The 72,089-nt window shown below is 33.7% G+C and overlaps 4 protein-coding genes, 1 long non-coding RNA gene and 1 other non-coding gene across 11 annotated transcripts in view; 2 read left to right on the top strand and 4 right to left on the bottom strand.

Moving 5' to 3' along the window:
• The window catches only part of LOC120074721, a 12,027-nt gene extending 1,145 nt beyond the window's left edge, over window positions 1-10,882 (bottom strand). Inside the window, exon 1 of the long non-coding RNA XR_005481048.1 lies at window positions 10,872-10,882. This is a non-coding gene — a long non-coding RNA (uncharacterized LOC120074721). The remainder of the gene's footprint in view (window positions 1-10,871) is intronic.
• Window positions 10,883-34,066: 23,184 nt separating this feature from the next.
• LOC120073868 (KH domain-containing protein At2g38610) lies at window positions 34,067-40,159 on the top strand. Of its 2 annotated transcripts, none has more exons than XM_039026760.1 (7): window positions 34,067-34,392; window positions 34,548-34,636; window positions 36,787-36,935; window positions 38,258-38,374; window positions 38,493-38,609; window positions 38,788-38,931; window positions 39,490-40,159. In XM_039026760.1, exons 1-7 carry the CDS (start codon window positions 34,313-34,315, stop codon window positions 39,634-39,636), a joined length of 843 nt encoding a protein of 280 aa, XP_038882688.1. In that variant the 5' UTR covers window positions 34,067-34,312; the 3' UTR covers window positions 39,637-40,159. The 2 variants fall into 2 exon arrangements, with proteins under 2 accessions (XP_038882688.1, XP_038882687.1); XM_039026759.1 differs by having other exon boundaries at window positions 34,068-34,392; window positions 38,255-38,374.
• A 1,950-nt stretch (window positions 40,160-42,109) lies between these two features.
• Window positions 42,110-42,204, bottom strand: TRNAY-GUA. Its single transcript has 2 exons — window positions 42,168-42,204; window positions 42,110-42,145 (listed from the first exon to the last, which is right to left on the bottom strand). It is a non-coding gene; the product is annotated as a tRNA-Tyr (tRNA).
• Window positions 42,205-42,297: 93 nt separating this feature from the next.
• Window positions 42,298-44,087, top strand: LOC120074492 (protein RETICULATA-RELATED 3, chloroplastic). The gene is made up of 2 exons (XM_039027635.1): window positions 42,298-42,517; window positions 42,705-44,087. Exon 2 carries the CDS (start codon window positions 42,752-42,754, stop codon window positions 43,856-43,858), a length of 1,107 nt encoding a protein of 368 aa, XP_038883563.1. The 5' UTR covers window positions 42,298-42,517; window positions 42,705-42,751; the 3' UTR covers window positions 43,859-44,087.
• A 4,599-nt stretch (window positions 44,088-48,686) lies between these two features.
• On the bottom strand, window positions 48,687-53,996 carry LOC120073831 (putative zinc transporter At3g08650). Of its 3 annotated transcripts, none has more exons than XM_039026700.1 (6): window positions 53,844-53,996; window positions 52,211-52,962; window positions 51,689-51,973; window positions 50,994-51,122; window positions 50,163-50,260; window positions 48,687-49,919 (listed from the first exon to the last, which is right to left on the bottom strand). In XM_039026700.1, the coding sequence occupies exons 2-6, from the start codon at window positions 52,667-52,669 to the stop codon at window positions 49,106-49,108; spliced, it is 1,785 nt and encodes a 594-aa protein (XP_038882628.1). In that variant the 5' UTR covers window positions 52,670-52,962; window positions 53,844-53,996; the 3' UTR covers window positions 48,687-49,105. The 3 variants fall into 3 exon arrangements, with proteins under 3 accessions (XP_038882628.1, XP_038882630.1, XP_038882629.1); XM_039026702.1 differs by having other exon boundaries at window positions 52,211-52,890; window positions 53,844-53,993; XM_039026701.1 differs by having other exon boundaries at window positions 53,900-53,981.
• Window positions 53,997-59,829: 5,833 nt separating this feature from the next.
• Window positions 59,830-71,616, bottom strand: LOC120073192 (probable LRR receptor-like serine/threonine-protein kinase At1g06840). 3 transcript variants are annotated; one of them, XM_039025868.1, is made up of 21 exons: window positions 71,475-71,616; window positions 71,211-71,353; window positions 70,131-70,281; window positions 69,806-69,877; window positions 69,637-69,708; window positions 69,015-69,158; window positions 68,827-68,898; window positions 68,681-68,752; window positions 67,646-67,717; window positions 67,168-67,236; window positions 66,987-67,055; window positions 66,693-66,764; window positions 66,177-66,263; window positions 65,935-66,003; window positions 64,857-65,368; window positions 63,763-63,918; window positions 63,399-63,682; window positions 63,055-63,121; window positions 61,753-62,009; window positions 61,482-61,616; window positions 59,830-60,402 (listed from the first exon to the last, which is right to left on the bottom strand). In XM_039025868.1, the coding sequence occupies exons 2-21, from the start codon at window positions 71,305-71,307 to the stop codon at window positions 60,052-60,054; spliced, it is 2,880 nt and encodes a 959-aa protein (XP_038881796.1). In that variant the 5' UTR covers window positions 71,308-71,353; window positions 71,475-71,616; the 3' UTR covers window positions 59,830-60,051. The 3 variants fall into 3 exon arrangements, with proteins under 3 accessions (XP_038881796.1, XP_038881798.1, XP_038881797.1); XM_039025869.1 differs by having other exon boundaries at window positions 60,052-60,402; window positions 71,211-71,307; window positions 71,475-71,610; XM_039025870.1 differs by lacking the exons at window positions 70,131-70,281; window positions 71,211-71,353; window positions 71,475-71,616 and having other exon boundaries at window positions 69,015-69,120; window positions 69,806-69,847.
• Window positions 71,617-72,089: the final 473 nt, after the last annotated feature.

Here is a 72,089-nt window from a genome sequence, read left to right as displayed (position 1 = left end):
AATTCATATATTCAATATCAACTTTATTCATATTTTAGAATAAGTTTTATTGTTTACAAACCATGAGTTTTAAGACATAAAACCCAACAAACTCCTACTTGGACTAAAACTCCAGCGTTAACACATAATGTTGAGTTTTTGAGTTTTACAGAGAAATGTAATAAACTAGGGCATCACATACTCATGGGTTTTTTTCTCCCACTTGCCCTAGGTTATATACCTCATAGTCCTAGTCTTACTAGGAGATTCTCAAACACTTTAGCCGAGAGAATCGTTGTAAACATGTTAGTATACTATGGACTTCTTAGTAAACTATTTAGGGAATGTATCTTATTTTCACAACTCTTGTTTCTCAATAATGGCTAGGAAGTCATACATTCCTCCCATTGCATCGAGGTACTCTCAACTTTTGAGTAAGATGTATTTTACCTGTCCAAAACAACTTTTGTTTACAGTGTCTATTTTGATCAATAACTCTTTATTGATATATGCAAGCTTTTATGGAAACAAATAATACATGGTGATCTCATATATTTTTCCAAAAAATTTGAAACACTTAAGTGTCAATACAAACACTTAATTTTCATTTACATGGAAAAATTCTTCTTTTGGCTTGTTATAGATAGGCATGCCTTTCGAACAATATTCCAACACTTAAGGGTTCGATATTAACACTTATATCTATCTTTTCAGATTTCTGAACTATGTAAACAATTTTGACATATCATAAACAACTTTTATGAGTTCTCCGTTTCATATGGATTTTCAAAAATATCTTAAAATTGAAATGATGTTCATAAACAATTAAGGCAACTAGGAGTAGAATTTTTTTTTACTGGATTTCATATTCTATCAAATAGTCCTAGAAATCTCAAACTTTCTATAATTTGATCCAATCGAAGTATTTCGGTTTTCTTTACCTAACAAGTTTTGTACACTTTGAACTTTTCAAATGTTCTAAACTTATCACTTAGGTTCAATAACTGTGTCTTTATTGATTTCTATCCGTTTTAAATATCTAAATATTTGCAAATGGCTTTTAACTAAGTTGGTTCTAACATAAGTTGCTATAAAATAACTTTACAATAACAAAAACAAGATTATCTTTTCAACAACAACTAACCATCTCCCACAGTTTTTCCCCATTTTCTAAAAAAAACTAACTTATTCCTACACTGCATGATAGATGTCTATAGGGATTGTGAAACTGGGCAACTAAAGTACAACAAGCAATCTGCTCTTTTCTCTACAAGGCGTTGAGGGCAGTTTCTCTTCCAGTGCCCTTCTTCACTGCAGTGGAAACATTTTCCTTTATCTGCAACATTTGCCTTGCCTTTTCTGCTAGCAGGTTTCTTCTTCTCTCTCCTCTTGTACTTCTTGATTGGAATACTCTTACTCGGTGAAGAAGAAGCAATATCAGGCTTTTTAGAGAACGATTCTATTTTCTCTATAATGGTAACATTTACCTCTAATTCTAGACCTTTTGCTCTCATCATGGTCTGGTAAGCCTGTAGCTCATTGAGTAGAGTAGTCAAGTTATACTCTATTTTATTCATAAGTGCGTTTGTACATAATTGCAAACAAAAAAACTCTTCGGAAGAGATTCAAGAATAAAACCGACTCTTCTCATCAATGACAACACCGTTTACTTCTGCCACGTTGAAATGGACCATCATGTCCAGGACATGTTCTCTAATAGAGCCCTTTCTTTCATATGGCAGTTGTAAACATATTTGATAGCATCATGCCTCAGGGAAAAGGACAGATGTTTAGACATCCCACGCAGAGACTCCATGATCTGCCTAGTAGTACTTATGCTCTCATGTTTCTTCGTCAATACATTAGATATGCTGGCAAGAATATAGGTAAGGGCTTTGTCGTTAGTCCTGATCCATCTGTCGTATGCATCCCAAACATTTTGGTTTGCATTTGAGCTAGGAACGGGAGGACACTCCTCTGTTAAAACGAATCGTGGGTCATCTATCACCAGTGTAGTATTTAGGTTTGATTTCCATGTGGCAGAGTTATCCCCAGTAAGTTTATCAGATGGCAACAATTGTACTAAGAACTTGTCATTCTGAAAATATAAACAAATTTTATTAGTGAATTTCTTTTTAAACCCAATCATTTTTTAGCAAAGCAATAATGTATCCAAGATTATTTTTGCAACGATACTATAGCAAGACATTCTTGACTAAATAGTATCCCCATAATAAAGAAAGGGATAAACAATCAAGTTATGGTACGTAATGTCTTGCTTCCTCTGGCTCTAATGAAGACTGCTTCACTGTAAATACTGAACAAGGGAGCTCTTTTTCTTCAACAAGATACCTAAGCTCTCACTAGGGTGTTTTTATGGCTGAACGAGAAGGATTTCTGATAGAGTTTTCTTCTCAGAAATTAGGTGTCTCAGGTATATATTCTTTCATGGTGATTGCATGGGTATTTATAGGCGTTTGAGGATGACTTCTCTTCTCTCACTCATGATTGTGCTGATAAGGTGCATTAAATTCCATACCCTGATGCGTTGCCTGCAATGCATTAAAAGTTCATTGAACCTTCAACAAAGTTCTCTTGTCAGCCACCAACTCAATCTGTGATTTGACTTCCACTGCCCATGTCATATCATGCTTCATCGCCTAATGTTACCGACTTAACTAGTTATGTGATCATGTGTTGTCTCTAATATTTCTTATTTGACCGCATCAATGGGCGTTCTGCATTAAAACAATGACATTAGCTCAAAATTCAGATAGATTAGCGTTGAAGATGTATGATCGCATACTTTGATTACTTATATGAATGCTTTAACAAAAATGTCGTATTTTTAAAGCTTTTTCTTATTATTTTAAATGATATAGATAAAATAACTTATAGTTATCAATGTCCAACTTTGGCACCTGAGATTAGGACACATCAATCTCAATAGAATTGAGATGTTGATGGAGAATGGACTTCTAAGCGAGTTAGAAGAGAATTCTTTACCTGTGTATGAGTCATGCCTTGAAGGCAAAATGACTAAATAACCTTTTACTGGAAAAGGTCACAGGGCCAAAAAACCTTTAGAGCTAGTACATTTAGACCTCTGTATTCTGATGAACATAAAAGCAAGAGAAGGGTTTGAATATTTCATCACCTTTATTGATGATTATTCAAGATATGGGTATGTTTATTTAATGCAACATAAGTCTGAATCCTTTGAAAAGTTCAAAGAGTTTAAGGAAGAAGTTGAAAATGCATTAAATAAAACAATTAAGACATTTCGATTTGATTGAGGTGGAGAGTTTTTGGATCTAACATTCCAAAACTATTTGATAGAACATATAATTGTATCCCAACTTTTAGCACCCAATACACCTCAATAGAATGGTATATCAAAAAGGAGAAATCGAACCCTGTTGGACATGGTTCGGTCTATGATGAGTTATGCTTCCTTATCTGATTCATTTTGTGATTATGCAATACCTACTGCAATGTACATTTTAAACTATGTTCCATCTAAGAGTGTTACTAAAACACCTTTGGAATTATGGAATGGTCGTAAAGCTAGTTTATGTCATTTCAGAATCTAGGGCTCCCCAACACGTGCTTGAGGCAAATCCTAAAAAACTGGAACCTTATTCAAAATGGTGCCTATTTGTAAGGTACCTGAAAGGAACGAGAGGTGGTTACTTCTTCAAAAAATAAAGTATTTGTATCGACAAATGCTACTTTTCTGGAAAAAGACCACATAAGGTAGCACAAGCCCGACAATAAGGTTGTGTTGAATGAACTTTTCAAGGAATCTACTGAACCCTCAACAAGAGTTGTTAAAGAACCCAACACCTCAATAAGAGTTTTTGAAGTTGGATCATTTAGTATGTCAAATCCACCTCAAATGTTGAGGGAGCCTCGATGCAGTGGAAGGGTTATGAACCCACTTGTTTGTTACATGGGTTTGAGGATCCATTGTCTTATAAGAAGGTAATGAAAGATGTTGACAAAGATAAATGGATCAAAACTATGGATCTCGAAATGGAGTTGATGTACTTCAATTTGGTTTGGGATCTTGTAGATCTACCTGATGGGGTTAAACCTATAGGTTACAGATGGATCTACAAAAGAAAATGAGGTGTTGATGGGAAGGTGCAAACCTTTATGGCTAAATTAGTGGGAAAGGGTTATACCCAAGTTGAGGGAGTCGACTATGAGGAGACTTTCTCACCAGCTTCCATGCTGAAGTCTATTAGAATCCTCCCATCCATTCCCTCATATTATGACTATGAGATTTGGCAAATGGATGTCAAGATTGCCTTTCTGAATGGCAATCTTGAGGAGACCATTAATATAGATCAGCTTTAGGGATTCATAACCCAAGGTTAAGAGTGAAAGATTTTCAGGCTTAATCGGTCCATTTATGGATTGAAGCAAGCTTCTCGATCTTGGAACATAAGGTTTGATACTGCAACCAAATCTTATAGTTTTGATCAAAATGTTGATGAGCCTTGTGTATATAAGAGCATTATCAATAGTTCATTGGCTTTCCTAGTGTTATATCTAAACGATATCTTACTCATTGGGAATGATGTAGGTCTATTGACTCAAGTTAAAAACTGGCTAGCGACCCAATTCTAAATGAAAGATTTGAAAGAGGCTCATTTTGTTCTAAGAACTCTAATCTTTAGAGATCGAAAGAACAAAAAAATGGCTCTGTCCCAAGCATCATACATTGACAAGATGCTTGTTAAGTATTCGATGCATAACTCCAAGAAAAGGTTTATTACCTTTTAGGCATGGAGTTATATTGTTTAGGGAATAGTGTCCTCAGACACTTCAAGAGTTTGAGGAAATAAGATGGATCCCCTATGCATCGGCTGTTGGTAGCCTAATGTATGTGATGTTATGTACTCGACCTGATATCTGATATGCGGTGGGGATAGTTAGTAGATATCAGTCTAATCCAGGATATGATCACTAGACCACCATTAAGAATATCGTCAAGTATCTAAGGAGAACGGGGACTACATGCTTGTGTATGGTTATAAGGATCTAATCCTTACAGGATATACGGACTCTGATTTTCATACTGATAAGGTTTCTAGGAAATCCACAACAAGATCAGTGCTCACTCTTAACGAAGGGGCAATAGTTTAGAGGAGAACCAAGAAAGGGTGCATTATTGACTCTAACATGGAGGCTGAGTATGTAGTGGCTTGTGAAGCTGCTAAGGAAGTTGGTTGGCTTGGGAAACTATTGACTGATTTGGAAGTCGTTAGACATGTCAAAGCCCATCACACTTTATCGTGATAATAGAGGTGATGTGGCTAATCCCCGAGAGCCTAGGAGTCACAAGTGCAAGAAATACATAAAACGGAAGTATCATCTCATTCGAGAGATTTTGCATCGAGGGAATATGATCATCACGCAGATAGTTTCGGAGCACAACATTGTTGATCTATTTACAAAGGCTCTCACGACTAAGGTGTTTGAGGGTCACCTGCAGAGTATGAGTCTACGTTTAGACTAGGGCAAGTGGGAGATTTGTATTAAGCGTGTTGTGTCCTAGTTTATTGATTAGTGTACTTTATATTTTAGTTTTACTTTTACATTGTACACTTCACTAGCTTTAGGTCAAGCGGAAGATTGTTGGGGTTGATGCCCTAAATCTTGTAAGGTTCTATAGTTTGTAATTGTATTGTACAAACAGTTTATTTATGTAATAAAATATGTGATGTTTTAGTTCAAAATTAGTTGCATTAACCACAAACCAATAAACTAACATTTAAGGTTATATTGTAGCTTAAACATGTATGTAGAGACATATGGGTGGATCATGTTTAAGTGATAACCTAAATTGCCTGTAGTATATGGATAAGGCTGAATACCTTATCCTGATGACACTATGAGTATGGTTTGCTTTGTAGATGTTATAGTTGTTGTAAAATGCTACAAATAATCTGATTATGATAATTCATGTGGAGACATGTGAGCGAGGATATTCTACACAAAGAAGTTTGTATAAGACCGGACCATGAAATGTTTAGTCAAAGAAGTTTGTATAAGATCGGACCATGAAATGTTTAGTCTTATTATATAATGTCGTTCATAATAGAGACTTACATTTCACCAAGATGACCATAGGTAATATGACCTGAATCCTGAGTAAGTTGTGAACTCCTGCCCATGAAGGCGACCCTTTGATTTGTATGGGTGAGAGTGGCCAGATCGCTGACTTAACAAGCCTACCATTTTGGGGATTCGTCTGATTGAGGAGCTGAGAACACAGCAACACAAAAAGGAATTCACTCCTTCGTCGTTTTCGGGGCAAGTAGAAAAATTGCTCCCTTATGGGCTAATTTCAGGGCTTGAACAATGTGGTACCACACCCTCTTCTGACCTGAGAGGGGTTTGGTCATAGTTGGACTATGATTTATTGTTCATTAGAGGTGGTACTTAAGGAGTTAGATGTATCTACAGGGGCAAAACAGTAATTTTGATCCAGTTATACTTACGAGCAATTTGTGAAGGGTCATTATACTGTTGATTGGTTATATCCACTGGACACAAAAATATACCTATTGTGCGAAATGGTGAATAATTTAATTAAAGAATTTAATTAATTACAGGTCCATAAGGTCCCCTCGATAGCTCAACTGGATTTAATGAGAATCAATTTTGGATTAATTTGAATTGTTCAAATTAGTTAATTATATGTGATATAATTAATTCTAATTATATATGATATAATTACTATAACGTATTTGATACATTATAATATAAATTATTTATGAGAGATTTGAATATGATTCCAATATTAATAATATGAATTGAATTCATACAGTTAAATTTAATATAAATGTGATTTGTATTAAAAGCCATTGGAGAGAGAAAGGAAACTGTAGGTTATGTTGTATATGATACAATATTAAAAATATAGGTTATATGTTATATTTGATATAACATATAGTTTAATATATATATATTATACGATAAGGTAGTTATTATATGAATATATATATAATTACTTATTAAATAAATAAATAAATTTATTTATTTATTTAATTTTGAAAATTATTTTTGGGAGGGAGTTGTAGCTCTCTCCCTACACTTTTCTCACCATCACGTTAGTGGCAGATAGGAAGTTGAGGGATTATTAGATTTATCTCTTCTTTTTCGTCATTGAGGGTTACAGAACTGTTCTGTAAGTTTAAGAAAACTTTTCCCCACTGCTCAATCATCTTCCTCTTTCAATTAAGGTTTTTCCCTCACCAAATAGCCAGAGCCCCACACACTCCTGGATTCTCATCTAGAGAATACCGAGGTCATCTTTGTGGTAGTGCCCTATCAAATTTCTTAGCTAGTATATCAAATATATTTGTCAAGATGTGGACTCAAGCTTTTTCGTTTGGCTTAATCCATTTGTCATATGCATTCAAAACCTTTTGATTTGCAGATGTGCTAGGAGATGGAGAAAATTCCTCTGTTAAAACAAACCTCAAATCATCAACTGCTAGTATTGCATTTATATTTGATTTCCATGTTGAAAAATTAAGACCGCTAAATTTATCGGAAGTGAGTAATTTATAAGAATTCGACATACTGAAAAATTTAAACAAATTCTAATTAAAAAAATGCTTTTAAATTCAATCAAATTTTAGCAAAAGTAATAATGTAACCAAATTTCATTATTTATTTGCAACGATACTTTAGTGAGTTAGAATAGATGCTATCGAGTGCCAGTCAGATACTCCTTCATTAAAGCAAGACATTATTGACTAAATACTATTTTCAGAACAACTTTTTATTCCTTTAGTCATTTAGTTACCATTTTCAGTCAATAACATACTAACATTTAGTAACTCTTGTAAGTGTAACCCTCCATTTTTAGATCTCAAAGGTCGGCCCCAACGATGGTTCTGAATTGGAGAGTCAAGGTTAGGAATGGATCTAAGAGATCCTATCCATTTCTAGAGTTTAAGTTGTTCTGAATCCCATGTTACAACCCTTCGAGGGGATAGCCGCTGTAAAGACGACTAGCTTATGTCACCTAAAAATGACAAGCAGGCGCAACATAGGAATCTCAAGGTCCAACTAATGGAAGAGACCGTTGGATACGTTGATACATATCCTTCACCCACTTACTATGAACTACTTCCCCTATTCACCTTGCTATTGACCCATGCAAACACTTTCCGAATTGAGGTCATTCCCAGAGTAACTCGAAGTCGAGCATGAATCTCAAGGTGTGAACTCTTAGGACATAAGAGCTAAGAATAATATATCGCATATATTATTAATCTCCCACTAAAGTTTTCTTATTTGTTTTGGGTAAATCTTTACTTAGCTATATTCGGCTAATAGACATCCTAAGTCTAGGTGATTATTCAAGTATAACATTTATATTTGGATTTAACCTACGATGTCTAAGTGATAAACCATTTTATTACCTCACACCGCTCACGCATGCTCATAAAATCGGGTTAACAACGCTCAAGAACTGACTAAAATCCCCAGGTAGTGTTCCATAAACTGTTAACTTAAGTACCTCCAGCCTTAAACAAGATTTTAGCCTGGGTGAGTTTCTAACCATAGTTTTATAAGATAACAACCTAGTTTACCTATTTAAAACAAGTTAATATTTGTTAACCCTAGGTGAGCATGCTTCTTATCTTTGTTATAGATTTTAAATGTCTAATTGATTTTATAACACTTTATAAAATATAGACATGCTTCAAATTCATAACATTTATTAGGCCATTCACAATTTAATATGATAATTTATATTAAAAATATGAAACCCTAACATATTGATTCTATATATTATAACCATTTATAACATACTTTCATGCATGCTACATGCTTCGTATGGTGGGATTTTAAATCTACATTGCATACTATATGCACATACAAGATTTATTTAATTATAACATACATTCAAAATGCATAAATAATTAAACACATACTAATATAGCAAGCAAACAACCTAAATTATTATAATAATAATCATAAAATGCCTTGAACCACCACTAGATTGCCCGAACCATCTCGAATCCGCTCCAAATCACTCGAACTGGACTCTAAGGTTTGAATTTAGGCTGAACCGGCCAAAACCCTATTGAACCGGACCCGAAGGAGTCAAACCGACCTAATCGAATTGCCTGGACCGCCAGTAGCACACATGTGCGATCTGGGTTGGCTAATGAACAACGTTGCAATGCTTTAAAAGTAGCGTTGAAACGCTGCGAGGCAGAAGCCACTCCTACTGTAACCATTTGTTGAGCTTGCTTCAAATCTTCTTCAATTACAACTTAATTGCAACTCTATTGGCTCTAATAAACTTACAAACACTTAATCACACATTAAGACCCATAAACAAAGAGCCAATTACAATAGTTACTACATAATTGAAGAGGAATCTAATGCAAAATCTGTGAAAATATCCATATTAGCACAATCTCATACAACTTATGAAAAACACTCACCAAACTAAAATTAACATAAATTGAGTGCTTAAATATGCTATAATACTAGTTGTTGGTGTTGACCATCAATGAGCGGAAGCAATTTGGATCTAAAGCACTCTAATTACATCAATTTTAGATCTAAAGCATGCAAGGATATTAAAGAATAATAGGGTTTCAAAACTTACATTTGAAGAACTTTTCAATTTCTTCAATTCCAGCTTGAATCTTCTCTCCAACACCTTGAAGACCACCATTTAATCTTCTCTACTATCCTCCAGAACCTTAGATTGGATGTGGATCCAAAATGAGCCTTAAGTTTAGGGATTTTTCTTTTTGAGAGAATCACAACCTTAGTGTCAAGAACTACAAAGAACTCTTTCTCTCTAAATTTTTTTCATCAAAATTTGTCTTCCTTCCGCTGAAGCAAAAGGATGTTGTTAAAAAATAGCATGCAATCTCATTGCATAAAGGCTTGACACCTTACCAACACAAACAAGTGGATTTTTATGTGTTTCATGTGGGAAAACCCCACTATGTGTTTTTCATTATTAATTTCGAATTGAATCTAATATTCAATTTTCATAATTTGAAATAAAAATCCAAAAATGAAAAACAATTAAAAAATATTAATTCAATAATTAATATTATATAATATCATTAAATTTTTATACAAAATTGATTCTAAATTAATAAAATTAATTCTTAATAATTAATTAAACAATTTAATTCGTTAATTAATTTAATATCAAATATCAAATTAATAAAACACATATTCCAAACATGAATCTCTATTCATGTAATTAATATTTAAATCATATTTAAATATTTTCCAACTCTCCAATTTTGTTTAATTCGATATTTAAACGTTTAACTATATCGTATATAATTAATAATTGCTTTAAATTGAATTTGAACATTTCAAATTTTCTCATCACGCTATTCTAAAGTTTAGTCTGTTTATGAGCTAGTAGGGGGGCCTAATGGACCTATAGATCATGAGCTTCAACGATTCGAGATTAATCGATTAAACTCTTTTAACATAATTAATCAATATTCGTTAATTACCGGGTCACTCCACTAAAGCCCAGTAGCTGCACTCTCATTTCTATAGATATATTTCTATCCACTTGATTTAACCATGATCAGTAAGTCAATCTTTCACAGATTGTTCATATTATCAGCTGGGTTAAAATTACCGTTTTACCCTTGTAAGACATCTTGCTCCTTAACTCTCCACTGATCCACTAAAACAATTGGATTATGATCCTACCAATAAACCGAGTCCCTCTCAGTCATAGAGAGGGTGGGGCCTCTTTGTTCAAGACTAAATGTTAGTATTTAAGGGAAGAACCTATCTCTAACTCTAAAACGGGTAGAAGTGAATTCCATCTTGTAGGAATATGTCCCCAACTATCTACTCGGTCTTACCCCTAAAATGGGAGGCTTATTGAGCGACGCTGTTGAGCTACTGTCACCCACGCGGATTAAAGGATAATCTCGAGTAAATAGGAGTTCATAGTTAGCTCAGGATTGAGCTCAAGTTACCTTAGGTCATTAGATTGAAATAGTCAGTTTTAACAGTAAACGGTCGTTATAAAGAAAAGTGACTATTTCGTGGTCCGGTCTTATGCAAACATCTTTTCCATAGGATGCCCCCACTCGCATGTTTCTACGTGAACGATTTCGTGATCACATCGTTTGTATCTATAGCCCCAGAATAAGGTACTCAACCCTATCCTTATACTCATAGACCGTTTTGGCTATATACTCAAACATGATCCTCTTTTATATCTCCACATAAGGTTAAAGTATTCATGCTATAGCCAATAGTTCATTAGTTTATTGGATTTATGCTTTACAAGTGCAATTTACTAGAAAAGGTTATAAAGTCAAAGAGTGCTTAGAGCTCATACATTCAGATCTTTTTGGTCCGATGAATGTAAAGGCTAGAGGAGGGAACAAATATTTCATCTCTTATATAGATGATTATTCGAGGTATGGTTACTTATACCTAATGGAACATAAGTCTGAAACGTTTAAAATGTTCAAAGAGTATAAGGCTGAAGGTGAAAACATATTAGGTAAAACAATTTAAACACTCCGATCTGATCAGGTTGAAGAGTACATAGATTTAGAATTTCAGGACTATTTGATAGAATGTGGAATTCAATCCCAACTCTTAGCACCTGATATACTTCAACAGAATGGTATATCAGAAAGGAGAAATAGAACCTTATTAGATTTGATTCATTCTATGATGAGCTATACTCAATTGCCTTACTCATTTTGCAGTGGAGACTGTAATTCACATTTTGAAAAATGTTCCCTCGAAGAGTGTTTCTAAAACACCTTTCGAGTTACCCTAAGGAAACGAGAGGTGGTCTGTTCTTTGATCCTCAAGAAAAATAAAGTGTCTATATCGACTAATGCTACGTTTTTTAGAAAGAGACCACATGAGAGATCATAAACCATGTAGCAAAGTATTATTAAATGAAACTACTGAAGAATCAATAAGGGTTGTTGATGAAGTTGGTCCTTCATCAAGAGTTAATGAAGAAGAAAACACTTCAGGTCAGTCTCGTTCTTCTCAATCACTGATAATGCCTCGACGCAGTGGGAGGATTCTGATACAACCTGACCGTTACTTGGGTTTACTGAAACTCAGGTTATCATACCAGATAATGGTATTGAGGATTGAATGTCCTATAAACAGGCAATGAATGATGTAGACAAAGACCAATGGGTCAAAGCCATGGACCTTGAAATGGAGTCCATGTACTCCAATTCAGTTTGAAGCTTATAGATTTACCTGAAGGGATCAAACCCATAGGATGTAAATGGATCTACAAAAGAAATAGAGATACCCAAAGGGAAGGGGTTGACTATGAGAAAATTTTTCTCCCCTGTTGCTATGCTTAAGTCTAAATGAATTCTCTTATCCATAGTGACATATTATGAATATGGGGTATGAAAAATGGATGTCAAGACTACTTTTCTGAATGACAATCTTGAGGAAAATGTCTTAGCCCGAGGGATTTGTAGCCTAAAGTCAGGAGCAAAAAATTTACAAGCTGAATCGATCCATTTATGGGTTGAAATAGGCATCCAGATTTTGGATCATTAGGTTTGATACAACGATCAAATCTTTTGATCAGAATGTTGATGAACCTTGTATCTACAAGAAAATCATCAAAGACAAAGTAACTTTTTTAATACTTTATATGGATGATATCCTACTCATTAGGGAATGATGTATGGTACCTTACTGACTCTAAGGAATAGTGTTCTTAGACACCTCAAGAAGTTGAGGATATATTCCTTATATGCTTTGCACCAGGCCAGATATTTGTTATGCAGTGGAAATTGTCAGTAGGTGTCAGCCCAATCCAAGGTGAGACCACCGAACAACGGTTAACAACATCCTCAAGTATGTTAGAAGAATGAGGGACTACAAACTAGTGTATGGAGCTAAGGATTTTATCTTTAGAGGATACACCAACTTTGATTTCCAAACTGACAAGGATTCTGGGAAATCCACGTAAGAATCAGTGTTTACCCTAAACAGGGAAGTTGTAGTGTGGTGTAGCACCAAGCAAGGATGCATTACAAATTCCATTATGGAATCTGAGTACATGGCTACTTGTGAAGCAGAAAAGAAAGAAGTTTGATTAAGAAAGTTCCTAAGTGATTCAGAATGGCTCCAAATATGGACTTGCCCAGCCCCTAATTTGTGACAAACGTGGGGCAGTAGCCACTGCTGGTTTATTTACGAAGGCTTTCTCGACTAAAGTGTATGAGGGTCATCTAGACGGTCTAGGTCTACGAGATATGTACATTGGATAATCTAGAGCAAGTGAGAGAAATATAATAGGTATATGGATGCCCTAGTTTATTGTATTTATTTATAATAATCCCTCCTTTGATTGTGTAACACCCACTAACTAGAGTTTTAATTCAAGTGAGATTTGTCGGGTTTTATGCCCTAAAACTCGTAGATAGTAAATGTTATTAATTGACCGTTAGCAATAAAGAGTTATAGATGTTCAATCAATAAATTTTATTGTTTGTATTATTGTCTAATTTGTATTAATAAACCTAAATCCAATAAACTAACATCCAAGGTTGTCTTATGAATCTTGAACTGTATATGAAGACATATGGGGATTAATGTTCAAGATTTAGCCTAAAGGGTCTAGTATAGGAATAAGGCTGAGTACTTTATCCTAGTAATACTATGGATACGACGTTTCTCTATTTATTTGAATTTTGACATAATTCTACTTTGTATTTCATACAAATGTAACGATCCAACACATTTGTGTGGTGACACGCGAGTCGAGGTATCCTATGTGAAGTGTTTGCATAAGACTGAACTGCGAAATAGTAACCACTAGATGTAACACCGTTGACTAGTTTGGTTCCTATTTCAATAGGATGACCTAAGTGACTTAGTCTTAATCTTTAGTATATTATGAACTTCTGTTCACGAGAGATTGTCCTTTGATTTGCATGGGTGAGGGTAGCCAGATCGCGACCCAATAAGCCTACCATTTTGAGGACGAGACCGAGTAGGGAGTTGGGAACTTAATTATATAGGATGAAATTCACTCTTTCCCTCCTTGAGGGTAAGTAGAGGAGTGTTCCCTTAAGTGGTGTCTCTGGGACTTGAACAAAGAGCTCTACCTTCAAGGAGGGAACATTCGTTAAAGATTAACCCAAGGGTAAAACGGTAATTTGACTAATACTTAAGAAGCCAGAGGTAACCCAAGGGTAAAACGGTAATTTGACCCAATTGGAGTTACGAACATTCGTTAAGGATTAACTTGTTGTTATTAGTCTATATCCGTGGAGACAGAAATATTTGTAGTGAGAATAGTGCACATGTGAAGCTTTAGTGGAGTGTACCCACAGTTAACGAATATTGATTAACTTGTTAAAGAGTTTGACCAATTAATCTCATATCGTTGGAGCTTCTAATCTGTAGGTCCACGAGATCTCCTCGTTAGCTCATTAGAGGATACTTAAAAGGGATTATTTGAATTGTTATAATTAATTTAAGCAAACCATATATTAATGTAATTAATATATAATTAATTATGGATATGATATATAATTAAATTGGAAAGTAATATTTGAATAAGATTCAAATTAATTGATTCAAGTGAATTAGATTCATAAATAATTAATTAATAGAGAGGTATTGCACATATACATGTGATATATATGATAATTAAATATATACATTAAATTGGGATTACTGTATAAATAGTTATTTAATTATTGTATAAATTAAAATTAAATAAGTGTTATTTAATTGTGCAAATTAAATAAGTGTTATTTAATTAAATAGACTAATTAATTAAATAAGAGTTATTTAATTAATCAAAGAAAAGGAAAATATATATTAGGAAAGAAAAATATATTGGGAAAGATCCTAGACACTTCCTTATATAAAGACCTTCCCATGGTCATTTGTAAATATACATTCCTACACAACTTTGGTTATAGAGAAACTCTGACAATAAACAATCTCTAGTGTTATTGTGCAGAATTTCTCTAAGTTATAAATTCTCTCAATTCTCCAAAAACACCATTTTCCTCTCCCTCTCCTAATAGTTGGATACCATTTATCCGTTTATTAGAATCCTAGAGAATAACGAGGTTTCTCTCGTGGTAATGTTCGAGATCGCTCAAGGAGGTGTTCGTGATCAAAACCGTTTGGAGATTCGTTCGTTGGAACCTTGGAGAGGCTTGTTCATGGCACTAGGGAATCTACAAAGGCAAAAACCGTTCAAACACTTTTCCCTAGAAGCATACTAACTTACGGGTTTATTTATTCTATTTAGTATAACGATTTTGTTTAATGTAAGATCGAATCGTTGGATGCAAGGTGTGATAACACAACACATTTCCGCTGCGGGATTCGACCCCTTTAGGAAATAACAGTAGCTAGGTCATCATATCTAGTTGAAGGTGGCGGACGCCTTGATCCTACACCCTGCCAAAGAGAAAAACTTTAGGCCAGCAATTTCTGGAGTATCTACATGGAAAGTGGAATAGCAGGTTTTCTGAGCAAGAACCGTCTAGAAGAGGGGGAGTTTCACTTCGAAATCGAAGGGATTGATGACTCATCGGAGGAATAAGGTGAGGGGGAAGATGAGTAGAATGGTGCTTGGAAGGTTTATCATCAATAAGGTTAGTTATGTCACCCTATGGCCCCTTAAATATTCAAATAAAAAAAGAAAAAGAAAAAAAGAAAGTCAAGGTCAAGGCTAAGAAGAAGACTTAAAAGAAAAAGATGACAAAATCGTAATGGGAAGCGAGCCTAAGAGAGACTAGTATGCATTGCTAAACCAGAGTAGGATCGAAGCGATGAGATTCGTCAAGACGACAAGCGGAGTCCAAGAAAGAAGCTACGCTGGGAGATCCTCTGTAAGTACTGTTAGGGTTGATGTCTTAAATCTCGTGGGTTCTATAGTTTGTAATTGTAATGTACAAATAATTTATTTGTCTAATAAAATCTGAGGCATTTTATTTGACATTTAGTAGCATTAATCCATAAAACCAATAAACTAAGATCTAAGATTGTATTTGTTGGGGTTGATGCCCTAAATCTCGTAGGGTCCTGTAGTTTGTAAACATATGTATTAACAACATTTTTGTGATGTAATTGTTGGGATTGGTAACCTAATTCTCCCGAAGTCTCGTTGCTTGTAATTATACACATTGTTTTATGAATAAAATAATTGTTATTTCATTCTGGCATTTACTCATATCCAATAAACAAAGTACCATGGTTATTTATGTAAACTTAAGCATGTATATGTGATATACAAGTGGATCATGCCTTAAGTGATAACCTAAATAGGTTTGTAGTATAAGGATTAAGGTGAGATAACTGATCCTAGTGACACTACGGATACGATCCACTTTGTAGAGGTTTGCAAGTGTTGTAAACTACTACATATGGTAGATTTTGACCATTCATATAGAGACATGCAAGCGGGGGTGTCCTGTACAATGAGTTTGTATAAGATCGGACCACGAGATGACTAGACTCTATATATAACACCGTTGATACTGGAGACTTACATCTCACCTAAATAACCATAGGTGACACGACCTCAATCCTGAGTGTTTTGGGAACTCCTGCCTTTGAGGGCGGTCCTTTGATTAGTATGGGTGAAAATGGCCAGATTGCCAACTTAACATGCCTACCTTTTTAGGGACTTGTCTGATTTGGGAGTTGGGAACTCAATTACACAAGATGGAATTCACTCCTTTCTCGAAGCAGGGGTAAGTAGATAGATTGCTCCCTTAAAGGCCGATTCCGGGGCTTGAACATTGTAGCCACAACTTCTCTTTGGAAGAGAGGACTCAGTCATAGTAAGACTACGACTTATGTTCATTAGAGGATTCAGTGGTACTTAAGGAGTTAGATGTAACTACAGGGGCATAACGGTTATTGGCCGAGTTGCACTTGAGTGATCTATGAAGGGTTGTCGCACTGTTGATTGGTTAAGATGGACACATAATATATTTGTGGTAAGGAGAGTTCAGCTATCAGTCTTTAGTGGAGTGCCTGGCAGTTAACGGATGGTGGATCTCGTGACTAAAGAGTTTAGTCAGTTATTCACGTACGGTTGGAGCTTCGAGATATAGGTTCATAAGGTCCCTTTGGTAGCTCACTAGATTCAAGCTAAGGATCAATTCTTGGTGTTGATTTGAAATGTTCAAATTGACAAGAGATAATTCAATTATATGTGATATGATCGGTATGGTATATGGATACATCAAGTAGAGGATTAATGTAAATGAGATTTACATTAAGTACCATGGAATAGAAAAAGAGCTATAGTTTATATGTTTCATGAGATAAAATATTAAAACTATAGGTTATAAATATATTATAGTAAGTTAGTTATTATGTAATCTCCCACTTGTCCTAATGCCTCGGGAGATTAATGTACAATACAATATAAAAACATGTATAATATACAATAAACTAGGGCATACCTCAGTATCAGTAATAATATGAGATATTTTATTCACTACAGTCTATGAAATATGAGATATTTAAGTTACATTAACCACAAACTAAGATCCCTGATTTTCATTGGTTGTAACTTATACATGTATGCGAAGACATATAAGTGGAACGTGCTTTAAGTGATAACCTAAATGGTTTGTAGTATATGGATAAAGAGGGAAACCTTATCCTGGGGACGCTACGAGTGTGACCCACTTTGTAGATGTTACAAGTGTTGTAAAATGCTACAAATGGTCTGATCCTGACCATTCATATATTCGACATGCGAGTGGGATGCTCTATACAAAGGAGTTTGTATAAGACCAGATCACGAAATGTTTATTCTCGTTATATAATGCCACTCATGATAGAGACTTTCATTTCACTAGGATGACCATAGGTAATGTGACCTTAATCTTGAGTGAGTTGTGAACTCTTGCCTATGAGGGCGGTTCTTTGATTTGCATGGGTGTGAATGGCCAGATCGTCGACTCAAACCTACCACTTTAGGGATTCGTCTAATTGGGGAGTTGGGAACTCAACTACACAAGACGGAATTCACTCCTTCCCTGAAGCAGGGGTAAGTAGATAAATTGCTCCCTTAAGGGTTGATTCCGGGGCTTGAACAATGTGGCGCCACACCTTCTCTTGGCCCCAGAAGGGTTTACTTATAGTAAGGCTATTATGTATTGTTCATTAAAGGAATCAGTGGTACTTAAGGAGTTAGATGTAATTATAGGGGCAAAACAATAAATTGGCTCAGTTGTACTTACGAGCGATTTGTGAAGGGTCATCGTACTGTTGATTAGTTATATCCAATAGACACAGAAATTTATCTGTAGTGCAAAAAGTGCAGCTATCGGTCTTTAGTGGAGTGTCTGGTAGTTAACGGATGGTAGATATCGTGATTAAAGAGTTTAGTCAGTTATTCACGTACCGTTGGAGCTTCAAGCTATAGGTCCATAAGGTCCCCGTGGTAGCTCAATGGATTCATGTTGAGAATCAGTTTTTGGGTTAATTTAAAGTGTTCAAATTAACAAGAGAAAATTTGATTATATATGATATAATTAAATTGATTCAATTATATGTGATATAATTGATTTGATGCATTAGATACATTATTAGGAGGAATTAATATAAATATGATTTATATTAAATGCCATAGAGGAGAAAAACAATTATGGTTTATATATTTTATAAGATGTGATATTAAAAGTATAGGTTACAAATATAATATTTATTTATAATTAAATCAATTATGATTTGGTTTTTTCTCCTAATAACCAACTTCGTGGGAAATTGTAATCAATTATGGTAACTGATGGATAAAATGAAAATCGTTTTCATTTTTTCATAAACGAACTCACATTAAACAAAAAGCTACGATAGCCTTGAGAGAGTAAATGATCGTGTATAGAGTTTTTCTATACGATAGCTCCTCAATACTAAACGATCGAGTACCCAAGTCTACACGATAGACTCTTGTCTTCTCCCACTTACTCAATCGTCTACATGATCATTCAATTCCTCCTTCCCTCTACCAAATCCATACATAGCTCACAACTCCTAGATTCTCACACCGAGAATATCAAGGTAGCCTCGTGTGCTTGTTGCTCGAGGGTCGAGGGTCGAGTGTTACTTGACTGCGTTTAAGGATTCTATAGTCCATGTTGTTCACTGGTTTACGTTCATGTTGTTCGATGTTAGACTGAGGTTGATCGAGGGATATGAGAAGAAAAGTTCTTCAAGGGTATGTTCACTCAATCTCTTTTATTTTCTTATTGAAGCATGCTGTAATTTAAAGTTTATGCATAACTATTGTTGTTTGATTGTAAATGTGTGAGTTCTTTCACAATGTGATTTGGAACAATCTGCTTCTGCTCATTGATTCTCTTATATAAGAGTTCCTTCAGTCTTCTATAACTTGAACATGTATGTGGAGACATACAGGTGGATCATGTTCAAGCGATAACCTAAATAATCTGTAGTAGATGGATAAGGCTGGGTACCTTATCCTTGTGACACTACAAATACGACCCGCTTTTTAGATGTTACAATTATTGTAAAGTGCTACAATTGATTTGATCATGATCATACATGTGGAGAAATGTGATCATGAGTGTTATATACAAAGAGTTGTAATAAGATCGGACCACGAGATGACTAGTCTTACTATATAACACCATTGATAGAATAGACTTACATTTCATCATGATGGCCATAGGTGACTTAACCTGAATCCTAAATGAGTTATGAACTCCTGCTTATGAAGGCAATTGCTTGATTTGCATGGGTGAGAGTGACCAATGTCACTGACTCAATATGCTTACCATTTTGGGGATTCGTCTAATTGAGGAGCTGAGAACGCAACTACACAAGAAGGAATTCACTCATTCTCTATAGTTAGAGGAAGTAGAGAAATTGCTCCCTTAGGGGCCGACTCCAGGGCTTGAACAAGGTGACGCCACAACCTCTCCTGGCCTGAGAGGGGTTTGGTCATAGTTTGGATTATGACTTATTGTTCATTAGAGGAATCAGTGGTACTTAAGGAGTTAGATGTAACTAAATGGGCAAAACAGTCATTTTTGCCCAACTATACTTACGAGCAATTTGTGAAGGGTCAATGCGTCGTAGATTGGTTATATCCAATGGACACAGAAATATATCTATAGTACAAAGAGTACAGCTGTTAGTCTCTGGACTGATCGACAGTTAATGGAAATTGGGTAAGTTAATTAAAGATTTTAATTAATTATCCAAGTACCATTAAAGCTTCAATCTATAGGTCCACAAGGTCTCCTCGGTACCTTAATTAGGATTATTGAGAATTGAATTAATTTTGGATTAATTTGAATTGTTCAAATTAATTGAGGGAATTAATTATATATGATATAATTAATATAATGTATTTGATACATTATAATATAAAGTTTATTTTGAGATGAATAAATATTTGAATATGATTCAAATATCAATTATATGAATTTGATTTATATAAAAACTATAGGTTAAATTTAATATGAATTTGATTTATATTAAATACTATAGGTTTAATGAGAGAATTACAAACTATAGGTTATATCATATTTGATATAATATAAACTACATGTTATATGTCATGTTAGATATAACATATAGTATGATATATGTATTATATAATAAGGTGGTTACTATATAATTATATATTATCAAATTAAAATTGGTTTTAATTTAATTTCATTTAAATTTTGAATTTAATTGAGGGGGGGAGTTGCATAACTCCCTCATCTTAATTCTCTCATAGATATACGTGGGAGTGGGTGGTTTAACGAAGTAGGTCGTTTTCTTCCTTTTGATTCACAGACGCTTGTATGCTCAATCTCGGGTCTCCGAAGCATTCTCTAAAAGAAAACTTTTCTCTCTCAAAATTAAAAAGCCTCTTCTCCCAAAATTATCACAAAGCCCACAACTCCTGTGGATTCTCATCTCAAAAGAGAATACCAAGGTTTCAATTGTGGTGGTGTTCGAGGTTGGATTGGATTGCTGTTTTGACGAGTTTGTGATCCTAGGAGAGTCTAAAGAGTTCGTTGGAAGAGGAATTGCGTGAAGAAATTTGTTGTGTCTTCAAGGGTATAGTTTCTTTTCCTAAACCCTGATTCCTCTTTTCTTGAGTTAAAGCATATTGTAATTATTAATGTATAATGGTTTCCGTTCTCTGTAAATTTATCTTTCTGTGAAAAATGATTTTGGGACACGATTTTGCTTTCGCTGTGATTTTCACATACCTTCAAGTACGAGGTACTGCACATAAAAACAGTAAGGTTAGAGAAATGAGGAATCAAGCAATGTGGCTCCAACAAGGGAAAGGGGAATGATAGCAACTTACTGTATTCCCTAAACTCTGTTGAAACTGTATAACGGGAATCAAAGCCAAGAGAAAACCAGTTCCCACTGACCCAAAACTAGTTGTTTTTCTAATTCTTTACAGAAGAAGAACCGTCTACACAACTCCCTCTTTGGATCTCAAATAGTAAAAAGACTCGCCAAACCTCAGGTTGCGACTTAAATTATTAAAAGACATAAAAGTTGTTGTCGATAAAGGGAAATAATTGCATGCTAAACCCAAAGAACATAACAACCCAATAAGTGATCTATCTATTAGGAACTATTTGAATGGGGGCTAGTTGAAACAATGCTAAAAAACTTTGAAGAAAAAGACATAGTGGGAGACAAACACCAAAAGAAAACTTAGTTAAGTAAAAAGAAACTTTACCATGAGGTAGATTGGCTATGCACCCATCAGGGTTAGGAACTCTCATATGAATATCTTCTGGAATATAGTAACCGTATATTAAGTTATCCAAATAAGATTCAGTGACAAGGGATGGCAAGCTCAAAGGACGAACCTCCCTCCCTTACCCCCCCTCCCCCTTTCCAATTTCAAATCTCTCAGCAAAGGAGGTGGCATCATGATAAGAAAAGTCCAACTGATCTCCATTAGAGTAATCAACAAAATCATCAAAGGTACTCAAACTTTAGTCTTCATCACTAGCTATGTAAAGGAAATTTCAGCTAACAAGATACAAAAAAGGAAGAAGGTGCAAAGAAAAGAAGACCAACCTCAATGAAGTTAGATCCGAGAGGAACGAAGGAGTAAAGTATGTGTCAATTAGGGCTTGGGTTGGTAATAAAGAGAATGGGAGAAGAGAAGGATCGAAGATTCTCCATAAAACCTAGGAAGATAAACTCCCAAAATGATGTGATACAACAAGATGACACAACATTTCAAGAAAGGGAATTAAAGATTGTTTTTGCTAAAAAACAAAAGAGAATGCAAAAGTTGATGAGTGTCCCTTGAACATTGTAAAAGATAAAGCAATAGATAAAGAAGGGATAGTTCAAATCTAAAGATACAAGTTTTAAGACAACTGAATCAGGTTAGCCTCAGTTCATAGTCGATCGAAAAAAGGATGACACATAGCACGAGATGAAAGCAACACGAGTTATTAATGACAAGATAGCTATAGCCGGAAGGGTTAGGTAACGAGAAAGATCGGTATAGAGAAGCTACAATGAAAAGGAGAAATGACCACAACTCTGTCCTGGGGATGGAGAATTAGGCCATGAAGCTGGTTAAGTCCTAATAAAGTTAGACATATAGTATTCCTGGTCAGCTCATGACCCAAGGAACACCCAGGGTACAAAAAGCAAAAATTTGTGAGGAACCTATCCTTGAGGTGGGCCGACACAAGCACATAACTTCGTCATGAGATAGAGAAGTGTGTTAGAAAATTAGTTGGACCTCAAAAGGGTTTGGCTCGATAGGTCTAACAGCTCCTAGCAAGTATGAATTAAGGATTGTGACGAGGTGGCATGGAAATCAAAGGGGGAGAATATACTCCCAAGATAGGTTCTTAGGATTAAAACCTGAGACAAAATAGCTAAAAGAACCACAAACCCTAACTTAGAAGTGGAAGCTAATGTTACAGGCTAAGAAGCACAAACACGGATATGGATACTGAAGGAACTCTTATTCAAGAGTACCCACGAGGAGAAGCAGATCTTTCCAATTCATTGTGACAGAATTACCGCATATACATTCAAAACATACTAATATGCATTCATAATGCTAAAGAGATCAAGAGATCATACCAGATGAAGATTTCTTCTTCACAGTGAGTCTAAAACCCAATCGTCTACCTTGAACAATCACCACTCAGACAAAAGGAAACGGAAAAGACACCACCACTCAAAGCCCTCAATATTCTTGGAGTGAGAATCCAAAGTGTGGGCTTTGTTTGGATTTGGTAGAGGGAAGAAGGAAGAGAGACCGTACACAACGATCAAATAAGTGGGAGATAAGGTCGTCTATCGCATAGACAAGATGCTTGATCATTTAGGTGAAGTATACGATCGTGTAGGAAAAAGTAAACAATAGTCTAAACGATCATGTAGAAAAGGTTAAACGATCGTCTAAACGATCATGTAGGAAAGGGGTGAGCGATCGTCCAAATGATCGCATAGAAAAAACTAAACAATCGTCTATACGATCGTTTAGTAAATATCGGGTATTAAACAATTGCTTAAGAAAAAGTAAACGATCGTTTAGTTAATAACGCACAATGTTGTAATCGGTAAGTGATCGCTTAGCAATATCATATATGTAAGCGATTGTGCAGTCACCATCGTATAGGCACTGATTTTCTAAACGATGACACTATCTTTAACACAATACCTACGCCTATGATCCTGCACACCGTCAGCTATTTATAATGCACTCATCTGTTATTTAGAACAGAAGAGACGCCATCCCATTTCCTTTATAACCGTTCAATGAATGTGATCTTATCATATTCATAACATATAAATTAATATCATATATTAATTATAATATTTTCCTCTACTAGATATAAATCATATTTATATCCAATTGTCTCCAAATTAATGTATCTCATACATAAAATTAATTAGATCATATTTAATTAACTCGTTCAATTATATCATATATAATCGAACTCCTTCTTGTCAATTTGAACATTTCAAACTGACCCAAAAACTGATTCTCAACTGGTATCCAAGCTACCAAGGGGACCTTATAGACCTATGGCTCGAAGCTCCAACGGTACGTGAATAGCTGACTAAACTCTTTAGTCACGATATCCACCATCTGTTAACTGTCAGACATTCCACTAAAGACTGACAGTTGAACTCTTCTTACTATAGATATATTTCTATATCTATTGGATATAACCAATCATCAGTACGATGACTCTTCACAGATGTTCTAATTATAGAAGGCCAATTTACCGTTTTACTCATGTAATTACATCTTCCTCCTTAAATATCACTGATCCCTCTAATGAACAATACAACATAGTCCTACTATGTGTGAACACCTCTTGGGCCATGAGAAGGTGCATGACGCCACATCGTTCAAGCCCCAGGATTAGCCCTTAAGAGAGCAATCTATCTACTTACCCCTACTTTGGGGAAGGAGTGAACTTCATCTTGTGAAGCTGAGATCCCAGCTCCCAAATAAGATGAATCCCCAAAATGGTAGGTTTGATTCGGCGTTCTAGCCACTCGCACCCATGCAATCAAAAGACCGCTCTCAATGGCAGGAGTTCCCAACTCACTCAGGATAGGGTCATGTTACCTATGGTCATCCTAGTGAAGTGAAGTCTCAGTCATGAACGGTGTTATATGACAAGACATTAACACTTCAAGGTCAAGTCTTACACAAACTTTTTGTATAGGACGTCCCCGCTTGCATGTCCACTACACGAATGATCAGGATCAAACCATTTGTGACAAATCACAACATTTGTAACAATTCTACAAAGCAGGTCGCGCCCGTAGTGTTACCAGGATAAGGTTTCCTTCCTATATCCATATACTACAGATTATTTTTGTTGTCACTTAAGACATGATCCACTTGTATGTCACTACATACATGCTTAAGTTACATAAAGACAACCAGGGATATTAGGTTTATTGGTTTGTGGTAAAATAAAAGACATCTAAATGTGCAAAGTCAAGTAGTGAAGTAAATATCATTTATATTATACATCACAAGTATTCGTACAAAGTTGTTTACAAACTACAAGACACGAGACTTTAGAACACAAACCCCAACAGATACAGGATACAAATACGATATGATATAGTGATACGGCAATTTCTAAAAAAATAAAATACGGATACGTTGAAGATATGTATATGATAATGCCCAATTAATTGTTATAATACTTATTTTAAGTTAGATGAAAGTCGATTTAAGAAAAGAGTGAAAACTTAAGGAAAAAATCCAGCAACGTTGAGTGGTGGTTGAACGACTAGAGCAGATGGTATGAAAGAAGTAAAAGATGAAGACTGAATAATGAAGTTGAGGATGAAGGGGTGTGTGAATCATGATTTAGATAATGAGAGAGAATAGAAGAATGAATATTTAATTATGTTTCGAGTTTTGTCTTTTATCTTTTCATGTTTTTATTCTTTATTATTTTTATCATTTTAATCTACTTTGTTTTGGATTGCTAGATTTAAATGGACTTATAAATAAAATGGATTGTGGGTTGGGTTTAAATTTGAAAAAAAAAAAAAAAGACTCGGTATATCCCCTTCACGTATCTGTAAGCAGATATGTATATCTGAAAATTAAAAAAAAAAATAGATACATCGAATCACGTATCAGACACGTATCTGGACGTATCCGTATCTGATACATATCTGATATCATTCTTTGCACAATTAGAAGTATTTGTGATTCCTAAGTTATGGGTGGATTCTAGAATCAAGGGAAAAAGCATCAATTAGGAAAGAAATTGTTAGGTTTTATGCCCTAAAACTCGTAGATAGTAAATGTTATCAATTGACCGTCATCGATAAAGAGTTATTGATGTTAATTCAATAAATGTTATTGATTGTGTTGTATTTTGTTTTGTCTTACTAACCATAAATCCAATAAACTAACATCCAAGGATGCCTTATGAGTCTTGAACTGTATGTAAAGATATACGGGGATCGATGTTCAAGAAATAACCTAAAGGGTCTATAGTATAGGGATAAGGTTGGGTACCTTATCTTGGTGACACAATGGATACTGCCCACTTTGTATTCGATACAAACGCAATGGTCTAATTTGTTCGTGTAGTTGACACACGAGTGGGGGTATCCTATGCAATGAGTTTGCATAAGACTGGACCGTGAAGTAGTAACCACTAGATGTAACACCATTAACTAGTTTGGTTCCTATTTTAATTGGATGACCTAGGCAACTTAGTCTTATTCTTGAGTGTATTATGAACTCTGTCCACGAGAGATTTTCCTTTGATTTGTATGGGTAAGAGTGGCCAGTTTGCCGACTCAATAACCTATCATTTTGGAGACAAGACCAAGTGAGGAGTTGAGAACATAATAATACTGTAGGAATGTATCAGCAACAGCGGAAGCACAAGGATCATCTAAGCATTCTAATTCACTAATTTTGGCAAAATATAAAGCATGTTCTTGTAGAAAACAAGTGAGTTTCAAGACATATCTCTTGTAGAACTTCTTCAAAGCTCCTTCTCTAGCTGCTATCTTCTCTGAATCTAATTACAGACCACCTCAAGATCTTTCCCACTATTCTCTTGGTACTCTAGATTGAGTTGTGGGACTCAAAACAAGCTTGAATCAATGGATGAAGAAGAAAAGCTCACAGCAGCAATCTTGATGAAGAACCTTTTGAGTCCCACGAATTTCACTCTAATCTCTTCATTATATTGCAGATCGACATGCAAAGAAGAGAGTTGCATGAGTTGCAACTCATGCTTGGAGAAGATAAGGCAAAGATGAAAGCTTTTGTGTGAGCAAGTTGAAAGATGGATAATGGAAAATCAACTTTTTCCATTTTGTGTTTTGTTTTCTAATTTTTCAATTTTATTATAAAATAAAAAATGATATTTCTAAAATCCATTTTGATTTAAAAATTGAAAAATGAAATTAATTTCATAAATTAATTTTTAAATAAAACTAATTAATTTAATATCAAATATTAAATTAATTTTTACACATATCCATCTTTCTATATTTAAATCATATTTAAATATATAAGTTCTCCTATTCCGTTTAATTCTCAAATTAAACACGTAATTATATCTTATATAATTTCCTTAATTCTAATTTGAACATTTCAAATTAACTTATCACGATATTCTAGAGCTAGTAAGGGGACCTCGTGGACCTACAGATCATGGGCTCCAACAATCCGAGATTAATTGGCTAAACTCATTAGACCAGATTAATCCTCATTCGTTAACTAATGGGTCACTTCACTAAAGCTCATAGTTGCACTCCCCTCACTGTAGATATATTATGTCCATGTGATTTAACCATAATCAGCAAGTCGACCCTTCACAAATTGTTCGTAATAACGATTGGGTCAAATATCTGTTTTACTCCCAAGATTACGTCTTATTCCTCAAGTTCTTACTGATCCTCTAATGAACAACTGGTTTGTGATCCAATCACTAAACCAAACTCTCTCAGCCCAGTGAGAAGGTGGGGCCCTTGTTCAAGACTTGGATTTAGCACTTGAGAGAACAACCTTTCTCCTATCCCTAAATAGGGTAGGCGTGAACTCCTTCTTGCACCTTATGTCCCCAGTTATCTATTCGGTCTTACCCCTGAAATGGGAATCTTATTGAGCCGGCGCTGTTAAGCTAACCCTCACCTATGCAAATCTAAGGGCAATCTCGAATAAATAGGAGTTCATAGTTAACTCGTGATTAAGATCGAGTTACCTAGGTCATCTAGGTGAAGTAGTCAATCTTATACAGTAAACATCGTTATAAAGTAAGAGTGACTTATTTCTTGGTCCAATCTTATGCAAACTCATTGCATAGGATGCCTCCACTCCTCATGTCATAACATTTACGAATTAGGATCACATCGTATGTAGCACTTTACAACTTTTTGTAACAACTACAGAGTAGGTTGCATCCAATGGTGTTACCAGAATAAGGTACCCAACCTTATTCATGTACCATAGATCATTTTGACTCTTTACTCGAACCTGATCCACTCTTATGTCTCCACATAAAGTTCAAGTACTCATACAATAATCATGAGTCTTAGTTTATTGGATTTAGACTTTCATACAATTCTTAAAGTCAATAATAAGTTTATTGATTATAGAAAATGTTTATCATATTACAAACTACGAGTTTTAGGACATAAAACCCAACAAATACAAGATGGAATTCACTCCTTCTCGACTTTAGGGTAAGTAGATGAGTATTCCCTTAAGTGGTGTCTTCAGGACTTGAACAAAGAGCCCTACCCTCTCATTGACCCAAGAGTGGTTTTCTGTTTATTAGTTGGATTATAAATAAATTGTTCACTAAAGGAGCACTGGTATTTAAGGATACAAAAGTAACCCAAGGATAAAATGGTAATTTTATCCTTTTGATGTGATAGACACTCGTGAAGAACTAACTTACTGTTATTGATCTATATCCATGGACATAGAAATATATCTACTGTGAGAATAGTGCAGTTGTGGGTCTTTAGTGGAGTGTACCTACAGTTAACTAATATTGATTTATTTGGTTAATGAGTTTAGCCAATTAATCTCATATCGTTGGCTCACTAAAGGATATTAAAGAGGAATGATTTGAATTGTTCAAATCAATTTGAGAAAATTGTGTATTAATATGGTGAATATTTAATTGATTATGGATATGATCTATAATTTAAATTAAGTTGGAGAGAAATATTTGGATGAGATCCAAATATTTAATTCAAGTGAATTAGATTCGTAAAGAATTAATGAATTAAATCAATAGAGAGGTGATGCACATAAACATACGATGTTTATTTATGTTAATTAAATACATACGTTAAATTGGATTTAATATATAGATGGTTATTTAATTAATGTGCTAATTAACTAAATAATGTTATTTAATTAACTGAGCATAAGGATAAATTGGGAAAGAACTTGGAGAAGGGTTAACCTTTCTCCATATAAATTATTCCTTATGGCCCTTTTAGGGCAACAATTCATCTGGTGAGATTTACCCTAGCCACCAAAATACAAATCCTCTCTTTACTCTCTAAGAGAAATCTCTCTACCTCTTCCTCTTCCAATTAGTTGGATACCACCTATCATTCTATTGAAATCCTTGAGAACAGCAAGGTTATTCTCGTAGTTATGTTCAAGTTCGATTTAGAAGAAGTTCGTACCAAGATCGAGAGGATTTTTTGTTGAGCTCAGGAATCTTCAAAGATAAGAATGGTTCTAATCTTAGTTTTCCTTCTCCAAAGCATGTTATTTCATATGTTATGTTCTAGAACACTGTTTTTGTTTATTCAGAATCAATTTTCAAGATGCAAGACATTCACACGCTTTTGTTCAGGATTCGATCCCTATAGAAATGAAGATTAAAGAAATGGGTTGGGAACCAAATGGGCATGGTTGGCCTCATCCAAGCCGACTAAAGCCAAGCCACTAGGATAAGCTCATTGGCCGAAAGCCCAAAAGGTCAGAACCACAAGGAAGAAGCCCATACCAACCCAAGAAGAATACCAAGCGGGTCAACCTCAGACTAGGCATGATCCATGCAAACTTGATCTGATGTAGAAACCTAAAAGAATAAAAAAAATGTGATTAGAAGATAGAAGAGAAAAAGAACAAGGATGAGAGCCTATAAATAGAGAAGAAGAGAGAGAAGCAAGATAACCTAATCAACTGACTGAAAAAGCTTAGACTGAGAACCTTCGAACTCTTTCTGACTTAACCAACGAAGAGTATGTGGCCTACACCACACCAATGTACAGTTTTCCATTCTTTCGCAGGCAAGCTCTCTTCTCCAAAAAATACAAATTTACCGTTGAAGCCTCTCTCAAGGTTAGCCTAATATTCTTAACCAAAATTTTGCATAAACACCATATGACATGAGTTTTTTATACCCTGTAAATGTGTAAAATGTTTGATTTTTTTTTTAAATGAAGTAATCTATTAGGGGTCGTTTGATTTAAGTTTTTATAAATGTTTGATAATAAATAATACCTGAAAATAACATGTATAAGAGTAACATTGCCGAAAATAGGAGATTTTGGTTGGGCAATGTGTATGAAAATGTTACAGGATTTAAAGGAAATAAATATGTTTATATTTATTTTATGAACTTCATCATAGTAACCTCATATAATTTTAATAGATTATTGTATAAAAAAAGTTAATTAATTAATAACAAAATAACCATTTGAATTGTGAGGTTGAAGAGAGCACGACAATAACATATAACTACAAGAACGATCACATATGAGTTGATTATTGGTCCAACATTTTGATCCCTCTTCACATGACTTCTCGAACCGACATTGTTTTGACATTACAAGTATAGGTTCTATCAACGACATATCATGTTTTCGAGGAGAGAAATATTTAAATTATATATATATTTAAATCATCTTGCTACATCATTTATCTATTCAATTTTATATTTCAATTTAATAGTATTATTAGTGGAGGAACCTTTTAAACCTATTCAAAATTCACGGGCTAAATTTGCTCATTTGAAACTTTATGGACTAAATGTACCTATTGCTGAAAGTTGAGGGAAAGTTGGACATTTGTCCAAGGGGTTTATATATAGATGCTTGTATGTGAATTTCCAAATTGTTTGTGGTGAAAGTAGAAACTTTCCCTACATATTTCGTTGTTGTTGCTGTCCATCCGAACGAGCAGGTTCAGGCAAAAAATGAACTAAATTTTTACTGCTACTTCTTTTATTTTTTTAATCGTTTTTATTAAGTTCATATCTATAATTTTTGGATTTGAATTAATTCTTAACAAAGTCGGTTTTTTTCATCTTCTTAAAATTTCAATTTTCTTCTTATTTTTCATGTACATAAGGGGTTTTTTTTATCCATATTTGATACCGATTCCCAACTTTCATCTTATTCTCTTTTTGTATAATATTATGAATAAATTTTTCTTTGATTCCATTTCTTTCTCCGACGAGTGCACGTTTGAAATTAAGTTTTTCTTTGATTCCATTTCTTTCTCTGACGAGTACACGTCTGAGATTGGAGGTTGTATAAACCTTATGAAGCAATCGACAATCGCGATTTAACATCGAGGTTACGCCGATTCTTGCTTTCAAGGCAATAGGTCTTCCATAGCACAACAACAATCTACATGTGAAATTACACAATTTAGTATTGATTTACCATATAAATCTTAAATTTATCTAACACCAGTTTATTTTATATAACAATTGAATTTTCTAAAAACATATATAATTACTTAAGACTTATTTTTAACGCTACAAAAATTTCAAGCATAACTATAATAATCAACACTACGCTAGCTAAAACAATATAAAAAATTCTATTATTAATTATGGATTAGAGGTTCGATTTGCTCGCCCCACATTATAATAAAGTATCTAAAGATAATAATTATTTAAAAAAATAATAATCAAGGCACAATTTTCCTCTCAATATTTTGGATAAGACAGGATAAAGGTGAGATATGTCTTCGAAGAACCAATTCTCTATTTGAATAATGGACATATAAATTCCTAAAGTTCATTATAAATACCATATAGGTTTAAATTACAACTTTAGTTTATGAATCTTTAAGTTTGTATCTATTCCGTTATAAATTTTCAAAAATATTTAACAAGTCTTCAAACTTTAAAATATATACTAACAAATTTTTAAGACTTTAATTTTATATCTAAGTTATCCATGACATTTGGTTTCTTTTTTAAATGAATTAATTTATTGGGGGTCATTTGGTTTGAAATTTTATAGATATTTGAGGATAAAGGATCCCTGAAAATAACATGTATGAGAATAAGATTGCTCCAAATAAGAGATTTTGATTGTGTAAATGTGCATGAAAATATTATTAGGATTTGAAGGGAATAAATTATGTTTGTATTTATTTTATGAACTTAATCATAGTTTAATAGGGAAATTCTTATAAAGAGAAAAATCCAAAAAATATTTACACTTTATAGCAAAAAGTTCTAAAAATACAAAGCATTTTTGGAACTTTTTGCTATAAAGTGTAAATATTTTTTATATTTAAAAAGGCCCTAATTATTAACAAGTTATTCATTTGAATTTATAATTAGTTATAAGTTCTATTAAAAAAATGAATGGTTATACTAAGTTAATTTAACTTATACTAAAATGATCTTTTTTAATTGAAACCAATATTAAAATTAATTGTTAAATCGAGTATAATTTAATTGACTTACGAGTATGTTAGTAACTACAAATGTTAGGTTTAAATTCTCATACCCTTAAATGTACTAAAAAATATTTAAATTAATTTACTAATATTTTAAAGGATAATTCTTATAATAGAAAATTTTCAAAAATATTTATACTTTATAGCAAAAAGGTTCCAAAAGTGTTGGAACTTTTTGCTATAAAGTGTAAATATTTTTAAATTATTTTTAATATTTAAAAAGACCCCTATTTTAAATAAATATTCCTAGTCACATTAATTTAATATATTTTTATCGATAAAAATAGATTAAATAAGTATTCAGTTATCTATTTATTACAATCAATTATTCAGTTTTAGTTAATTAGAGTTCAATAGCCAACATGAGCATAACTCAACTCATAGTGTTTATACTATCGATCTCGAGGTCAGAAGTTCAATTTCCTCATCCCACATTAATTACAATATCTTTGAAAAAAAATAGAGTTCAATATTATTGATTATAAATTTATTTGAATGAATAAATTTTAATTTAAAGAAATATATTTTAATATACAGATATATAAATATGATTGTAAGAAAAAGACAACAAGATATGATATGTTATTAAGAAAAACTAATAAGAAATATTAGGAAAACGTCTTAAAATTTTGGTAGGTTGATAATGAGTGATGTAATTAAAATAATTATAAAATTTCATTATTTTATTATAAAAATAAAAATAAAAGTAATCAATTATCATTATTCAAAAATGAATTTTTACTTAATTTAAGTAATTAAATACATTTAATATATTGTTGGTTAATTGTTTATTTTGTGTATATAAGCATTTGTATTCGTTTAATAAATTTGTATTTGTATAGGGGAGTTGAGTAAATATTTTAATAAATAATTATTGATTTATTAAAATAAACAATCGAATTAACTTTATTAAATTAATATCCATTAATTAATTAATTAATTAATTATATTCAATAACATTATATATAAAATGAAAAAAGGGCGAGCAAATAGAGAACACACAGGAGGGTATAGAAAATCTTGTCACCGAAAAAATATGATGTCTGAGAATAACTTATTCTATGCAAAAGGTTGAAAATTATATAACAAATATGAGTTTAGTTTGCGTGTGTTAATATCCATCTTGAAAGACCTTTATCTAAATGACCTTTAAACATAAATATGAATTTTATGTTTAATAGACTCAATCTATATGACACAAAATAGAAAAAATTTAGAGATCTATCAGATATTTTGTAAAGTTCAATGACTAAATAGACACAAATCTCGAAATTCAACGTGTAATTTAAGTAAATCAAATCTAGTAATACCGTAGTAACAACTCCTTTAATTTATTATTTGACACGTTATTAAATGATTTATTAATTTATTTCATGGGTCTCACATCATTCTTAAATGATATTATTGTGACAAACAATGAATGGAGGTAATATGAAATTCCATATTACTGTAGTACTAGAAATTTTTTCATAATTCAATCATGGACAATAATTGTTACATAGATCATTTATCACGTGATAAAATTTTATTGAATAACTCGATCAATTGCACAAAGATAGAAGTAACCAAGTGAATACCTATATATTTTCCTTCCATCATTATAAGTTATAACCACTCAACTTTTTTTTGCTTGATATTTGATCCATTTAATTTAACGTAATTTCATAAGTTTACTAAATTTGATTTTAATTTCCTTTATTTCTTTCTCTCTTTTATTTACTTTTCTTTTTTGGTTTGAGTACAACTAATTTCCTTTATTTCATTCACTTCTGTAGAACTTCACTGCATATATTTTAAAAAGAAAACCTAATTTTTAAAGCGGAAAAACCTAAATATTAAAAGAGCAATTTCCGAAAAATAAAAAGAAAAGAAATTAAAAGAAAAGAAAACGACGACCATTTACAATCATAGATTTTCCTCATTTCAGCTTCCACCCTTTTACTCCTTAGCTCCGCCTCCGCCTCCGCCTCCCTCGTCGGAGTTGTCCTTATCCTCCGTCTTCTCCGGCGACATCGTCGCCTTAATCTACCGAAACCCTAACTTCCACTTTCCAATCCCCCAATTCTCAGAACATCCATTTCTGCTCTCATAGTTCAATAGCTCACAGCCATGTCCGGTATGTACAGTACCAACTTCTCCCCTGCTAGAACTGCTTCTCCTCACATCAGAACTACTCCCGATGTCGACAGGTATCCCCTCTAATAACCCACTTCCCATAATTGAATTTCCCTTCTCTTGTTCTTCTGTTTAATTTAGGATTTTTTAGTTTACTTAGCTTGATAAGAGCTCTGATTAATCGTTGAATAATCAATCCCCCTTTGCTTCTTTGTTCTTTATTCTGTAGTCAGTACTTGTCGGAGCTACTAGCGGAACATCAGAAGTTCGGCCCCTTCATGCAAGTTCTTCCGATCTGCGGCCGACTTTTGAATCAAGGTATTGTTCTTATCTGAATTTACGGTGTTCTGGACATTGTTTCTGTGTTTAATTGTTGCGGTGATGTATATGTGTATGTTCAGATCGAGGAAGCTGATGGGGATTTTTCCCTTTTCCTCTTTAGTCTTAACAGCGATTGCGATTGCTCTTTTTTCCCTCGAGCTCTACTGTTGAATTGTGCATATGTTAGTCAAGGATAGGTTCTTTCACATTTTTTACTCGGGTTTTGTGGAGTGTTTTTTTTTTTTTTTGTGTGTGTTGGCAATTACTTCTTGTTTTTGCTCACTTCACTCTTTTCATTTCTTTGTTTTTTTCACTCTCCTTCGTTACTTAAAAAAAGTAGAAGTGGGTTGCTTTAACATCGGTTTGTAACCGTTTCGCTTTTTTGTTTTTGAAAATTGTGCTTGTTTTCTCAAAATTTCGTACTCATAATTTTGATATTTCCTATTAAACATTTGAATTCTTAGCCAATTTCTAAAAACTAAAACAAGTTTTTGAAAACTATTTTTTCAGTTTTTAAAATGTGGCTTTGATTTTGAAAACACTCCTAAATTTTAGACAATAAAATATATAAACCAATAGATGGTAGTGGTGTTTATAAGATTAATTTTCAAACATAAAAGATAAAAAACCAAATGGTTACCAAACAGGACATTTGTGTTTCTTATTCTATGTTAGTATATTATAAAAATTTACAAATTTCACTTGAAAATCATTGAAAAAGATATTATTGAATTTTGTAATGCGGTATTTCTTTAGTTTGAAATAAGTACGAAGAAGTTCTAGTTTTCTATTCTTCGTTGTTTACATTTTATGAATATTTCTAAAAAAATGCGAATTGAGAGTTTGAACACATCATTAAATGCACATCTTTTCAAAATAAGGTGCAAGCAATACAAATTAGTGAGTGAGGCCATTATCAATTGAGCCTGGTTAATGCTAGAGTGAGTGTGAAACTAGGCCTAAGTGTATCTTTGTTGGGAAATGTCAATTTAATCTTATTAACTTTCAAGTTTTTAAACTAGGCAGACATTAGCATATTGGTAACTTTTGTTTTGACTTGTGGTGTTCGTATTCTTGCCTTGCACTTCTAATTGATTTTATACTCAGGTGTTGGGAAAACATTAGCTACTTCTGTAGGGTGCTTAATTCTTCTATTATATGATCTCCCACATGTTTATACATATCCATTCTAGTAGAATTTGCTTCTTAAAATTTGGTTATTTTTTTGTACTAATTTCTTTTACAAAAACTCCACTGGTGTATCACCGTCATGAACCAATATACCATTGAAAGACAAAAAACCTTGTGGATACAGTAACCTTCAGAAAGCAATTTTCAAGCTTTTCGTGTTATTCTAATTGAAGCCTATATAAATTGAAGGTTAAGTCATTAAGTTAATTTGGAATGCTATTGACAGCCAATCAGTAGTCGAGGTTCAATTTCTTCTAAATTGGGTGATGCTGTTGCAATCTCATGTTGACAATCTGTTCTTTGTTGGTAACTCATAATACCTTAGTCTCTGACATGCGAAATGAAGGCTGGATGTTATTGTGGAAATCTTTTTCAAGTGAAGGTTGATCATTTAATTAAGATCACGAAGACATGTAGTAGTTTTAGAAATCAATGTACGAAAAAATGGTGCTTTTAGTCATTCTCCTATATGAGCTTCCTCAATTAGGATCTGTTCATGAGGTTGTTCCTCTGCATTTTTGAGTTCTAAGGTCATTAGTCTAGTGGTATTTGAACTTCAGGAGATCTCCTTGGAGTCTTTAGCATGTGATAGTCACGTAATGTTCCAAGGTTCAAGTTTCAACCTCCATTTAAATTGCCAAATAGGGTGTTGATGAACTTCATCCTGCTCTGAGTAGTACAGTCTTTTTTTGCCCTTACAAATTGATCTTGTTGTAGAGTTCAGTTTTATTTTTATTTTTTATTTATTTTTATTATTATTTATTTATTTTTAATTATATATATATATATATTATATATATATATATATTTATAAGTATTCTTCTCCGTACTTAATGGACAAATATATTTCTATATCTTCCTTTCTATATACATACATACATGTATATATATATATATACATATTACTGCTTTTCAATTCTGTCAGTAACTTCTCACTGCAAGCTCTTTAAATGCAGAAATATTGCGTGTTTCTGGAATGATGTCCAACCAGGGTTTCTGCGACCTTGATAGGCTTCGGCATAGAAGTCCTAGTCCAATGGCCTCTGCAAACCTTATGTCTAATGTTAGTACAGGTTTGAGTGGTTGGAATGGTCTTCCTCAGGAGGTAATTACTATTTTAGCATCAAAACTTCATTGGTAACTGGCTCGTGATACCTGTTGATCTCATCATTTTGAATCCAATTTTACTATGTTTTGATATATGATGACGTAATTATAACTTGATAGTTTAAAGGTGACATTGTAATGCTCCCTCTTTAGTAGGCTCGTAGCTCGAGGGATTGGGACTGCTATAGACGTTGCAGTGTGCCATTATTTATAGCTAATTTCAAAAGCTTGTTCGTCATTTAATTTTGTTTAATATAAATTTTGGAAATATAAGCAGTGAGAGTAGTGGATTTGATTTTTTTCTTTGACTCGGTATTTGTTTGGGAATGGAATACATCTCATGAATTTGCTAGTTTCTTCTCCACTTTGTGGATCATCTTATTTTTGTGTTTTTGTTAGTTCTCAATAAGGCAGTTTCATGTTCCTCAATATGATTGTAACAATATTATTTAATTTGCTTATTGAGATCCTATTTGCTCTCACAGATGCCTATATATTTAAGGTAAAGATGTGAAACTTGTGTGTGTGTATATATTGGATGAACTTGAGCTTTCATGGAGAGAAATGAAATAATCTACTAGGTTATACAAAAAAAACTGGCTCAACAAAAAATGGGGACACAGATAAACTACAAAAAGTGAAATTTGCCTATGTTAAGATCTTATTGTCTTGAGCAATTTACTAGCATGTAAACTTCCAATCTTGAAAATCTTACTCCAGTGACTTCCTTCGGAAATAGAAGAAGTGAGAGTATTGCTTTGACTTCTCCAAGTTTAGCCTTGTGATAATGATATTTTACTATTTTTCACTTTCTTTGTGTGAGTGGTCAAAAAATTCGCTGCGAGGACTGCCTTGCACTGGTTCCCCTTGTTGGTCCTCCACTTTAAAATTCAACTGAAAGCATCATCTATAAGACCAAGGAGCACTCTTTAGATGAAATGCAAAAAGACAATAAAATTTGTCAAGTATGCATCTGTAGAAGTATGTGTAACAAGTCTAGCTAAACCCGATGTTGCTTACATAAGTTGGCTTCTTGCTGCAACCTTATCCAAAGTTATTACAAGAACAACAATATATAGATTGCATTATGAAAATATTTTTTCTGGTTATGTTATCCATGTTCCTATTCCATCTTCATTTTGGATCCTCTTTAATCATTGCATACTGGTATCTTCTGTGCTTCCAGTTCCAGTCCTCTTATATTCATATAGAATTCTATCTATGTTAATTAGTCTTCTGGATGCCGGATGGTTATCCTTGATTCCTTGGTTTGTTTCAAAGTTGTATTGAGATGCTAGAACCTTTTGAAACATACAGCAGAGATTAAGTAGGGCCCCTGGAATGACAATGGACTGGCAAAGTGCACCTGCAAGTCCTAGTTCACTCACCGTAAAGAGGATTCTACGTTTGGAAATACCCGTGGATACTTACCCCAACGTGAGTTCTGTCAAAGTACACGTTTTTTTTATTTGCTGGTCGTACGTCATCTGGCCTGTCCGACCTCTACGTGCACAAACATATATTAATACTTGAAATTTCTGCTTTTTGTGGATAGTTCAATTTTGTAGGGCGGCTTTTGGGACCTCGTGGCAATTCCTTGAAACGGGTGGAAGTTACTACTGGTTGTCGTGTATATATTCGAGGGAAAGGGTCGATAAAGGATCCGGACAAGGTACTATAAGGATATTACTATTTTGGAATTGATGAATGACATTAACATTGATTCACATGGTTGATCTCTCAAGAGTCATGACGAATAAAGAGATATTTTGCTTCTCTCATTGTATTGTTATCATTCTTGGTTATAAATTGTATTGTTACTTAATTTGTTAAACTTTTATATTATCAAGGAAGAGAAATTACGTGGACGACCTGGCTATGAGCACTTGAACGAACCGCTGCACATCTTGATTGAGGCAGACTTACCAGCCAATATTGTTGATATAAGGCTCAGACAGGCACAGGAAATTATTGAAGAACTGCTCAAACCTGTGGTATGTTTTCAACCTTAGATACGCATTTGGAGTGCTTTTGGCTGGCCAAAATGGGATTTTCCATGCTCAAAAGAACTTCACTGTCAAAATCATCATATTGTGGAAGAGATCTATGAGTGTTTTCTTATAAAAAGCCAAAAGTTGTAAAGTGTTATTTACCAAAGTGATTGTTAGGCAGCACTTGAAATCTCAAGAGTGTAGAACAAATATCAAAGTTATTTGTCGTCACCGTGCTAAGTATTTTTGCTAAACAAACTTATTTTAAAAGTGCTCCCATTCGTGCCTTTTTAGTTATTTTACTCAAGCTTTATTCTATATATATTGGTAAAACATAGCGGTTTAAATGTAACTCATTTACTTGTTTACAAGACTAAGTTGCTTTCAACAACATTTCTTGATTCAATGGGTCAAGGTTTCATCTTTACTTTCCCTAGGTTGATCATCATTCTCTCATGAATTTCTTGCATTTCTCATCATTTGATGCAGTTGATTCAGATTTTTCCTTTTACTTTTCCCAGAACGCAGTGTGTACTAACAAACTTCTGATTCCATTTGCAGGATGAGAGTCATGATTACATTAAAAGGCAGCAGTTACGCGAACTTGCGATGCTAAATTCGAGTTTCAGAGAAGAAAGTCCAGGACCTGGTGGTAGCGTCTCTCCTTTCAACTCAAGCGGAATGAAACGTGCCAAAACAGGTCGTTAGCTCTCATATCATTCCATACCCTAAACAATTTCTACCCCAGTCCAGATTTCGGTCACTACTTATATACCATGAAATGAATCATGACCGACCGTGTGACATAGCTACGAGAAAGGGGAGGCTAACATCAGTTCCAGGCGAGCCTTCTACTGGCTTTTTTCTCTGTGTTCCCTTTAATATTCTTGACAGAAAGACTGGAAAAAGGTTAAAAAAAAGAAAAACAACAATGGGTGAAAAGGAAAAAAAAAAATTGTTAGTATTAGTAGGGGATGGATTTTCATGTTGAGTGTAGGTTTGAATAGGTCAGTTTTTCCAACAAAAGTTAATATATTCATTGGATTTATTCTTGTGTTAGTGACTGCTGAGGAGTGTGTAGTTTTACATTATTGATGCAAAAACATTAGGAAGTGATGATGTAATACTATTTAATATTTGTTAGGTGTTGTATGCAATGTCAATGTCAATTATATTTTTGGACTGATATATGAAAGAACAGTGCAAAAACTCATACAAAAGTGCTTGCTCAGTTTGTTTGTGTTTGCTTTCAAGTTTCAGAATATGATTCTCCTTTCTGTCTTTTTATTTTCTGAAAAAGTTGAAAACTTATGCCTTCACTATTATTCCAACATGTAGCATAGTTCCTTTTTTTTTTTTTTTCCATCTCCTCTTCCCTAGTTGGTCGGTTTGGATTAGTTTTTGGATGATGTTAAAGATTGAATGGACGTGTTGGTTCAAGAGAAGCGAATTATTGACTGAACAGATTAAGTTTTGACAGATGAACTTACGAAGGTAACATAAATCGGTATCGACCTACTTGCTTCTCCATCGATTTCTTTCGTTTTTTCTGTTAGTTACTGATTGGGGCAGTGTGCAGCTTTGAAAGTGAAAAGAAGGGTGATATCTTAATTTTATGATATTTACATTAATGACATTTGATTGCTTATTTTGTTATGGATTTTTCTATGATATAAAAAAATGTCAATTTGCTACTCATGTCGATATCAAATTTGTGGCAATGTAGAAATATCGATGAAAATATTGAGATTTCGATGGAAATTTAATATCACGTGGATGAAGGAGGGAGAAGGTGGAGAAGGTTGGGAGGTTGGAGAAAAGAATGAGAAAGAGGTGAGGAAAAAAGAATTAAAAGAATAAAGCAAATATATTCCTTTAGATAATAATATAGCACCACTATTCATTTTAACTAACTTAGAATTGAGAGAGACCAAAATATAACTAAAACCAACAATCTCCTAATTAAATGCTACCGAACTCAAATTTTATGGACGAGTAAAAACTATAATATTTTCTTAAATTTTTTAAAAGTTTAATGAAATAAACTCAACTTCTTGACAACAATACGAAGAAACAATGAACCAATTTTCTACTAACTAACATAACTTTTAAAAAAAATAATAATAAACAATAAACTTTATTCCAAATTATAATATGACCAAATATTCATACTAACACAAGCAACCTTTTCAAACTATTTTTTAAAGTAAAAATTTTGACTTTTACAGTGTTCCCTAAATATTAAATGGTTGGTTTTTAAATGGTCAAATAAATGGATAAGGTGTATTAAAAAACTAGAAAATGAATTGACAAGATAAAATACTAAATAATAGTTTTCACGTGGTATTTTCGATTATTTTATTATATTACGATATTTTATTTTTTAGAGAAAATTTATGGTATTTTAATTTATATTACATTTAAAAAAAAAATTGAGCATGTCGTAGATATTATGATCATCCATATTTATAATATAATAAATTACTTATAAAGTGATATGATTTTTCAAATAATACTATTTTTCATTCTGATATATATATTTTTTTTCATTTGCCAATTTTATGAATGTATTTATCGTCTTATTTTTTTTAATTTTTATTTAAAAATTTACAAAACTACTAAATTTACATTATTTATATTATTATTTATAGTTACAGGTAATATATCGAACAAGCTTAATTGAGGAGCCATTATACATTTTCTAAAGATATAAGAATAGTATTAACATACAAAAATGATTTATTTTTATTTGTATTAATTTAAACCCTAAACTTTTATAAGTATATCAATTTACACCATCTTTCAAATTTAATTGAAAAAACGTCATGTGAAACTTCTAAACGTTCATAAGCGATCCAATTTATGATTACATTTGAAAATCATCCGTGCATAAATTTTAACACATGTAAAATTCATTAAATGTCAGTTTTACAAAATAAACTATTAGATTTGATGTATAAACGATTCTCAAAGAAAATACCAAGTTGTGCCATTAATATACTTGTGATAGTTTAGACATTTAATTAATTGATATATAATTCTAAGTCCATTTTCTCAAATAAAACATAATAGAGCATAATAATGATATACTTACACAAATTCAGAATTTTAATTAATACAACACAAATTTTAAAGGTTTAAAGGTGAATTTTTTATTAAAATAAAAATAATTCTAAAGAAATCCGACCTGCCGGATTCGAACCAGCGACCTAAGGATGGCTTTGAGGTAATTTCACCCACTACAGTCCTCCGCTCTACCAACTGAGCTAAGGTCGGATTTGTTTGTTTAAATGAAACCAAAAACATTTCTACTTTAAATATTGTATCATTGGAACAACAAAACCTCGCTAGGGTTTACAGAGGAAGAAAGACAAATCGTGACAGGGATTCAACATCTAACGATTAAACAATCTTCTCTCTCTATATAAATATACATATATATACATGTGTATATATAGATTCCTGAATTCAACGGTGCCGTTTTGACCCATTTCAGCCACCTACGCCACCATTTCATTCCTCTCAATTTTCGGCTGCACCAATTCATCACCCTTCTGTAATTTGTTCCGTTTCATCTCGGTTTCTCAAGGTAATGTTAATTTCCCATTATTTGTTTTCATGTGTTTTATGTTGATCATGTGATCTCTGTTCTGGGTTCATTTTTTCCGCTTCAGATCTGGTGAATACTTGTGGAATTGGGTTTTGTTTCTTTTTCTTCATGGTGGGTTTATGATGTTTTCTTGAATTTTTGTTTGTTGTTTGTTTTTTCTTTTCAGATTTGAGGAATTGGGTAGGTTTTGTTTGAGGGATTTTTGTTTGAAATATGGCGGCTATGGCTCAGCTGCATTGTTCTGTTCGCCCTAGGCATCACTATAATGTTCCTAATAATCCTGCCTATAACAGCACACCGGCTTTCTCTTTTCTGTCTAATTCATCGGTTGTTGAATCGAGGAGTCGATCTCTCTCTTTTTTTAATGCGGATTTAACTAGGCCTAGTTTTCTAGCGAAATCTGAGCTTTCTCTGGCTGGAGGCGACGGTGGAAACGGCGTTGGCCACGGCGGAAGAGGTGGCGGAGGTGGGGGTGATGGTGGTTGGAGTGATGATCGAACTCATGGGGATGATAATGATTCATCGAGTTTTGGAGTGTTGGGATTGTTTCTTAAAGGATGGAGATCTAGAGTTGCTGCAGATCCACAGTTTCCTTTCAAGGTATTGATGGAAGAATTGGTTGGTGTGAGTTCTTGTGTTCTTGGAGATATGGCGTCCCGTCCCAACTTCGGCCTCAACGAGCTCGACTTCGTCTTCTCCACCCTCGTCGTCGGATCGATACTGAATTTCACTCTCATGTATCTGTTGGCTCCCACTGCAGCAGCCGGTGCAGCAGCCAAGCAGCTTCCTGCAATCTTTGCAAGTTGCCCCACAAGTCATATGTTTGAACCCGGTGCATTCACACTTTTAGATCGATTGGGTACTTTTGTTTACAAGGGTACCGTCTTTGCTGCAGTGGGACTAGCAGCCGGGCTTGTCGGGACTGCACTCTCGAATGGTTTGATCAAACTAAGGAAGAAGATGGATCCTGGATTCGAGACGCCGAACAAGGCGCCTCCTACATTGTTGAATGCCATGACTTGGGCCATTCACATGGGGGTTAGCAGTAACTTGAGATATCAAACTTTGAATGGGGTTGAATTTTTGTTGGCCAAGGGACTTCCTCCTTTGGCATTCAAGAGCTCTGTGGTGGTGTTGAGATGTTTGAACAACGTTCTCGGGGGCATGTCGTTTGTCGTCCTTGCACGGTTGACAGGTTCACAAAGTGTCGAGGGGCCGAAGCCGGCAGTAATGGAGTTGGATTCTGGTGATGAGAAAGAGAAGCTGTTGGAGGGAGATAAAGAAGAGGAGTTAAGGGGCAACCAGACAGCTTGCAAGTGAGAAACAATGGATCATTGAGATTAAGAGAATGGCTTTTATGCAAGAACTTGGGTGGTATCATTAAAGCTTTGTCTCCCTTGTTAATATATGCTCCAAGCTCTGACTAAGGATCATTTTACTTTGCTTGTAACAATAAGAAGCTCAAAGTGTTGCGAGGATTCTGAATTATTAGGTACTATTATGAGGTTTTACTAAGAGTTTTTATGGATGAATGAGCTGTTTTACTTTCTCTGGGCTATAGTATCTGTGGGTTGTGAAAGCTTACTCTAAATTTTTGTTTGGTTTAAATCATACTCTGGTCCCTGAATTTTTTTTAAAAAAATGTTTGTTTTGAACTTAAAAAAAATGTTTGTTTTAGTTCTTGAACTTCTAAAAAGTGTTTATTTTAGTCCCGACAGTTGAAATTTTATTAAAATTTAAACGGAAATGTGGGACCGCATATATTTTTTAGCTCTAGATGTGTTGAGTAAGATGAATATGAAGTAAAATATGCCAACTAGCAACGACCAAAATCTTGAACACTTCACTATTTTAATCAAGATTGAAACGGTAGATTTTATAGTGTAGTTAACTTATTTGATAGTTTATTTATCCAAAAATATAAACTATCAAACCATTTTATTAAGAAGTTGATAAAATTTTAATAACAGGGACCAAAGTAAATATAAGTTCAGGACTAAAACGAATATTTTTAAAAATTTAAGGATCAAAATAGAACCATATTTAAAGTTGAAGGACCAAAAATGATTTAAATCTTAAGAGGTTTTTTTTTTTTTTTTTCTTTTTTAGTGAAAAGAAACAAATTTTATAATGGGCATACCACTCAATAGAGTAGAGTTGAGCTCATCATAATAAATGGTATGAGTAGGACGGTGGATATATGAGTCATGTGAAAATGATTTTAAATGATGTTTCTAATTTTTATATTTATTTTATTTTAATTTCTAAATTTCATATAAGAATGTTTTGTGTGACGTCACGTGATCTTATGTTTGAAGAATGTTCAAATATCAACAATCTAAAATTTCTATACGATACCACTAGAAAAGAAGAACAAAAACAAAAATATTTTTCAAAAGAAAAAAACAAAAACAGAGGGAAAACAAAAACAAAAACAAAAACATTTTTCAAAAGAAAAAAACAAAAACCAGTATTGAAATTAGATGATCGAGCTTATTCAATGTACCAAACTTGTACAAATCAGGGTAGGTTGGTAGCACATGCCATTTATGAAAAACATGTGTGATGAAAAGAGACTTTCCAACCTTTTTCTTTTGTTCCCTAAAAAGTCAAATGTATTTCCCTAATTTTTTTATAAAAAAAATAAAATTCATAAAAAAAACCTCAATTAAGGGGGAAAAAGTCTCGTATTATCATAGTACCAACTCATTTTATTCATTATTTGACATGTCATTAAATGATTTATTGATTTATTGATTTATTTATTTCGTGGATCACACATCATTCTTAAAAATGACAAGTAGTGAATGGAGGTAGTATGAAAAATTAGGAAAATTATTGGTAAATAAATAAGCTTTCGCAATGGTGGGTCGCCGAAGAGAATAGAATGATCGGACCATGCTCTCACCCACCAGTCGAACATCCATGGGAAAGATGTTGTGTCAGGTGATTGGAATCCACTAATGTAAAGCGAGGAGTTGAGCATGAACTGGTGAACCAAAGTCACTTTCGAAACCATACTTCCTATAGCTAACACATGTCCAGCGGGAACATGCAACGCAACCGAATGTGAGCTCTATACTGAATCCCCCGCTGGCCATTGGGGATCGAGTGGTAAGACCATGATCTGTAGGGGAACACATATCATAAATTGGTAAGCAAGAATGGAAGGCTAACGAACCCCTAAAGAGGCTAAAGCACTAGCCAAAAGAAAAAAAAAAAAAGGAATTTCACTTAATGAATCACCTCCTTTCGTTTGTTTGCTTTGGTACATGTCCCGACTAACTATACCTAGTGTCTTACTCTCATGGAAAAAGGAAAAGGAAAACAGGTTCAGAGACACTCTCGCTAACGCTCTTCTTATGCGACAATCCACACTGGATCACCAATTACGATTCTACCAAAAAAATGAAATGAATGTAATCGGGCTTGATCCTTCTTTTTTGTCTTTTTTTTGGGTCTCGTGTTGAATGTGTTGAATACCTCGACTCACTTAGCAATCGAAATAAGAGGCAATCATAGGAAAGAAATCCCCCTGGATATTGATTCCAATCCATTAGTTCCAGCTCAAAGTTTGCCCTTAGTTGTCTCAAAGTTAGCTACTTAGCATGAGTAGGATCACAGGTCAAAGAGGCAGATCCAAAAGGAAGGATGTCTTTCTTCCTCGCAATCGAGTCGGTGTGGAAGGTACCGTAGTAAAATAAGAGATATCATAAAAAAAACCTCATTTTTAGGTTCTCTTTGTTGAGCCTCTTGGAGTGCTTGTACTAGCTGAAGCAGATTGGTCAACAAGAAATTTGGTAGCCTGAAAAACGGGAGTTAACAGTCGTCCCAACCCAAACATGACCCGAAAATCTTGTTTCTCTTTTGAATTATTATATATATTATGTGCTCCAGATACTATCCTAGACTGAATATCCAATGAAATAAAATTGTCTTGATCAAGATGAATGATTTCTTCTATGTCCTATCCATAGAATCAATTCTAATAAGGTACACACTCATATTTCGGAAATATATATATACATATATATATATATATATATAAGGTAATTTAGAAAAAAATGGAATTGTGATGTTGGAATCGTGGGTGGAGACGGGTAAGATTTTAGTAGGAAATTAATGCATCAATCTCAGTAGTCCTTCTATCGTTAAGGGTAAGGGGAAAACATGTAGAGGCTTGCCTAAATCTTATATTTCTTTAGAAAGAAGATCTTTTGTTTGTTTTATGGTAGCCTGCTATAGAATTTCATTAAATGTATCTATTTTGATTCTAATAGAATCAGACCCGATTAGATATTCAAAATCAGATAAGTAAATGGAGAATAGAAGAACCAAAGAAGTAGAAGCATTCGAAAACATCCTAACCACCTGGGCCACAGGTCGATCCATTGGCTCGAGGTATTTTCTCTACCCCTTCTTACCCTTAAAAAATAGGGGCATCTTGCGTCCTTGAATCAATAAACATCTTTCGGCTAACCTAGCCTCCTCTATCCTTCGAGACAAACAAGTGAGTGAATCCCATCCCCTATCAAGTGATTTCTTGAGTATCAAAAGATGATCGCCACGATCTCAGAACCATTGATTCTAGATTTAGTACTCATAGATAAGGAAGGAAACAAAATAATATCAATTTAACGACAATTTCGGTCTAATGGATGTCGCATATCCGCTGTCATTGTACTTGATTAGCGCACATCCGATGTCAAATTAGCAATCTATCGTACAGAAGGTCTTGGGGCTGTCTCTTATACACATCTAGATGTGTATAAGAGACAGATGTCACATATCCGCTGTCACTGTACTTGATTAGCGCACATCCGATGTCAAATTAGCAATCTATCGTACAGAAGGTCTTGGGGCTGTCTCTTATACACATCTAGATGTGTATAAGAGACAGGGTGTACAATGCGTCTAATCCTTTTGCTACCGTAAGGCGGAAAGAACATCTTAGAGCTCTATGCCAGCCAGATCAAAAGTGGAGAATTTCCATTCATTTGCGGTCTCGTTCGCTGATCTTCTTGGGGTTCTAAACATTAAAAAAAAAAAAAAATAGGTTTCATGTGTAGTAGAAATTTTCTCCAATTAAGGGGACAATAAAGAACAAAGGTCATCGTTAATTACATCCAAAACTCAATTAGGGAAACAAAAATCTCAACATCTCCCTACATCTTTCGAATTGGAAAAGATAAAATGACTAAAAGAACTCGAAAAATCAGTAGCAGAATAGGCTACATACTGAGCAACTTGATTTCAAACACGAGGGCGGAAAGAGAAAGAGACAATTCCCAAATGTATCATTTCCCAAAAGTTGATTGAATTGATTTAAATCCCAAAGAAAAACTTACATAAGATATCTATGTGGAACATTTATTTGTGAATTATGGCTATTTTCATTTAATTTCATATAAAATTAACTCAAAGTCACCTCAATAAGATTATTCTTCTCCCAGAATCATACCAAAGTACAAAGAAAACCTATCACATAATATTTTTAAAAAGAAAAAGTAGAAAAAAAATAGAACTTGAGGAGATAAAATTTAAATGAAAAGTTGCTACTATATATTTGATGAATGCATTTCTCTCTTAATTAATCTTTGCATTTTAAGAAATTGCACACGTGTGAAAATTGTTCACTACAGGTAATAAAGAGTCGAAATTGATTTAAGCATATAAATTGATTTGTTCAAAAGCAATTATGGAATAGAGGGTTAGGGGTATATTTGGGAGTGATTTTTTAAAAGTCAAAATCACTTTTATCTTCAAAAGTATCCCGAAACATGATTTTAATAATTTAAAATCAATTTTAATTGTATAAAATTGTATTTAAAAATATAAAATTAAACCCTAAACCAATTTTGAGTAAATAAAGATGTATTTTATGGTGATTTTGAATATGATAAAAGTAATTTTAACTATTTTCCAAATCACATGTAATTATATTTTCGACCTGTAATATCATTATTGATATCGAGCTATGACTAAATAAACTTTACAATATTACACTACAAAGTCCCACATGTTAACTTGCCAATTTAGTTTTGGAATATGAGATATGTTTTCTGATTTCAATGTGTGTTCTTTTTACACAAAATTAAAATGACAAAAATGTTTTACTTAACCAAAAAATATAATGGTAAAGCCAAGATTTATACCAAGCCCTGTATTTATCACAAGTCACATAAAACCATGTATAATAGTCACATAAAAAGTTAGCCATTTCTGTGTTAAGATCACAGTTTGTCTTCCATTTTAAAACTATCCTAATCCATCTCCCACTTTTTCTTTGAGAATAAAATACAATCAAAATTCCTAAGGTATCATATCATAAATCAGAACTCTATTGTATAGAACAAGAATTTAAACATACACCTCTAGAAAATTGGCTGTGCTCCTTCCCCTCCAACTTGCAAATTTCAGTAAAAAGCTCTGCCATCAGTTTTGCTTTAAAACTGACGTGTGTGCTTTTCATTCATATCTGCAACTCTCAAAATGTGTATCCCGTTGTGAGCAGCACGCTGCAACGACCTGTTGAATTAATTACAAAGATGAACATGCTCGCATTCATCATCTAACGGCCTCCGGTGCAGAATTGCAGTAAGGTGTGTGCAAGCAAACCAACTTGGTGCACATCAAACACAAAATAGCAAACCCCAAACCAATCACAAGTCCACTGCTACTTTTCTGTGTATCCAATCGCATTGCTCTCTTGATTATACTTCCGAAGCTCGGAAGTAGCCCGCCACAAGCCAGCACCATCACGTGATCTAAACCGCTGTAGTCGATACCTGCAAGTATGGCTCCAATGGCAGAGATTGGACCTACAAACCCAATGAGGGCTGCACTCATGAGAGATCCGTGCCAGCTATCAGTCGCCCCAAATATACAACTAGCTACTGCTGCGCCCCGAGGGAGGCCGTGTAGAGAAACAGGGAGAACTATGTGACGACCGAATCCATATGCTTTCGGTGCAGCAACTCCTAGTGCAAGTCCTTCGGCTAAAGCATGGAATGCAACTGCTCCACATGATAGGAAAGATTGAAGGGTGTGCACACTTACTGAAAAATTGGTAGAAGCGGGTAAATCATTCACTGAAGCTCTTTTCTGCCCAGCAAGCTTCAGAAGACTGGAATTTGAGAAGTGGATGAATGCTGCTCCTAAAATTAGGAGCGTTACGAGAGGGATGAAATCCATTTTTGAAGAAAATAGTAGCTGCAACGGTCGCCAGGCACCGAGAATGAAAGCAATCCCAGAAGCAGCACCCATGAGAAGGGCGTGCTGAAGATGAAAAGCATGAGCAAATGCAACTAGAACAAGGCCACCGAGTACTGGCCCAACTCCAAAAAGTAAGGAAACAAAGAAGCCAGAGACATCTTCTGAGCTGAAACACGAAAATATCGAATCAATCACTTGAACGAAACTTGCAATACCATTCCTAGTTAAAATATTCACGTTAGCTAAACTTATAATCAAATCATTTTCATCATGTACGCTAACTACATAATAAATAGCCATTTCCTGGAATGTAATCGATCTTTACTCACAAAGGTTAGGTGCTGAAGACAAAAAAGTAGGAGAAAAAAACATAAAGTTAAAATGCTTTAAAGAGAAGGATCAAACCCACTTGTATTCATGGCTGAAACTCTGGAACAATGTGCTTAGAGCTTCCATGAATGCAACAGAAAGTGTGGCTGCAGATGCAACTTGTGATGGCGAGGCTTCCTGTAACAATGAGGCAGAGAAAACCGAAATTACCATCCCAGCAGTTGAACAACTCTATAGCAATAAACCCACTTCACATCATTCCAGTTCCCCACAATTTTTTTAATCCAACACAAACTTCTTGAATAAATGAAATAAAAATTAAGACAGCAGAAATGGTATACAAACAGTAGATAATTTTCAAGACACAAATCGGTGCAATAGATCTCAACTTTTTTTTGGGATAGAAAAGAATAACAAACACCCTAGATAGTTAAACTTTTTTTTCCCGGGATAAGCAGGCATCGGGAGCCTCACTCACATGCATGTACGTTTGGCCAACTCTCTTTGATCTATGGTTAGGCATCACCCATTCCAAGTCCAGTTTTAGGAGACAACAAGAGTTTTGAGTAATTGGTTTTCAACTTGGGAGATTGAACTCAGGACCTTTTAGAGCCAGCATATCTCCAAAATTCCTAAGTTCTTACCACCCAGACACCCCTGGATAATTCTATTTAGAAGAAACTTTAAATGTAAATCATCTTTTAGGCATATTAGATAACACAATTCCATTTCAATACCCATTGACAATGAGAGAAGTAACTCATATACTTGATGAGTGTGAGGTACCTTGATTTTTCCAATGTGAGATTCTCAACAAGGTAAAGAATTCAGACCCTCTCAATTTTCTCAGTCTACGTTCTAGGTTGATAGGGGAAAAAAATGAAATTGAGGATCTTAAAGCTGAGACTACCTTAAATGCATCCGGGAGTACTTCTGCGACCACCATCCATATCATACATCCAGCAGCAAAGCCCGTACAGAAGGGAAGAAACTTGTTAAATGCATCAGCACATATGAACGAGGGAACGGCTACAATAGGCTGAGACATTTAAATTGCAACAGAGTTAAAAACTCAAATTACTGAATTTTTCATGAAACAAAGTAGCAACTCTATCACAGCATTAAGCAGTAACTCACAGTACAACAATAGATTTACTGGATCAAACTGCATAATTTATAAAAACTGTATATTTCTATCATATTTATTTGGATCTATTAAGGTGACACATAGATAACTGAGAATAATAGATTAAATATTATGAAAATAAATTTCACCATCCCACCCAGGCACATGAACCTTCATTATGAAGAATATTTAGAACTGTTCTGAAAAAGAATCAAACAACCGTGTTTAGTGATCAAATCTGGCCAAGATGTTCAGCATACCCAAAAGATCGCTCTAAAAAATTTTCACAAAGCTGACTCTAGCAACAGATAATGTTGGACTAATGGAAATATAGGGATTGTTTTGATTTTTGTGCTTTTGAATATACAAATTCTTGTCTACAAGGCATAACGTTCTTTTCAATCAATCTCAGATATCTTTTTACTAATTTGAAGTGAAGTAGTGGAAGCAACTAACTTTGCAATTTATAAATGCAATACCTGAGGTAATGATGTAATCACACTCCATAACAAGGCATTCTGTGGTGAGACACCCCTTGAGGCAAGAACCATACTTACAGCTAATCCCTCAGGTATGTTATGCACAGCAATAGCTAAAGTCACCAAAAGACCTTGAGAGAAACCCTTTGACCCAGCAAAAGAAACACCAACACCAGAGCCCTCACCAAATGAATGAAGAGTCATTATCCCAATTATAAGAACAACTTTAGTTGCATCTGCACCTTTTATATCTAACATACTCACTTCACCATACTGTTCAAGAAACTGAAAATCAACATAAAAAAGAGCAATGAGATCTTAATGCAGTAATCAAATGATTAGGATAACAAAATGCATAAACGCTCGGATTTAATACAGAACAGACAATATACTGAGCAGATAATTTAAGATAACTCCACATTAATGTTCGGAAAAAGTAAAAAATGCCCAAGAATCAGCAACTGAAATTACATGAAAATCTAGTAGGATAAATATATTAAGTAGAAAGATAAGGTCCATCACCTTCTTACAAAGCCAAATAAAAATTCCACCAGCTAAAATCCCAATTACAACCCAATTGCCAGCACCATGTTCCTGCCCTTCTTGTATAAGATCAAAGCTAGCAGCCAACATCACCCCAGAAGCCATTCCATTGCATAAACCAGCCCACTGTGGATCGAGTTCCACAAAAAAGAATGGAACAGCACCTAAACCAGTGGCAGCAGCCATGGCCAATGTAAATACTGCAACAGTCGACACTGAAACTCTGCTCCCTCCTTTTCTCTCATGCAACAAGTAGTTAGCATCCTCAAAACCAATCAAATTCTCTGTACCAGAACCATCGATAACTTTTATTCCACTTTTATCTGGAGCAGATATAATCTTTTGTGAATTCCCATGTTCAAAGTCTGCTATAGAACGACCACAGAACAATAAGAACGGTAGAGAAAACAACAGAACTTGCTTTAAGTCCACTGTCATTTTTTTTTTCTCAAGCAGATTTCACTCGGTGATTACAACTTCATGAATTGGACAGATGAACAGTATTCTTCTCACAGAGATAATTAGGAACACATTTGTCCAATCTCTCAAGCACCAGATAGAACAGTCCGTACTACTTCACCACAATCCTAAAAGAGCATCAGATATTGTTTCCCAGTCAAGCAGCTTACAGCATATGATTTCCAGGAGCAGCAGGCATCCTTCATTTCAAAATTACGAAAAAAACCCTTTTGTTGTTAGATTAACACTAGGGAGGCGCCTTTGCAGCTATGCTGTGAATCGAAGAATGATCAGAAGAATAAGAAATCTGTTACAATATTATCTACCAAAGAGTACATACATCAAAACAGGCAAACCATGAATGGCATTCATGTTTCTAAATCATAAGAGATATTATTAGCATTTCCAGTTGTTTTTTTGAAAAATGAAGATAAAGAAAGAAGAGCGATCAAAAGAAACGTAGAAAGGTATGAGTTAATTTCCAGAAATACCAACAAAGATAAGATAGATTCACCGAGAATATAGCCAATCCAATCAACGGTGCAATTTTCTGAACTTATACATCAACAATCTCCTTCAAATTCGCAAAAATCTTCTCCAAAATTTAATTAAATAACACAAACAAAGTGCGGGGACAATGCTAAGGTCAACAACCATCCCATTGAAAATCCCTTCCACTAATCTAAAAAAGAAATGGTTTATAAAGGATGAATAATGGACGCTTACCACAAAGTCAACAATAATCCCATCAATAAAAACACCCCAAAAAAACCGCCGGGGGGGGGGGGTGGGGGGGGGGGGGAGGAGGAGGATCAAACTGCTAGATATTTTCCACAATTTCCCATTAAACAAAGGCAACGCTAGAATCAACAAATTCGTTGATCGAACCCCACAAAACAGAATTTCCCAACACGATAGACGCATTTCAAGCAATTTAAGACGAAATTGCAACAAACCCATTTAAGAATAACCAAAGAAAGAAAGAAGGGTATAGACGCATTCTTGAATGAAATTGAAGGCAATGAACACAATGCAAACAGAACCCTAACAAGTTGAAATTGAAACAAAAACAGACATGGGAATTACAGAGGAATCAAAAAGACGATAAATTGAGAAGAAAGTAAGAATTAAAGGAGCGGAAAATTGAACTTACGAAGAAGAATTGGAGAAATAAAGAAGAAAAAAGAAGAACAAAGGCGCTCCCCAGACCTTAAGACTTGGGCGAATGAGAAAGGCAGCAGTTTTTCTTGAGGTGGTTGGTGGAAGGAATAATAGGAAACTTGGATCTTAAATTGGGAGTCAAACAATGAGGTTCAAAAATCCTAACTTTGTTTAAAATTATAGTAATTTATGGTTTAGTCCCTAGTCTCTAAAATGTTTTCAATTACGTCCCTCAAATTTAGATTATACTTTTATTTAACGTAACGTATAAATTTTAGTTCAATTGACCTGATATGAAAGACAATTAAATAGATTAACAAATATGCCATAATAACATTGTGTTCATATCAGTACTCTACCTTAAATGAAAGTATAATCTAAAGTTTAATAATGTAATGGAATTTTATGATCAGTTCGAGGACTGGATAGATATTGTGATTAAAATATTGCTATTAAATCTATAATTAATCGATAACTTTCTAACATTTCATTTTTAATTTCTATATGCAAAGGGTTATCTTTTACTTTTTAGATTTTATATGGTAGATTTGAAAATTTTATCAAATGAGAATTTGAATTAAAATATATACAATTTTAGGGAGTAAAAGAGAAAATTTCATCACAAAATTATAAGGTTAAATTACTGGTTTAGTTTTTGATAGATATTTGAACTCTTCATAAATTTAGAAAGAACGTATCTCATAAATTTCGACGATTTTATTCGATAATAATTTGATTATTTTTTTTTATTTATGAAAAATTTACTTATTTTCTCATGGTTATTTATCATGATTTTCATCTATGTTCAAAAACAAAATATTTTTTTTAGGTTTTAAAACTGAATTTTGAAAATACCCAAAAAAGTGGATATTAAAATAAAGAAATCCCTCCACTTTTAATAGTCTAATTTCATCCATTACATTTTTAATAAATTTTAAATTACTATTTAGATTTACTATTTTAGTTTCCATACTTTATTTATTTTTTTTTGTTTTTTAATTGTCTAATTTTAGTAAGAGGACTTTCAAAACATCTACTGTAATAATTTACATGTAAAAAAATGCTATGTAAATATATTTTCATTTACACAATTTAAAAAGAATAGGTTCATAAAGACTAAATTATTTGGGGGGTGGGGGGAATTAAACAACAAAAAATAATTATAAAATTTATTGAAAATACATTAACGAAAATTGAGAAATTAAAAAAAAATCATAATACGGAAATGATAATTTATCCTGAATAATTATTTTAAATAGTAAAATTGATTAAAAAATATATATTTTTTGAATGATAGCAAAATGTGGAAAAAAAACTTAAAATTGGAAATATTAAAAAGAAAAAACAAGGGGATGAGAGAGAGAGAGACAGCACATTGTTTTGGTACAAAACAGACAACTTTGTGCCACCGTTTTGTGTTTTGTATTTAGACAACGGAATTTATTATACACAGAATATTCTATCTATATCCCGTTTACTTCAACTCTTTTTTATAAAAAAAAATGTTTTTTAGCTAGTTTATTTTTAAGAGAAAATTACTCGATTTTTAAGTCTAATTTCCCTTTTTTATTCTTGAGTTTTAATATCTCTTACTTTTACTTGGGGTTGAAGTTAATTTTCATTTAGATTTTAGATTTCACATTTTTACCTAGTTTCAATTTGGTCATTAGATTTTAATATTTTCCACTTTTAATGTAGGTTTTCATCAATTTGATAACTTTTAGTTTTTGGCATTAGTTCGCACGAGATACATGAAGAAACATGTTTTGTAAGTTGAAATTATGTTTTATGTTGAGTTGTGTGTATGTGATTCGATTTTTAGTACTTGATCATTTGATTCTCTCTCAATTGAATGTATAGTCACCTAAGAATTCTTGTTCTGAGGTGGATTTTGTGGGCTTGGTTGATTTATGGACCTAATCTTTAGACTCAACTAATGGATATTGGGCTTGGTTGACTTTTGAGCTAAATTAAGGTGTTGGATACCAAAATAGAATGTTGTTTTTAAAGAATGATCAAAACTATTTTAGTTTAGAAAAGTGGACAGATTACTAAATCTACTACTTTTAAAATCTATAAATAAACAGATTTATCCTATAGTCATATCCTACTATGGTGTAATTTAAAAACGAATCTAATATACTATAATTTCGAATAAAATCTAAAGAAACCAACAAAAAGTCTAGGAAAACACAGTTTAACAAACTAAAAAATAATGTTTTTTAGGAATATTTTTTATATGGAAGATTTGAGATAGTTTCCAAAGAAAATATGTGATATAAGGATGAGAAGCAACAAACTAAGTGACGATTAATTCCCCACCAACCTAAAAAACAAGTACCTTATGTTAAAAAAAAAAATAAGGTTGCAATTTCTAAGTCATATAAATACCTTGAACTTAACTGCTAAAATTCTTGCTAAGTCGAGGAAATACATTGTACTTAGAAAAATAAAAGGTTAGAGGTAAACACTTTTAGAAAACTTTAAACATTTGAGATTTTAGATCTTTTCTACACTAACTTTTTCAGATAACCTCAAATTACCAATATTCACTATAAATTGGTAACACAACCAAAATACAGAAGAAAAAAGTAATCCACAAGAGGAGATGTACCATGCTGAATACGTTGGATCCACCACCAGTATGTTACATGTCAACTTTATAGATTGTGGAGTGAAGTGTTTCATGAAGCAAAGTACCTCCCGTTTTCACTTACACTGCCGAAAACAAATTATATACCTTAAGAATTAATCCACACAAAGATAGGAGATAGAGAGAGTAAGAAAACGAACTTGAATTTGCGGAGAGGTAAAGTGGAATGTGTGGGAGAGAAGAAAGAAGAAACGTGTGGGAGAGAAAAAGGAAGAATTGAAATGAAAATCAAATCTAATATGATCTTGAGCACTGTAATTGAAATTAGAAAAGAAGATTAGAATTGAAAATGTGTTATTGCAATCCAAATCAAGCACCATTAACCATTGACAAAATTGTTAGTCCGTAGATTTAATTTGTTAAATCATCTATGCTAATTAAAAACTAAATCTCAATAAATGTCTCCTTAATAAGTTTAGAAACTTTTAATCCAAATAAAATCTCTCCTTAATAAGTTTAGAAACTTCTCTAGATTTTGCTAAAATTGTGGAGATATACTCCAATCCTAATTGTTGGGAGTGTGGGATTTAAGGGGCAAAATTGAAAATTTTGGAACACTACATATCATGTTTGAAAGAATTTAAAAAATGGTCATTATTCCAATTGGAAGACCGTTTCGATCATTACATGCAATTTCAAAAAATTCAATCCACAAGGGGAGATGTTCGGTCATTATGTTCAATTTCTCCAAATTAAGCCCATTTTTAGGCTAAATAGATTTTAACTCAAATATTTATACCAAATTGGATCAAATTATTTGTTTCAATCCAACTGTCACAACGAATACACATGGCATCATCAGGATTTGTCAATTTATGACTATTTCAATTTGGGAAAGAAAAATTTCTAGTGCTACATGCTACCTCCGTTGACTATTTGACACATCATTAAATGATTTATTATTTTATTAAATATTTATTGCGTTGACCCTAAAAAATTCTCAAAAGCTCTTTATGTGACAACCAATAAATGGAGATAATATAGAAAATTTCTCATATTACCATAGTACTAGAAATTTCCTCATTTAGGACATATGTCAAACTTTAATTAGTCTCAAATTTGATAATTTGTAATTTCATTATTAATTTGAGAAATGACACGACAATTTGTGATTTGTTCAAAATTCTTCATTCACATGGCGTCAACTGAATAGTAAACTAGTTTATATAATTATGATGTGAACATTTTGTTTAATTTAAATAGTAATAAGTTTAATATAATTATGATGTGAACATTTTGATTAATTTAAATAGTAATAGAAATTTTGTAAAAACTGTTTATACTTAAATCTGTTCTTTTAAATCAATTAATAGAAACTAATACCAAGAACTAAAAATGGATATTTAGTGGAAGATTAAATTTAGATGAAAACAAAATTCAAAGTTGGAGAGTAAAAATAAAATATTTTGAAACATAAGAAGGAAGGAAAAAAGAACTAAAATGAATTTCCTTTCCGAAAACAAGGACAAAATAAATTGCATGAGTAAAAGTGTGAATATTTTTTGTTTTATTTTTTAAGTTCAACAATAAAATGAGAGTGGATGATTTGAATTTTTGACCGTTGATAGTAAGTTTTAATTCTTTTCAATATTCCATTTTTAAAACTTTTGTAGCTTGACTTAAATAAAACTATTTAATCCTTTTTTTCTTTAATAAAATACTTGTTGTAAGATCAAACATTCCCTTTTTTTTCTTTTTGTTTTTTTAGTATAAGAAATAATAGGGAGGATTTGAACTTTGGATATCAATAAAGATAGTACATACTAATAAATATTAAATTAGGCTTAGTTTGATGTTTATTCTATTTAATCCTAGGTCAACTCTACCAATTTAATAACTATAAATGAGGTTAAATTACAAGTTTAATCATAGTACATACCAATTATCATTAGATTAGGTTAAGTTTGATGTTTATTTTGTTTAATCTTTAGGTCAATTCTATCAATTTAATAACTACACATGAGGTTAAATTACAAGTTTAGATTATAAATTTGATTTAGAAAAATGTCATGTGTGTGCGTGTCAAGTCCTACAATGTCCTGAAATCCTTGGTGTTACACGTACTCAGAAGAATGACCTATAAATAGTCACATTCGACCACCCCAAAGGAGGGAGTAAGTGAGAGACCTAACATTACTTCTATTCGTGCTTAGTTGAATTATCTACCCCTTCAACTAACTTAAGCACTAGAGTGTAGTAGGCTCGACATCACAATAGTTCTTTGTACTAACTTAAACATCAGAGTGTAGTAGATTTAGCACCACAACGGTACAAGGATCTCTTATGCAAGTTAGCTCGAAGAAGATTTGAGATTTGATGCTAGACCAAGGAGAAGTGGGCTGAGGTCATAGTCACTAGCCACCCGCAACGAAGTCCAATGCGAACGAGATTTGAATGCCAACAAGATCTATTAGACATAATATCGATCTATTTGTTAATTAGTCCCTAAAATTCCGACTTTGTATCCAATAAATATGTGAATTAAAAAAATGTTAAATATTTCAAATACCTATTAAGTGTAGGACTTACTTGGTACTTTTTAAAGTTTAGAAATAATTTACATACACTAAAAAGGTGAATGACTGAACTTGTAATTTAGCCTTAAAAAACCGTCAATATTATCTTAATTCTTAATAATGCTGTTATTTGCAACTTGCAATTTTTATTTCATATCAAGTAAATAGCTGGCTTATAGCAAACGGGCAATACAAAATATTGAATATATTTATAGAGAGAAAGAGGGGGGGAAATTAGCAATTGATTGAACGTTCATAAGCTTTTACAAACCATATGACTTAGCTTTGACTATTTTTGATCTAATCTAAGTGACCTTTCAAATGGTAAAAGTTTGACTTGGCTGATGCAACTATTTATTATTATTATTATTATTATTGGTTCAAAAGAGTCAAGCTACAATCGAATCGCCAACTAATGATGACTAAAACAATATCTCGACAACCTTTCGTTTATCACGATACATCGTTCCTCATAGTTCAAGAGAATAATCTCAAGTGCTTCATCATGAGAAAAATTTTGTGGACATTTTTGGAAAATTTTCATGAAGAAGAATTAAGGGAGATCTGAGAGATTTGACATAAAAACTCAAGGGATTACCTGTTTTTCCTGTTGGAATGATTTACTCTCCTCTATTCTAATATTATTTGGCTTTGAATTCTTTAGAGCAAGGGAGAAACAAGAGTTTTATGTTTGAATACTTCGATGTGATCAAACAAAACTTTTTCCATAATAGAATCTTATTCTTATGCTGATCAAAACATGAAACTCGATTTCAGACACGTGCATTCTCCAACGTCGTAAATTTCAATCGCCATCTGTACAACACAAGTCAATTTAAAATGCGAATTTCTCCCTTTTCGTGCTTTTTTTAATATATAAATATACATATAGACTGAGTTGAACTCAGAACTCTTCATGGTTTGAAGAGGCCTCTCATCTATCAATCCTACTTTTTATCAGAAACATTGGCTAAACATATCAGGATTTGTAAGAACACATTACAAGCATCAAGCAGAAGCCGAACCAGATGTCAGCGAGGTCTGATGGTTGGCATGACATCACTGATGAGATCGCTCCCAGAAATGCTTCCTGATGGAAACTGGTCTCGGGTGATGCAGGAAGTTGATGTCGGTGAGGATGGAAGTCTGGCACTTGATCTCAAGGACAAGTCGGAAGACAAGGTACCGCTATCGTTAGGCATCATGTTCAGTATGTTCTCCAGCTCCCTCACCACAACCAGCATTGACGGCCGCTCTTCTGGATTGTCATGGCAACAACTAAGGGCTAAAGCAACAAACCTCTCTAGACACTCAGATGCAAAAGAACCTAACGTTGTGTCTACAATTGAAAGAATTGTCCCCATTTGATGTGCCAATTTTACCTGTTGTAAACATAACATGTTAAAAGAAAAGAAAAGAAGAAAAAGTCGAAACTACTGTTTTAGCTCATGTCTTCTATGTCTTCGCACTCTTTTTTTTACATTTTTTTAACACTGAAATTGAAAATTTCCTTAAACCACCCGGAGGCATTTGGGGCAAAGAGTAAGTTTTTTTCATTGAGGAAAGACAACTCTAGGGAGTGTTTGAGACGCTGAGTTAAGTTATAAAATCTGGTGTTAATATATTGGAATTAGAAAGCACACATTTGAGGTGCAAATTTGTGAAAATGGAGTTTCTCGATAAATATGCAAAAGAGAGAAATAGGGAAAGATGACGTTTTTCGATAAATATGCAAACTTCAATACTGAACAGCATTGAAGTTGGTGAAGTTGAGTTATTTTAACACCGATTTATAAAGTTAGTGGACCAAACACCTTCTAAAGATAAGGTCTAAGGAATTTTGAACTCCTAGGACCAATATAGTGTAAGAAGTTCGTAAAACATAAAATTGATGTACTTTTAGTCATGGGACCTACAAACTTCTTGGACCAAACAAGGAGTGGAGTGGAGTTCACAACTCCTTGAGCAAACACCCTCTTAGTTCTTAGGATTTTGTGAACATCATAGTAGTTTATGTCTCAACACTACCTATCTTGGGAAAAGTAGTTAAGAAAAATGGAGGCTAGGATGAAGCCACTTTCAAAATTTGTATTATGTGCAACTACATAACTTGATATTGCATCAGTTTCCTCGCGAGTCCTATAGTTTTCAATTACTATTTAATTGGACAGTGAATGAGAGACTAATTGTGCAGTTTGAAACTAGAAACTACAAGGCAAAAATATTAGACGTAGAGGATAAGGAATCAAAATTGAAATTTAACCCTAAAGAAGGAGGACGGATGAGAAAAAAAGTGAACTAAGGCCGATCCCTAATGCAGTTGTTCAAACCAATTGAATATCGAAGATATTTCCTGTAGAAGTGTTGACTGTTGATTATGAAATCCATGAACATCCATGTAAGCAAGGACAAAGTTTTAAGTAAGAGTGAGATGTTGGAGGAACGGTGAAAGGAAATATACCTCACGTACGATGTTTTTGCCGTGCGAAATAGGGTGCATACCCGTCAAGAGCTCCAAGAACACAACTCCTAAGCTATAGACATCACTTTTATCTGTCATTTTATGGGTTAAGAAGTACTCTGGATCAAGATAACCCTGCATGATACGTAGAACAATCAGAAAAGCCAACAAACAATATATTATTCATTCCACATGGACAAGAAATCATCACAGGACACTCCCAAAAATTATGGATGCTTTATGTAGACCATGTTCGTCAAGATAAACTTACAGGGGTACCCTTCACAACAGTAGATACATGTCCAGGAACGTCCCCCTCGTAATCCAGATCAGGAGCAAGACGTGACAATCCAAAATCAGCCACTTTAGCCGTGAGCTTGGCATCGAGTAGTATGTTTCTAGCTTTGATGTCTCGGTGAAATATAGGAGGATTTGCTTCAGTATGGAGATACAGTATACCTTTAGCTGAACCCAGTGCAATTTGTAATCTCATACGGAAATTCAGATTTACTGTAGTTTTACTTTTGTCTGCCATAGAACAGTAGACGTTAATGGTGCAACTAAAATGTTAGACGCAAAAGAAAAACTCAAATAATCTTACGGCATCATTCCACAGAATATAATAAACATAAAAGCAAGCGGCTGTATTAGGAATAGGTGAACAATGTTCAGAACATTTTTTGCACACAAAATAAAAAGGTAAAGAATGCTTATTTCTTTTGAGAAGAAATATGTATTTTATCAGGAAATTAGTAATAAAATTTGAACAAAAAAGTATGAAATAAGGATGAAGATATTCGTCCAACAAGGAATAGGTTAAAAAAGAAGAAGAAGAAGAATTACAAAAAGACTTCCCACAGCCCACCTAGAAGCCAAAAAGATAACCCCTATGCAGAGCAGAGAGACCTCGAGGAAAAATTAACATCACAAGTAACTCACCGTCTATATTATTGTTCTAAAGATAATTTGAAACGACTATTTATGGATCTATGAGGCCACACAGGAGACCAAAATAGTTTCTATCTAAGAAGCATGAATACTTTAGTTTGCCTAGCGTATCCATGTTGTGTCAAACACTTGGACACTCTGACACTTGTTGGGCACGTATCTGACACTTGTTAGTTCAACAAATGTGGTAGACATGCATAGAATACTTTTTTTTTTTTTTTTTAAGTGTTCATAGAACACTTGTTGAGTAGACTAAAAAGACACGTATATGACAATAATAATAAATTTTGAGTGTTAAGTACATCAAATTAATTTTTTAAGGATATAATGCATCAACCTATTTACTTTCAATTTTCTTAAAATGATATATATTTTTAAAATGTATATTTTAATAAACGTGTCCATGTTGTGTTCGTATCCTAGATTTCTAACAAATGACGTGTGCCGTTTCCGTGTCATGTTGTATCTATGTCTCGTATCTATATATGTTCTTAGATTTCTAGTCCCATGAGCATTTGTGATTAACCATATAATGGGGTTTCCTCTCAAAAAATTAAGCATATAATGGGGGCCACGGGCATAGATTAGGGTTCAGAACAAATAAAATATTTGCTGAGGCCAATACCAGAAAATTCAAAACTAGAAAGCCAGTCCCGCAAAGTTCCATTTGGCATAAACTCGTAAACCAGCATCTGTAGAAAGACGGAACAAAAAATAAATCACTGCAGAAATCAAATCTTTCTGATGCATGCGCTCCCTATAAGAACTACTTCCCAGAATGAGTTACTTTTCTGAAACCAACTTACTATTATGCCTTCAATTCATAGAAATGATGAAAGAACCATGTAGACTTTAAAATTGACGTTAACCATATGTGAAGAGGGATGCCGGATATGATTTGATCACACGATAAGCTCAACACCTAACATCATAAAACCTAAATAAAGTAAAATAAAGTGACCAACATACTTGTTCCCCTTCTTCATCACAATATCCGATTAGGGATACTAAGTTTCGGTGATGTACTCGTGATAAGAGTTTTATCTCCGTCAAAAATTCTTTTTGGCCTTGTAAGGATCCTTCTTCTGCACGCTTGATGGCTACAACTGAATTATCTGATAGTGTGCCTTTATAGACCTTGCCATAACCTCCTCGGCCAACTTCAGTTGAGCGGTTGAAATTTCCAGTAGCCGATTGCATTTCCTTGAATGAAAATGCTTTGACACCATCAATTTTCAGACCAATCGTTGAAGCTGCAGTGAAAGAAAATTTCAGAGCACTTTATGTGACAATTATCAGAGTTTAATTTGATCGTCCATTCTACCATACTTACAGAGATTTTTCCTTGACAAATTGTGACGGTATCTATAACGCCTAGTGAATAGAAGTACGGCCACTGCTACGATAACAAGAATACAAAAAACAGATCCAACAATGATGGCAGCCATGATGCCCGTACCAATGCCCATCTTCTCTGTCTGGAAAATGACTGCACTGATAAACTTGTAAGGTTAAATTTATATATAACTGCAACAGAAAAATCAAAGAAAAATAATAATAATAATAAATGAAACTCATAGTTTCAAGCAATTAAGGACACAAATTTGGAAATACTCATATGCATTAAACAAAACTCGGCCAGTGTTATAGAGGCAGTGACACCAACATATACTTGGATATGATGTTATGGCAAAATATGTTTAGAGCATAGATCGGCTCATCTCAGCTGATGAGACACGGCACCAAATCACCAATGTCCTTAGATATTGTCGACCTCTAAAATTACACAATGAACTTTAATAAAATTAGAATCTTATTAATTGTTAAATAAAAATTGAATAAAACTTTTGAACTTAAAAGTACCTTTCCGTTTTCATCTTATGCAATAGATGTGGCATATTTGTCTAATGTATACCAGATGCCGTGCGACACTTGGTGAAGATTTGAAAAGATAAAATATCACAAAAGATGATCAACTACTAAGGACTCTAGTATACAAAAGAAGAAATGTTCACTTTTTTTTTTTTAATGAAAACATCCATTTTCATTGAGAGAAAAATGAAAGAATATACGGACATACAAAAAACCAAGCCCACAAAAAATAGGAGGTCTCCCTTTACAATAAAGAGACTCCAGCAATACAAAATCACGTTTATAGAATAATTACAAAAAAAACTTCGAAATCAAAGCCCACTAGGAAACATGAAAGCAAACAAGGGACATAGCTCCCTAGGATCCCTCTCATACCCCCTAAAAACCCTATTGTTTCTCTCTCCTCACAAAACCCATAAAATCGCACACACGCTGGCAAGCCCAAAAGAAGAAATGTTCACATTAGACTGATACTAACTCGCAAGACCAGTTAAACAACACATTAATTGGACCATGCCATTATTGAAAAGAAATATTGCAAAACAAAATATATACCAGTCTGAAAACGTTCAGGGAGTGTGAAGTTGAGAAGCTCGTATGGGCCAAAGAAGTCATTACGGGTAAAATTCCATGACATAAATTGTTCTGTAATTAGAAATATCTCCGTAATATCCAATTTATGAGTGCCACTATCAAATGATGGAAAAATCTTCAGATACATCCTCAGGCGAGCTCCTTCCCAATCGTATGAATCGATTAACAATTGGTGCATATCCAAATTGAGTTCCTTTGTCAGATACGCTTCAAATAAATGTATGTATGGAGGAAAGTAGGAAAAACTTGGACTCTTCAGCCTATATCCAATCCCAAGGGGTGATGCACAAAAGCATGGGTCAGGAGTGTCTGGCACTAATTCAAAGAAACTGTCCGTTGGACAACTGCTAACTGCACATGTTTCACTGGAATTCTTTGAGCTTCTATGAAGCCCATCCTCTACAATTTTTGACATACAGAACTGGTCAGAGTTTTGTCTGCTCAAATTTTGGCAGATTGGATTTCCTCCAAGCCTACAGAATGATAGATGGTTCAATGACAACTATAGAATGCAGGTTTCTGAAAATAATAAGTCAAATAACTCTTTCAAGTCCTAAAATAGCAAATATGATTACCAACGAGGAAAAAAGAGAACTTGGACATCTGAAATTCTGAATTCCACGCATACATATAATACATGCAAAAACTTATATCTTGTGGAGAAGAGTCATTATTGAAAAACAAATACAGCCATAGGTTTACAATATATATTTAAGTGTATATTAGACATCCGTTAAATTTCTGATGACAAATATAACTCAAATGCATCTGAACAGGGCATATGAACGGTACTTTCCTATAGGGCATGAAAACATTTTGTAATTGCAAAAATGGAGAGTGGAGGTAACAAAAGCCGAGGTCTCTGGAGTAGGAAACATGAGAAATTCCATTAGCTTTTGTTGGAATCTTTTGAGGGCTTGGTTTTTTTTCATGCCCTTCTTCCCAGTGAAAGTTGTTATAAGGAAAAACATGAGAAACTCCATGGGCTTTCATTGGACAATGAGAATAATTAAAGAACCAGAATTGATAAAGTGAATACCTTAGGGTCACATTAGCAGGAGTGTTTGTGCTTCCAGAAATGTCAGAGAACAAATTGTTTCGAAGATCGCTGGATTAAAAAAAGAGAAGTGATCATTCATAAATCATGAACAAATTTGTTCTATAAATAGAAACGACTCAGATTTCAGTTCATAAAGTACAGCTTTTAACACTTAAAAAAAGGAATAATACTCCAAGAAAGTTGAAAAATTCCTATCCTATATTTTTGCTAAAAGGATTTACAGTGTAAGTCGAGCACTTGATTCAAAGGACATTTTCTCCCACAGAGCAGACGGTACAGAACCATTCAGAAAGTTATTCTCAAGTGACCTGCAAAGAAGAGAAATTGATAATGCTGAATTATATTAAGTGTAAGAAAATGTTGCATTATTAAGGGGATGTTTGGTTTAACTTTTCAAGTGTTTAATTTTGAAAATAACTCATTTTTAAAAAAAATTGAAGTTTTTGACAACCACTAAAAATAGCTTTTGAAACACTTTCAAGGTGTATTTTAAAAAGTTTTTATCAAGAGTTTAAATAAAAATGATTTTCTTAATTCCACCGCTTCGAGTCATCTTCTTCTTCTCCCGTTCAGAATAAAAGTGATTTTCTTAAAAAAATATTTTTTTTCTATAATCAATCCAAACATGTCCTAAATCACTGAGATGGAAAAATGTAACTAAGATACTTTGACAAACATAGCCATTTTGTCATGAAAGCATTTATAAGACCATGCATAAGAACCAGATACAATCTTACAGTTTCTGGAGGACAGGAAGATTGGAGAAACTTCTGGGTATAGATCCATTCAGCTGGTTGTTCGACAAAATTCTACAACATCAACGAATTTGTTAAGCATGAGAAAAATCATCAGAAAATCTTCAGACAAAACGTAAATTTTCACGAAAGTTAAGTGAACGTCTGTATCTGCACGACCATGATACTTTCGTAAAAACATGTTATTCAAAATTAGTTTAGATTTCCAACAAACTGAAAGCCTAAAATGAGAACAAATGCAAGTTAATTTATAATCAACACCAGTCATTGACATACATTGTTGTCATCCTAGAAGCGAGGTTATAAGGCGGTATGGGTCCAGTAAAATGGTTCCAGCTAAGATCTCTGTAGAACAAGCAAGGTAAAAAATACCACAGCTATGATCGTTAACCAAAAAGAAGAAAGAAAGTACAAGATTTACTGAAACAAAAGCAAACACCTACAGAGGACAACTTACAAGTAACTGAGGTTTTCTATCTTGCTAAAATTAGGGATTGGTCCCTCCAACCCGCAATTCCTCAGACTTCTGGAAGAACCATAACGGTGGTAGAGAAAAGCATTAGCACCCATTGAGAATATTCATGAAGCCAATTGCTTATTGGTTGTTACCTCTTTTTAGTTAAAGAAAAGAACTTGGAATGTCTTCAAAAGCATAGGAAATATCTTCATGATTTACATTTCTAAGCATATATGTATGTGGAAAATATGATAATAAAATATCGAAACCTTAATGGACCACCTTAGTGGGCAAGGTAAAGAGAAACAAATACCATGATTGATGTTAAAAGGCATGCATGTAAGAATTAACATAAATCCTTTTTCAAAAAGAGAAATTATGAACATCATTAGATTTTAGAGCCATTCTATTGCAGAGATATAGAATGAATAGCGTGGAAGGTGAAAACTGAAAGAAACACCAAAAAATTACAACTTACAATTTCACTAATGTAGGAAATTTTTCATAAGATGCTGGAATTTCACCTTTGAAATTGTTGTTATCAAGTTGCCTGCCGAAGGCAGCATAGAGGTGAGAAAATATACATATACAAACATACATATATTGGAAAAAGAAACATTATGGAAATTATATGTGATCACTTTTCTCATCAAGGCAAAACACATGCAACTAACGAGAGTAAAATATTGGCGTAGATACATCTGAATAATTTTTCCTTCCATATCAAGTACAATACTAAGAAGTTGAAGAGCAGATAACCTATGACAACGTGATCAAGTAAAATAACAATAAAAAAATAAAATTATTCCGATGCCAAACCTTTGAAGTTAGACATAAAATGCAGAACTTGTTCAAAATTTGGTTAAACTCCCCCGCAGGTAAGTCCAGCCAATTTGAATATGTTCGTAAAGCAACATCCCTACTTAGAGCCATTCTGACGCCCAAACTCTCTCAAAGTCTATCCCTAATAGCTTGCTTTTTCAAATAAGAAAGCTACTCCTTTATTTCACCCAGAACTGTTCTTCCTTGGTGCTTGACCATTATTGATGTTCTTGTGAACGGGTCTCTTAGGATATCGATCAGAATTTTTGGAGGTGTCTGTTCAATGTGAATTGTGCTCTTTTGGGCCATCTTAGGTTCTTCAAAGGGATTGTAGAGCCACGATGGAGGAGGTCCCTTTGTATTTTCTTTTCATGGAAAAGGAAAGCATTTGTCACGAAGCATTTTCTTAACAGGAGGATGTTTTATGATGTTGAGGTCATAGGAGGTTAGGAGCGCCATGCACTTAATTGCTTCTATGTGGATCTTAGTCAATAGGTATGTCACTTTCGGTTATTTTTAATTGTAAACCATCGAAGTCATATTTTTGCAAAGTTGACACCTCTTGGTGGTCTCTAAGGAGTGTGCTTGTTCTTATAATATAATTGTAGAGAAGGCAGATAAACAGTGAATGAAAACATAAAGTTCTGAATATGCTATAAGCAACTTGGCTATATGACGAAAGTGAACTTACAGAATGCGTAGCACTGGCAAGGTCGAAATTTCTGGTGGCAAAGAACCTGAGAAGTTATTGTTATCCAAAAGCCTGTAATGAACATGAAAATTCATTGGAATTATACCCTCTGATCACCTCCATATATCTACAAACATAACACTCACAAGTGAAGCAGCTTGGATAATCTGGAAAGCTCAGACGGAATTTCACCACTTAGTGTGTTGTTATTGAAGTGGCTGCAAAGTAAATGAAGAAATAGGAAAATAGATGTTTTTATTAAAAAGAAACAAAAACAAAATGGTTCTTTGGGTCAACTTGAAATGAAAAGAAGAAGAAGAAGAGATCCACTCACAGGTGCTTCACAGGCATCAAGTTAGCATATGATTTTGGGATAGGTCCTGAAATTTGATTCTCGTCTATTTGAAACCGGATAAGATTTGTAAGATTACCAAGCTCATCTGGAAGAGAACCAGATAGTTTATTTCCATTTAGGAGTCTGTATATCATAAACATTCACACTGTCAGAAGAAACTAAGATTAAAACAAGTAGTATTTAAGTTTCACTTCTCTGTCCTGTTTTACTAACTCATCGATCCAAAATTTATGAATAATTTCTCTCTCTCGAACAATGAACTAAGTAACTTTACCTTTCTATCATCTTTTACTAACACAAATTGAATCCTAAATTCATGAATGATCTCTCTCACACAATGAACAAAACCTGTCTCTCAACAAGAGAAGTAACAGAAACAAGCCCCAGGTGTTGTGTTGGTAAGCAGGAAAAAAAAAAAAGAAAAGATGACAATTAAGTTAAGACCATGAAGATTCTCTTGCGGCAATATTATTTAATAATAAGCAGAAGCAATTTAAAATAGTTAAATTATAAAATTTCTATCATTAACTATGAAGGAAAAAAGGGGCACCCAAGCAGGAGATAGAAATAAACAAGAAGAAATCAGTGAGATTTAACTTACAAAAGTTTCAGTGACATAATACTGCCAATCTCCTTTGGAATTGAACCAGTTAGGTTATTCCACATGAAATCTCTTCCAGGACAAACCAAAAGAAAAAAAAAAATCAATAACAGAAAGAATGTTTAGGAAGTATAAATAGAATAATGGAATCTTCTTGTCAACTACTCACAACTTCTCAAGCTTGGACAATTGGCTGATCTCAGGGGCTAAATTTCCAGATAGGTTCATATACATTAGCTGGCTGCAACAAATGAAGGAGAAAAAATGAAGATTGTTTAAGCCATTTATCGATTACTACATATTATGAGTCAACACAGAGTTATTTAAGCCATTATATATTCCTAATGGTCATTGTTTTGTTTTCAAAAATAAAATGTGCAACAAAATAGAAGATATTTCTCTAAAATCCATGACTTCTGAGTTTCTCATGTTTTAATTTAGGACAGGAAAAATACAGCATAAAGGAAGGGGATAGAGTGCTGGAGACAACGTACAGTTCTTTGACACGTAAGTTCCCGACAGCTCCATCAGAATAGGTGCATACAACTCCAATCCAATTATCTGTGCAAGGATCTCCATTACTCCAACTGTTAAGCCGGTCCATAGGATCAATTAGACTCCTCTTCACTGCTATCAATGCTTTAACTGCAGATATATAAATCATAAGATAGGATGATGGGACTCAAAAAGGCACTATATGATATTTACCCCTATTACGTGGCCTTTCTAAGTAATGGTTAGGAGAACAAAAAATTGTAACAGAACTGGAAAAAAAGAGACCAAATTGGAGGGTAATAAACTTCCCAGATCAAGTAGTTCAGGTGCTTGATTATCCAAAATATGATTTCATAATAAAGATAATTGTACCATAAGCATAAAAATGGTATATGATAGAAGCTGCAGATTGTTGTTCAGAAGACCATAAAATAAGAGTTTTTTTCCTTTCAAATCAATGACTGTACAGGTCATCTTATATGCACTTCAACTATTCTCTCAAGACAACCATATGACCCTACTACATTTGGTTGTCAAGAAAACGTGTAAATATGTGGTAACCACAATTTGAAATTATTTCCTCTGAGTCCTTTATGATTTACATTAGTCTTTATTGACCATTCAATAGATGATAAATAAACCATTCAAACTCGATAGTCATTACTCGTTAGCAACTTATTGCATGTTTGAGAGTGATTCTAAAATTGTTATAATCATATTTGTCATTTTCAAAATCACTCAGAAAATACTTTTAACCATTCAAAAGCAATTTTAATAACATGAAAATTGCATTTAAAGATGTAAAATTAAAGGTTAAATTGATTTTGAGTGATTAAAGGTGTGTTTCAGAGAGATTTTGAACTTGACAAAAGTATGAATCACTCCCAAATATACCCTTAGTTGACATACTAAATTGATACATGGAATTCCTTCCTACATGCCATGCTACCAAGAACATTAACCCCAAATTAAAAATAACAATAATAAATAAACTATCACAAAAACTGAGAACAAGAACATAACCACCCAAGAACGTGGAAGCAAATTCATGAAAAAACATAAAGCCGATAAAACTTTACCATCAGATGGCTCTGTGGTAGCAGCACCGGCAAGAAGCATGGAGCGACAACACAACAGCAGAAAAACGCAAACACAATGCCTCCACATCGACGGCATCTAGCAATTAGCTCGCAAACAGCATCACAATCAAACAAACGAACTCCTACTCAATATCAAACCATCAGCCAAAATCACAAATACCCAATTACATTCTAGAAATTCAACACAAAACCCATCAACAAAATCCATCGAATTGAAAGAATCAAACCGCAAACAGGCAATACCTGTGGGAGAAGGAAGCAGAATGAGGTCGAAATCGAAGTGTTTGTCAGGAACCCAGTTGGTAAATAAGAAGAAGACGACGAAGGGAGTGAATTTGAAGATGGGGTAGAAGAAAAATGGAAGGTGAAGAAGAAAAGGAAGAAGAAGAAGAAGAAGAAGAAGAGAGTGAATTTGAAGATGGGGGTAAATGATAGAAGGGGAAAGCGACGAGAAAGAGAGAAAAAGCATTGTGGAAGTTTGGTTGGCGCTTCCAATTTACTAATAATTTAGAGTTTTGCTTCACAACAGACCTCAGCCATTGACAGCAACAACCAAAAGGTCCAAAGCCATTACAGATTCTCTCTCTCTCTCACTGAAGTTGAAATTGAACCGGCGTATGTTGTTGACTTTTCTTTATCTAAACGATGATGTAAATTCCACGCGCTCTTCCGAGAGTGGCCTTATGAAACGATTTAATGGATTTTCAAAACAATTTTTGGCTAAAATATCAAGCATTTTTGTAGGGGTGGAACTATGATTTTTAAAAAAAATAAATAAATAAATAAAAATCAAACCAACCTTTTAAGACATTTGAGGCAATGAGTTAGTTATTATAGTCATGTTTACGATAGTTTGCG

Source organism: Benincasa hispida, chromosome 3 (genome assembly GCF_009727055.1).
Source record: "Benincasa hispida cultivar B227 chromosome 3, ASM972705v1, whole genome shotgun sequence".
Lineage (NCBI taxonomy): Eukaryota > Viridiplantae > Streptophyta > Magnoliopsida > Cucurbitales > Cucurbitaceae > Benincasa > Benincasa hispida.
Note: the sequence above shows the minus strand (reverse complement) of the source record. Positions and strands in the feature narration are given on the sequence as shown.

Coding starts and splice junctions, on each gene's coding strand:
- LOC120073868 (XM_039026759.1), top strand. CDS start 34,313: ATGTCCGGTATGTACAGTACCAACTTCTCCCCTGCTAGAACTGCTTCT. Junction 38,375..38,492: donor CCGTGGATACTTACCCCAAC/GTGAGTTCTGTC, acceptor TTTTGTGGATAG/TTCAATTTTGTAGGGCGGCT. Junction 38,932..39,489: donor AAGAACTGCTCAAACCTGTG/GTATGTTTTCAA, acceptor TTCCATTTGCAG/GATGAGAGTCATGATTACAT.
- LOC120074492 (XM_039027635.1), top strand. CDS start 42,752: ATGGCGGCTATGGCTCAGCTGCATTGTTCTGTTCGCCCTAGGCATCAC.
- LOC120073831 (XM_039026700.1), bottom strand. CDS start 52,669: ATGACAGTGGACTTAAAGCAAGTTCTGTTGTTTTCTCTACCGTTCTTA. Junction 51,123..51,688: donor TGATTACATCATTACCTCAG/GTATTGCATTTA, acceptor TAAATGTCTCAG/CCTATTGTAGCCGTTCCCTC. Junction 50,261..50,993: donor TACTCCCGGATGCATTTAAG/GTAGTCTCAGCT, acceptor TCATTGTTACAG/GAAGCCTCGCCATCACAAGT.
- LOC120073192 (XM_039025868.1), bottom strand. CDS start 71,307: ATGCCGTCGATGTGGAGGCATTGTGTTTGCGTTTTTCTGCTGTTGTGT. Junction 66,765..66,986: donor GCTTCTAGGATGACAACAAT/GTATGTCAATGA, acceptor TTGATGTTGTAG/AATTTTGTCGAACAACCAGC. Junction 63,683..63,762: donor TTTGTCAAGGAAAAATCTCT/GTAAGTATGGTA, acceptor CTTTCACTGCAG/CTTCAACGATTGGTCTGAAA.